Source organism: Condylostylus longicornis, unplaced genomic scaffold (genome assembly GCF_029603195.1).
Source record: "Condylostylus longicornis isolate FDR11 unplaced genomic scaffold, ASM2960319v2 ptg000001l, whole genome shotgun sequence".
NCBI classification, from domain to species: Eukaryota; Metazoa; Arthropoda; class Insecta; order Diptera; family Dolichopodidae; genus Condylostylus; species Condylostylus longicornis.
Genome location: NW_026577970.1, coordinates 2,297,223 through 2,369,311, shown reverse-complemented (window position 1 = coordinate 2,369,311; position 72,089 = coordinate 2,297,223). Strand labels below are relative to the sequence as shown.

Below are 72,089 nucleotides of genomic sequence, written 5' to 3'. Positions count from 1 at the left end.
GTACAATTTTTACATAATAAATTTCTCTCGCGGGAAAACTTCTAGGCGGAACAAAACAAACTTATCATTGATACAGTAATTCCTTTTGTTAAATAATATAAATTTAAGTAATTACAAAAAATTTTCATATAGTTAATATCATTATTTGTATAATAATATGATTGAAAGCAATTAAAAACCAATATTAATGATAAAACTATCGTAATGTAGTTAAGTAATCTAAAAATTAAAATCTATAACATTTTAACAAAAATAATTTTAGCTAAAAAAAATAACTGTATAAATGTTTATATAGTTACGCTTTTATAATATAATATGCGTTATCACTTACACATAACACGTTCAACGAGACAAAATATAAGTTATTTATGTCATGGACACTACAACAAGGACTTTAATTTGATTGATTATCATTAAGATTAGCCATATTAACAATAAGAATATTTTAATGCTTTATAATTCATAAGACATTTTTGTTCGAATTTTTATTTTTTTCTCACCTCTTTTTTTTTTTTAATATCCGCCACTAATTCTTATAACTAAAGCCTGTTTTTGAATTTATTCCTTTTTATTGTAAAATAACATAAAATAAACGGACAATTACATTTGAGGCGTTCATTTCATTGAAATGTTTTAAATATTTAGTTTTTAAGAGTGATAAAATAGAGTGGAAAGAAGGGTAAACTAAGTAATTTGAAAATATTGAACAATTCTTTAAACCATTACAATTCTGTTGAAGATAACAATTTGGCAAAAATGTTGGATAGGTCACAAATGCGCTAAGCGCCTCATTTATGGATTAATAGATGCCACAGTGAATGTAAGTAAAAAGAGTGTACAATTGTTCATGTAAGTTAAAAGACTGTTACAGCATCAATTTTAAGGTGTAATAGATTTTTTTTATATTTCGTTTATAATGCTTATATTTTATTGTGCCAAAAAATTTCTTGTGGCAATAGGATGTTTAGAGCAGCCAATATACAGCATAATTGTGCAACTGCCAAATATTAAAACTGATTTGTTATAATTTACAAAAAAATTTAAATTAAAGCTTTTATTCTTTAATAGCTCATGCCATATTAAACACCATGTTATTATAAATTTATTGTTGAAGAAGGTAAAAATTAAAAAAACTTACTTAAGCCTAAATACATGCAAATATTTTGAAAAACATACTTAAAATTAAAATTAAGTGTTTTAACCCTGAAATATTTAATTGGAAACAACTTATAGTTCTATATTTGTTATAGTCGAGTATTATGAAATTTCTGAAAAATATTGGGTGAACATTACAATAAAATTCTTAAAAATAATGGTTAACGTAATTGGTAAGCCCATTTTTAGAATCGTGGAAATTTTTTAAAAATCTTTTATTTTTTATGAATTTTTTTCAAAAAAGTTATCAAGCAAAACAAACTTTATATAAAGAAATTGTTTTAAAAACTTTTGTCAAAACTTTTGTCAATTCAATTTAATACTTTTGTACGTGCAAAAGTATATAAATGGAAAAATATTGATTAATATATTTCTAATGAAAACCATGTTGTTACATTCTAGACCTTTTTTACGAAATTTTAAATTATTAATCATTATCTAAAACAATATTTCAAAGTTCAATAAACTTTCCACATTTTACATATGGAACTTAAATGATCGCATGACAACATTTATCGGATTTTATGTACTTACTACTCAGTATGTATATCTACATAATATAGATAAGGCAATTATTGTTGTTTCCATAAATTTTAAAATTCTATTCATAATTAATGTAACATGGATAGTTTTAAAATTTCTGTTGTTAATATTTCTACACCTTAAAAATTAATTTCCATAATTCACAAAAAATTATCGGAGTATGGTAAAAATTGTCATTTTGAAAATATTTTACCGTTATTTCAATCCCAAGTTTCGAATTTTATAGAAAGAAGCTATCTCAATTTTCAAATGATATTAACATGACCAAACTATCCCATTTCTAAATTCTTAGTTATTATAAATTGAATAAAATTTACTACACTCTATAAACTATACGTTTTGTGCAACAAAAATGTCCGCTTATGTTAAAGATGTTAACCAAACGTTGGTTATATTCTTTTCCACAATTCTTTTCCACTTATACAACAATCCAAATTCAAAATACTACTTAAACTATACCGAATCAATGTCAAAAAATAGTATATCTTGCAGAAGTGGTAATATACATATTTATCCAAATAGATATGGCTTTAAATTTTTAAATAAAAAATTAGTGTCAATTACTTGATAACTAAATTTTAAGATTAATTTTAAATCCCGTATAATAGAATCTGCCTATACAAAAAAGTACTTCATTTACAATCATTACCAACTCTACTCTTTTAATTTAAATGGTTCATTCTATTTATTAAGACCTTAGCAACAGTGAATATGGTGATTTTTTCATATTGCTATTGTTGGTTGATAACCATTTATTTATCAATATCAAACAAAAAGTTTAAATTTAATTTTAAATAGAAAACTTAATTTGGAAAAAAATATAAAACGCGAATTATTTTAATTTAAAAAAAAATTCTAACATAATTTATTAATTTTTTAACTAGAAGAAACTAAAAAAATGTTATTTTTGAATTGAAAGAATTGTAAAATTATTCGAAGCTTTTTATGAGCTGAAAATGGACAAAATATTAAAAAACAATTTATGAAATATTTTTATTTCGCACAAAATTAATTTAAAAAAGTTATTTCTTATATAATGTACAAAATAATTTCAAAAATCTTAGATATTTCAAATGTACTAACAATTAATTATGTAGATTTAGAAAGCAGTTGTCACAAAAATCCGTTCACCGAATTTTTCATATCAAACTTTAAATTGGTAACAACAATAATAATTTGGTAAAAAAACAATTATTGTGGATGTAATTAAAATTACATGAATTAAGTAATAATTTAATTTTTATAGTGTTTTGGTAATTTGTATTGAATTGTGATTAAGTAGTTGGAAATGGTTTATGTTTTGACAGTACAATATTAATTCATTGATACTACCATTACAAGCTTTATGATTATAAATTTGGGACTATATGTTTATGCAATAAATTCGAGCTCCTGTTAAATAAAAGAACAGAAAACATTGCAGAAATGTTGAAAAATTTAAAATTAATCTATCTAACTTAAAAATGAGCTTTTAACTTAAAAATTAGTGAATAAAATACCAAAATTCTAGTGGAGAATTTTAAGAGAACAAATCAATTTTCCGCATTATGAATATCTTTCGCATTTTGCTGATTCAATTCATAGAAAAATAAATAAAACTGAAATATAAGAAGAAAATAATAAAAAATTTATAATTGCAATGGAAAAGAAAAATTATGCAAATATTTTAAATTATTATAAAAAGTTTTGGCATTACAAACCAGTTTTAAAAAATATTTAAGCCCTATCAAACATTCATAATTCTATAGTTTTGCTCATATAGAATTTTCAACATACTTTTGAACCTAATTTTTCCTAAACAGATTTTCCTAAACAAAATGTAGGTAGTGTTATATTCTCAGATTTATTTTAAATCTTCATGCAATCGAGCATTTATTCATATATAACTTTTTATATATACAAGTAAATTAGCCTAAAATTTAATTTCATACCCAATTATAATTAACTAAAAAATGTTTTATATTTTTTTACTACTTAATTGAGTATAATTTTATAGTTCAGTTTATTTTTTGTATAACAATTTTATGCTAATTAAATATAAATATCAATTTGTGAATTTTTATCAAAATTATTGTTTGAAATTAATTAAAGTTTTTGTTTTTTTTCTTAAAATAACTAGTTTAATTATTAATTTAGATATTAAATATTAAATTTGATTATTTTCATAAATACTGTTCGATAGTAAATAATAATATAGAGAAAAGTATAACAATGATAGAGAAAGGTATTAATGATTAACTAACGTAATTAACACCTTTGTTTAATTTTTCGTCACCTGTATACTTTTAATAAAAAAGTTAATTCATGCTAGTTAATTTCATTACATAATGACTCGGTTTATTTATAGAAACGTTAAATTTTATATGATAAATTCATTATTTTTAATAAATTCATCAATTGAATAAAATTTTAAATAATATGGTATATGTGAAAATCAAAATAATAAAATTTAAGTGAGAAATGGAAGAGTAATAACGCTAAACAATTGAAATTAAAAATAAAATTGAATATGAATTTTAGTACTTTATAATTAATTAATATAAAAATTTTTAGTTTTTTAATTTTTAAAGCTGTTTATTAAATATATGGAACTAGTTCTACAAGATAACACTTTCACTGTAATATCGTTTAAACACTAGAATTTTTCTCAGTGTTTGTATTTTTTTGAGTTATGTGTGTATGCACTCATTTCACTTATTAATTTTTTTTGGACTTCAGATCCTAATTGATAAAATATAATAATATGCCATTATATATAATTACATAACAGTGTCTCAACTAATATATTTCCAAATTATATTCTATATTAAAAAATAAAAAAAAAAATTAAAATATTATAATAAGCAAAATTAAAAAGTATGGAAATGCAAAAATAACTCACTACTCTTAATATATGTGAAAAATAAAAAATATTCTAAATTAATGTTATACAAATGTTGGGCCTTTTTATTAAAAAATATTGCATGTAAAAGTTATAATACATACATACATTAATTTAGATTTTAGATTGAAAGCATTTAGCATTAAATCAATAAAAATTATGCTTCAAATTTATACATAATTTTATTCCATTTTTATTACAAATAGAATGTGTAGAGTCACATGGGGTAAGTGTAAAGCCCCAAAAAAAAATCAAATTATTAACCCCTCATAACTACAATTTATTTATAAAAATAAGGGCTTGGTTTTTATTCAACAAAGAAAAACTTTTGGAACGCCATTATGGTTTCTCGGTTAGTAAAAATTGTTAAAAATTTCTTCCATTTTCCGAATCCAAAGCTTAATTTTTAAATCGTTCGTAACATTAATTCAAAATTGAAACAAACATACATATGTATAAAATGAAAAAAAAACTAGTATGTATATAACTAGTATGTATATGTGCGTTCAACATGCTTTCTGTTTTAGATTTTGAAAGAAATATATCGAAAATTTAATTAAATCTTAATTGCTTAAAGGACAAGAACAATATAACAAGTACAGCTTCATATTGACAATTTATTTTTACTTTAACTTTAATGGGGTTAATATATATGTTTAAGAATCAGTGAATTACATTGAATAGTTGTGTTACATATTTTATCAAGCTAAATTTGAATTATCAAATAATTCCAATACAAAAAAAAAATGAGAATAACAATTTTCCAAATAGCTTCAGAAATTTTAAAGCTTAATTGAAACATTGAATAAGTTTTATAAGAAAATTCTTAAAACGCTTAAAATTTTACCGGGAAAAGAGTTTTTTAAAAAAAACTTGAACTTGCATCATATATGGTCTAGTATTTTAATTAAATTAAAAAATATTTTGTTTATCTAAAACGAGAACACTGAAGGAAATTCTGAACCAAATACTTGAGGTAAAAACAACACAAAAGCCTTACATAAAGAATTATTCAGTAAAACATGCAAATAATTGCAAGCGCTACAATCACTACATTTATGCAAATTTCATCTCAAGTATTGAGCTGGTTTAAATTTAAGAGATATAAATTATTTATAAAATTTTTTAAAATATATTATTAGAAATATATTCATTGAGGCAAATCAAAATTTGATGAATTACTTTCAATTTATTCTCAAATTTTATATTAAAATAGAATATGTTTTACTAAATTACTACAACATGTATTAGAAGTTAACCCAAAGAATTACCAATAATAATCAGATTTACATTATTTTTTTTTTAATAATCAATTGTCCTATTTTCGAAACTGAATCATAAAATTTTACCAATACTAAAATATTAAATATTCAACAAAATAAACAAAACAAATCAAACAAATTACATATTAATATTTTCTGTATATGTAAAATAGAAAATGTCCTAGTCATTATAAAATTTCTCTACCTTTAATATAAAAAACAAAAATCAATTACATAATACATTAAATGTTCTACAGTGAATTTTTATATAAAATCTTTAATATTACATTGGTCGCATATAATAAAATAATTTATTATATAAATGTATACACATTATATTCACTAATTATATTGTAAATAATAAATAAATTATTTAAAAAAAGCAACTCTTTTGAAAATTTTTACGAAACCAAAAATATTATATAGTTCCCAGAATACATGTGAATAAATTTAGTTTCTCAGAAATAGATAACAATAGCACTCTACTTTAATACTTCTATTATTTCATTTCTATTCATTTATGTACATAATTATCTGGAATTTTTATCATTATCCTTAATTTTCAAATAAATATTAGATAAAAAATTATACAGAGTCAAACATGACATCTCATACTTTATGTACACATATATAAATTGCACTCATACACAATACATAAACAGATTCATATAGAAACATTAGTTTACCGGTCTATCATTATCTAACTTTACTTTACCGGTATTTTCCTACTTTTTGAAAAAACATAGGAAATTCAATAAAAAAATTACATCCTGATACATATACCTTTATCTATTACATATACATACTTACAATTGAATATTGCATATTATAAAAATATATTTATGTATTTTATGACAATAATGGACAATATATGACTAAATTTCTAAAAATAATTATCTTCTACCCCAACAATAATGTACAAGTAATATGGTCATAACGTTTTTCCAAATGTCCATTAATAAATTTCGACCGCTTTGCATACAAAAAGGGAGGTTATGTGATAACACCAAATTTCAACATTTGGCATATGTCAAATTTCAATTTGTGGTCTCTGGCATTTGATCTTTATTACGGGCTGATTTTACATCTTTCACTTTCTTAAGAAAATAATCAGCAGATTTTGCTGAAATTTTTTATATACACTGCACCTAACCATGTTAGTAAGTGGACTTTTACTGCGGTCCGAATTTGCATTTTTGCAGATATATAGAGGAATTATCTCTGTACAATTTACTTGAAATTTCATACTTGAAATCTAGTGAATAAAGCAATGAACCAATAAATTTTTCGCAAATATCAGGTGTTTTTGCATTTTAATATTGAGGTTTTTAATGAAATTAACTGTAAGAACGAAATTTACATTTTTCTGGGATACATTAACTAAAGCCTATTTTCTTTCTCTCATAGAACTTAAAATGAATATTCAAAGGAAATTTTTATAATTTTAACCAACGCTTTACCTACGCAACCGGTTATTTGCTGTGCAAATCAGAATTTTATAAGTTGTAAAAGAAGAATTTTATAAATTGAATTTTATAAATTGCAAATCATTAAATTTCAAATCTTTAGAATTTTTTTTACATTCTAAAGATTTTTTCAAAAACTATAAACCCTTTAAAAATTAAATATTTTTCACTTAAACTTTAATTATTTAATCAGAAAAATTAAAAGGAATCATAAAACGTACCGTAGCTAGCTGTATAAATTTTTATTGCACGTCAAATTTTTTACTGTAAAATCAATAATTTAGTTTATGCATAAAAATTGATATAATGAATATAATATAATAATCCGGCCGATAAATTAATTTTGAAAAAGGTTTTCTTCTAAGACAAAAAATATTAATCGATATGCTTATAATGTTACAGTTTTAGACTGCTCCGGATTTCTTAGTAAGAAGAATTAAATTAAATTTCTAAGTAAGAAAAATTAAAGAGAATGAAACATAAAACAATTTAAATGACTGATAAATTGTAATTTTATAAATTTCTAATAAATCTTACAATAACAATTTTACAATAATAGCAATAACAATAATTATTCAGGTCTAGTTACTGTAATAAAGTTTACCGAATCGCCGAAGTTTACCGAATAATCTATTTACAAATACTTGATATATAAAATTGAACATAATCGTTTTCTATTTTTGTATAGTTTTTTAAAGAAATTAAGAAATCAAGCACTTCAATTTTTATCTGGTACATGTTTTACTCGTATAAAAACTTTTATTTTAAATAAGCTTTTCCTAACTATGGATATGCAACAAGATGCTAGCGAGTAACTCCAATTTTTAAAGTGAAATGTGCTGTTTTACAAGCAATTGATTGTATTTTTCAAGTATATGTATTAGAACAGTTTTTCCGACTTTTTTTCTGTTTTTTCATCGATTTTAATTTTTGTAATTTTTTAATGAAAAAAGGGATTAATGAAATGACAACAAAAAAAAATTATTAATGAATTGAAAAAAAGTGTTGTTATTTCATATCCTTTTATCCTTTATAAATCAAAATACAAGGAAGCAAACACATATATAGGGTAAAACAAAGAAAACTGTTGAACAATAAATAATAAATGCATAAAGCTGGTAATAGTTGGTACCCCACATATTCCAAATTTCATGTAAAATATTCAAATCAATAATTTTGAAATCGTTTTTTTATATGTATATGCAAGTACGTATGTACATATGTACAAATAAATACGTTATAATGATTTTCTTTGGAAATAATACTACCTACATATAAAAAGGACTTGCATTTTTCAATTTTATTTTTTTATTGTAAAGCGGTTATATACAACATTAATAGTTAAAATGGGATATCCTAATTTAAAAACACGAAAGTTTCTACATTTGCTAAGAATATTTGCTTTTTAAAATATTTGTTACATTCTATTTTTATATTGCAGTTATTAACGATAAAGTTTTCAATAATTTTTTCAAATATCGTTTATTCTAAATTTTTTGATTCTGCCTAAAATTAAAAATAAATTTAGTTTTGTATACCTTCAAATAACTCCTGGTAAAACATTCTTTTGCAAATTATTATTTAGTACAACTTCAAGATTACGTAAAATTAATACGTACAACAAAAGAAATAAAATTAATTAGAGTTAGAGAAGATTAAATAAGCAATATTATAGGAAATTCTTGCACTAAGAGAAAGTAATATCAGAAAGATCTTTTTTTAAATGATCGAAGAATACATAGAATATTGTATTTTACTATATTGCCTATGTATTTACTTGGAATCAGTTTAAGCCAGATGACACGAGCTATATGTGAACAGTCAATTCACAAATAGCTCAATCAAATTCAGTTATTAAATATTTTTTGAATTCAGAAATAATATATTAACTGATCTTCGAATTAAACAACTCAATTTAGAAAGCACGAATACGGCAATAAATAGTAGCGCCGAACAAAGTCAAGAAATATTAACAACGTTATTTAAGCACTTACTTTACGTAATTATTCTAAATATATATTCAACCTACTAATAGCTGTATAGTATACCTAAATTCAATTAGGTATAATTTTTTTATTCAATCCAATTTTAAATGAAAGCTTTTAGTTAAAAATTATTTAAAAATTATATTATTGCAAAGTATATTGTCAGTTTTAAAATAATGTCAAACGTTTTAGTAAATTTCCGGTCGACTCATCAATTGCTTTTTTGCTTTTTCCTTATTATTAAATTTAATACATTTTACAATAAGTATAAAAATTTATAATAGTTATTTTGTGGTAATTTAAACCTATAAATTATTATAAAAATTTTTTGTTTTTAATCATATTAACCTTTATCTGGACTGCAGTACAAACATTTATATTGAAATAATACTAATGCTTTATTTAAATGTATTCGAGGAGATGTGGCCTTAAAAAGAAACTTAAAAAGCCGAATTACAAATTATTATTTCTTTTTGTTTAGCTCTCTTCAATTTCAAATCCCCATATCTTTTTAAAATCTTTGCAAACAAGCATAAAGAACGCATCTATACCAATGAGCATTATTTTTTCAGTTGAGCTTGTTATATTCCCATCACATTAATAACGTCCGGCAGCTGGGTAATTATTAATTTGCGGATTAAGAACACAATAGATTACTTCCCGAAAAACTCGTTTATAATTTAACGCCGATTTATTAGTTTTTGTCTTGACTATTTGATGTGTGCGTTTTTAGTTATATAAAAAATAAAAATTAATAAAAAATTTAAACTGAAGCAAGCTATTTATTTTCAAAACTTAATCTTGAAGCGCATGATTTCAAACTAATTTTGGCTCCGTTCATGCATTCGTATATTTAATTTTAAAGAAAGCGTCCAAAAATTAGAGGAGCCTACTAAAGAATTCTCTGAATAAAAAGACCAATTGAATTTAAACCTTGTTTCTTTAATCTTTATTTTAATTTATAAAGTATAAAATTATTACTTATGTTCCTTTCACAAAAAATATGTGTAAAATTTATTTTAGAAAACCGAAACGGGTTAAAAAATGACTGTATAGCTTAATGAATACTTAAAATATTTTTGTTGAAAAATTAAAATCAAATATCAAAATAAAAATCTCAGTATTAAAAGTGAATTGTTTACGTTTGGAATGAAGCATTAAAAATTACCCAATAATAAAAAGTTAAATGAAATGCTTTTAATCTGTTTAGTTTCCAAAATAGCACAAGTGTAATAACATCAAGTGTAAAAAGTTGATTAGTTGTAATGAAAGATCAAAACTTTGAAAATTCAAATGTTAAAAATATTAAACTGTATAAGTTATTAAAGCGTATAAGGTCATATTTTTTTCATTGTATACGCACCTAACAAATGTGAACTTTCCGACGAATCTATAATATATTTGCTTTTATATATAAATTATTCTTATTTAATTAACTGCTTATTGTAAATATTTCTATAGGTTATTGTAATAATATATTTTTTAATTGTAATAATACATTTTTAAGATCTTAACACTTTGCATCTGAATAGAATAACCATTCAACAAACAAACATTTTTTATATTTGGTATTCGGCCTTTTTCAGAAAACTATACCATGTTAGGAGATGGATACACGGTTTACCATGTGTGAAAATAATAGTTGGATAAGCAACTATTTATATCTGCAATTTGGTAAAGTTCACATTCCATCCTTTAACTTATTCAAATCCATTCATTGAAAGTGCAATTCATAATTGCATTTTTGTAATTGAAATTTCATATGTACTTTAATAGAAAATTATTTTTACCTATCTACCCCGCTTTAAAAATGCAATTTTGTAATTATTTATTGTAACGAAACCACAAATATTTTCAAATTTTTCAGAAACGCAGAAAAGTAGTAGTTGGATTCTTCTACTGCGGCATACCACAATTTAACTTTAAGAAAACAAAATGGCCGTGAAAATTAGCTATTATCTAAAATCCGTTTTTTCAAAATTTTTAATATCAACTTTCTTCTAGTCCGCAGATTGTAGGAGTCCGAAATTTTAACAGTTTTCAAATAATCATAAATAGTTCATTCTGTTAGAAAAAAAATTTTGTACACCTCCACCCCCTCTCAAGTTATCACAATTCGAAAAATTTGAATTTTTGGAGCCTTTCCAAATTTCTATAAATGCAGAAAGCTAATGATAAATGCCATGCCATTAAAAAGTATAAACATTTTTCATAATTCATTAAATAATAAACTCGAGCATCTTAACGCGTCTTTAAATTTTTTTTCTTGTTTAATCCTAAATATATGCAATCTTTTAAATAATGTTTCAAATAATATTTTCATATACGAAAATATTATTCTCTAAAAAATTTATATTCAATTTTTAGTTATTTACTTTTTACATTTTAAGCTATTTCATACAACTAGAACAAGCAGATAGCAGAAGGTATGAAATATTAGTTTTGTCTATATGCATGCAATGTAACATTTTTTCGTATGCAAGACTTAATCCCAGGTTTCCTACATCTCAATCTACAAAGAAAAAGTGCATTTTAATTGCACTGACGCAAGAGCGGCTATGTTATTACCGATATTGGATCAAACACCGTCAACGAAGTTTACATACTACAATATTAAATAAAGGCTATATGCATACACATTCGTAATTCTTTCAAAACTTTGAATTGAATAATAGCAAAATGTTGGAAAGCTTAAAATACGAATATGTATGCATGTACTCATATGACAACACGTACATATACATTTATGTTCTCGAATATCGGGTGTATCACAAGTTTTAACAATTTTTATAATTATTTTATTTTACTAAAATGAAGTTTCTTTGTAGCTCTTCTCTTTGTTACTTCTTCTTTAAAAATTGGCAAATTATGCTGATATCAATAATTGTTCTTTCATAGTATATAGCTACTCACACCCCGCGCAATAATAGAATTTATTGAAATTTTTATCAATTATTGACACCCCAATTCCATAACCGTTAAATAATTTTTTTCATTTCGATTATATAAGTATAAAATTAAACGTTATTTCATTCCAAAAATGGAACAATTACAAAAATATCTCAGGAGCCTTAAAAATTACTAAAATTAGGTATTGAAGTTCTTAATGTTTTTTATTATTTTCATGCCTAAAATAAATTTATTTTTAAAATCAAATTAATTAAAATTTATTATATATAATAAACATGTCAAATTATTAGAATACCCAATTAATTTTTAGAATACGTAATTATTAGACACTCGACAAGCTCTATAGTAATTTGGGTGTCAATAATTGTACCGAGTTTTTAGAAGGTTAATATTTGCAACCATTGCACTATTTCTTTAGAAAAATACTTACTTAGAAATAAAATAAATTTATTTAATAAATAAAACTAAGAAAATGTTCTTCATAAATATTGTGATGCTCATTTAAGAATGTTCTATTCAAAAAAGTAGATTTAAAATTCAAAATAATTAAAATTTCAAGTTCTGAAAACATACTTGCTCATATACTATATACCTACATCATATTTATAACACGTATATAAAATATTTACTAATATTTATTGAAATTTTTGAGCTCTGAATGCGAGCTTATGCTAATTTCAAATGAAATTTATTTATTTGCAATGTTGTTTGCACGGAAAAAATCAAAAAATCACGACTTTTCCTAAAAAATTAATTAAGTTATACAATTAAATATATTAAAAACCATTATAAATACGTAAATCTAATCTAATCAAGAAATCTTAATACAATAAACGTACTTCGCGTTGTACTTCGTAACAATCTTGTTTTAGTAAGAACATTTATTAAAATTAAAGAATTTATGAATAATAAACTTGTCTCATAGGAGCTTTGTTATCAATTTATTATTTAACATAATTAAATTTAAAATTTTAATTATTAATAAGAAGACCAAGACAAAATCCAATATTTTTTAACTAATAGGAATAAGTATTACGATTTATTGTCAACAGAATTAAGTTCACAAACCAATCATTTGTTGTTTGCTACTTGTTAGGTTACTTATACTAAACGATCAAAGAAATGAAAAAATTTAATTCAAAATTTATATTTTTCTTTATTGAAAAGATCTTTTAAAATCTTCAAAAAAATTTGATGTAATCAGCACATCAGATTATCTATATTTATAAGATTCAGATTGTTGTATAAGATTATGAAGATGTCCTTTCGGCACTTCTTTCAAATTTTAAGGACACTACTTTTAGTTAACAATCCTAGAAAAGTCTAAATTTGAATTTTAGCAGAAGTTCAGTTTATGCCATCTGAATTTCATGAAAAATTCATCAGCTGGTTCCGGTAGCAATTTTAAATTTAAAAAAAATTTCGTCAATTAATCCCTTAGATATGATAAAACATGTAAAGTCCCTGGTGAAAGTTTAGTTTCAGAACCCTTATATTCCTAGCTTTAATACTTTGACTTTAAAATGTTAATTTGAGAAAAAGTCAGATATTGTCGACATCCCAAATTTGGCGCCCTCACATTAAGCTCCCTTATTATACGTAATGATCAGTAAAAATGAATGTATAGTTATTGTACTTACTAATGAAAACTATTAACAAAAAATTCGAATCAAACCGATACTACGACTAAAATACGATTTATTGTCAATAGCATTAAGTTCCAAATGTCAATGGTCTTTTTAATCATTTTTTTTATGTTAATTATTAACGTGACGTTCGAACTGACAGTTAATTAGGTCAATTAAAATAAAGACTTATTGTTACTTTGCTCTTATAGATATTTGAAAAAACTTACAGTTTTAGAGAAAAAAGTAAAAAATATAAATTTTGTTTATTTCAAAAGACGGATTATCAATAATATACCAACTGTCAAAAATAAAAAATATCAGATTTCTGCAACTTACCGTCTAAGAGAAGAGTTATGTTAAAATTTTGAAAGAACCTAATTCAAAATATAATAATTACAATAAATTCAAATTACAATAAATGATCACAAAGTGAAATTTTGTGAGCTTTGAAGAACGTTAATTTACAAAAAAAGAGGCATATATAAATCTTCTATATGTAAGGGACATTTTCACAAAACTCCATTTTGTTTATAAAATTAGGGTTTTCTATAAGGAATGTAAAAATTTTTGTCAAAAGTCAATCAAACGCACATCAAACAGACAGAGAAATCAAATCAGTATAAAAAATAAGCCAATTTTTTAAAAATAAAATATCAAAATAGTTACAAGCCCGTAAATTCTACCAATATTGGTATTAAATTCATTAACCCAGGTTTATTTTCATATTTGTTCATACATATACTTATTAGACTCAATTTTACGTACAAATTTTATATCGTCAATCGTAATAATAGAAAAAAAAAATAAAATGGAAATATAAGTAACAACGATACAAATTAAGCTTAAAGTATGACATTGGGAAGTCTATACTACTCCAAACGGAATTCAATGATACAATATGGAGCTTTTGTGTATGTATTTGATCATTAAATAATAAATACATGCGAAAGAATTCAAATAGTCTACTGACTTCCAAATTATTTGTGTTGTTCTTTGTTACGAGTATCAATAAACAAAATAACACACAATTATTATACCATTTTACATAATACAGATTTCAATTATTATTAAAAGAAGGATCTTAATGAACTCTTTTCATTTATCTGTATGTTATTCTATTTTATTTGAGTATACAACCAAAAAATATTTGATATCAGAATATTTTAAAAATTTAACAGGAAATTTTATGTTTTCTTTTTCAATTTACATCAAATTTTGTAGTTTTAGTATAGCAGTTGGAAAAATGCAACCCTATTACTATAAATAACATGAAGGAGAAAAACTCAACTAGTGGTTCATAAGAAAACCAGAAGTATATTAGTTTTTGGCATATTACTTTTTCCGAAAAATTTTTTTTTAGTTCAATAAGAATGGAACAATATTTCTTTCATTTACAAGCACATTATTATTGAATTCAATTACGAAATAATTTTTTTATTTTTTGTAAATTTCTCATTATGATTTTTATTAATTTGTAAAATTATAGTAAAAGTGGAAAGAGTAAATTCGACTGCGGCTCGGCTAATAGCTGGCTTAATAATATATTACCCAATTTCTCGGCGCAGGAGCACAGTAAAACAGTTTAAATAACAATGAATTTGTACATAATAAAATAAGTCAGTAAGATATTCCTCAGAATATAGTTGTGCAAACTACTTAGATATTTCTTATAAAAATTTTGAAACTGGTGAGTTTTATTGCTTATACATATGTACGAATATTAGCATGTTTGCATTAAAAAACTTCTTATTGTATTGATGTCAAACTGTTTTGGATTATATTACTTTCAATAGTCTCTTAGAAAGGTTATCTGTTTTAAAATATGTGAAAGAACCTTAACAGACACAAATTTCATATCATAAATAATTAGAGCCGAAGGTTCTACCTGTGAAGGTTTGATTTTTTAGTTTTTTTTTTTTAACTTTTCAAATCCTTAAATTTATTACCGACTTTTTTCAATGCGCCTTCACACATCAATTTTATCGATACTTAATGATTTTTCACATACTCTTTTTTTTTGTTTTGTATGTTTCATATTTATTTTTTATTTATTATTAATATCACAAAAAAAGCAAAACAAATATGAAAATAACAATAAAAACAAGCAATTTTTCTTTTTTTTTCCACCAAAATAATACACTTGTACTATGTTTAACATGCTTGACTATCATTATAATTTTACATACCCATAATATAATATGTACATAATTATGTATATATTTATTAATATGAAGAAATGTGAGGGGCTCTAATTTAACATGCAGGTATACATTTGATTAAGTTTTTTTTTATTTTCTCCTTAATAGACTTTCAAAACAATAACATACAAGTTAATATTATATGTAAATATGTGTGTTGGTACATTATAAGCTTTTTTCCATATAACAAATTCAAAAAAAAAAAACAATAAAAAAGAAATTATTTTCATTTTGAATAGGTAATGAAATAAAAATAAAAGAAATTTTTAGAATAATCGTTAAGTAAAACTATCTAACTAAATTCTAGTTTGATTTCAGTCTTTATAAATATACCGGAAGGATTGCAACGATACAACGGCACCAAAACAAAAAAAAATTGAAATAAAGAAATCTTTTGCATACTTTACGGAGTCTATTCATTTATACAATTATTGTAATAATTGTGATAAACGCTAAGTGTTATACTTAATAAAAACTTTATGTTTAAAATGAAAAACAAAAATAATAAAACGAAAATAATACATAATTTTTAAATATACGTACAGTTATTAAGCTAGTGTGATCGTATAGACTTATTTTACGGTATTTTAATTGGAATAATAAAGAATAGTGTTATAATTTAAATTTTAATTGCTTAAAATCAATTTTCTGACGATATAACGCAAAGGTATTTAAATTATCTTAGCACAAAATAAGGGCATACTCCCGCAAAACCTGTTTTAATTCTATTTTAACATTTTGTTATACAATTTTCTTAATGTCCTTTGAAAAATTTTTCGATCAAATTATTTTTTTTTTTGAAAAATATACTGTTCGAGTAACTGTCTAAGTTGAAAAAAAAATCAATCTTTCTCTTCGAGCTTATTGGATTTTCAATATTTCAGTTCTAACTTAGGTCTTAAAATAAAACGCATTCGATAAATTCAAACTACAAAACCTGCAAAAAAAACATGTTCGAAAATGATAGTTTGCTTAAAGCTCTAAATGAATTTTTAAATTTTTTTAGAACAACTGAAAACATGTTATAAATTACATGAGGACTATAATAGACAAATGTTGGATATTGAAGAATTACTCGAGGATGCTACAAATCAAAAACTAAAATATTCATTTTCTGTATTTTTGTAAGTATAAGAACCTTCAATACATGCCTGAATTATCGAAAATCCCCTTTTTGAATTAAGCAAACTCAATTTTATTTAAATTTTTGTACAAATTATTATAAATCTTATATTTAATTTACTCAAACCGTTTTGCCTTGTTACACTGCATAGATATTATTAAAATAAATAATTTTTAAATTTTATAAAAAAAAATATTACAAAAGATTTAGTGGAAAACTAATACATAAATTTAGCAGGAATTTTAAGTTTTTTACATTCAGTAATTTCATACATATATTTTAAAGCAACCGTTCTATTAGTCTTATTACTATAATGTAGCACTCTAGTTCTAAGAGTTTGGACTGAAAATCTCACAGAAAAATAAAAATATAGGGAATATTAAATTTCAAGAGATGTCGTCAAAAATTTCCTTTGTACATGTGATAAAAAAAAAATTAAAATCATTTAATTTTACTAGGCATAAGTAGTAAAAGTTCGGTTTCCGAAACCGTAAATCTAGAAGAAGAAAAGATGTAGAAATTCATTTTTTTAATACCTTAAAATCAAATATTAAATTTCAAGAAAATTAGTTGACCATTTTTTGTATAAATGCAAAAATATAAAATAGATTCGTTGTAGAAAAACAGTTGCTGATATCTGATTTCTTCGAAAATATAGAGGTCAACAGCATACTAAAAATATCTTATTTACGCTTCCTTACCATAAAAAAAGTGCATTTCATCCCTTATAACCTTCCTTATTTTATGCAGAGATAATTTAAAAGGATTCGTCCCATTTTAAAATTACATTTGATGAACAAGTGTTATACTCACCACTCTTCGCATTCAGTGACAAGTAAAGAGCAGTATAAAAATTTATACCCTAAATTTTGATTTCAAAACATTATTTTCAAATTTCGATTTTTCCATTAATGTAAAACTGTTTTTCCAGTGGATTTGTTCAGTCAATCCCGTATTTCAAACAACAAATTTCCAGCAAATTGTAGTAAATTATATATACATATTTTACAGATAAAAATAAATAATAAATAAATTTCTATTCATAAATTTTCCTTTTATAATTTTATTATTATTAATATTTAAACAAACTAAGATTTGGCAAAAACTATTCATTGACCCATTTTTCATGATGATGATATTGTAAAATATTTTTTATAACAATATAAGTATTAAATAATTTAAAAGAATAATTTGCAAAATAATAGAAAAAACTGAACCAATACTATGATTTTAGTTTTTTTTTCAACACTTCAACTGCACCAATGCCAAACAAAAATTATCACCATATATTTAGCAACAAAAAGAACCTACTGTCTTACCTTTTTTATATACAAAAAATGACGCATTTGACTCTTTCTACATGCATATTTTTGACTTATATTATATACCTAAATATTATACAATACAAAAAAGCAACACTAGCACCTGTTATGAATAACTATTTTATATAAATGGTTTTTTATACGAGTATATACATACATATAATAGAATAGTATTAAAGGAAAATTAAAAGAAAACGCTTTTTACTTACAATACCATTCTAAACAAAAAAAAAAATCAAAGTCCTTGCTTATTGTTAAGTTCTTCGGTATTTTATTGAAGGACTAAACGTGCTTATAATATTTGCAATTTGTATTGCTATTATGCCTTTAATTTTCTTGTTTTTTGTTTTGTGTTGTCGTTATTGTTATTGTCTGTGAATTTTTTCTTTCAGAACAATAATTGAACGCTTACATATTATATAAAATAATACGAGTATGTATATATAGCCCTAGCACATCTTTAGTACATGAAAACGGTTATAAGAAATCAAAATGGTAAAAAAAATTACCATTTTTCCGATATTGTGCATATAAAGAATTAAAATAAAACAATTGCAAAATTGTATTAAACAAGAAATAACAGAGTATAGTTAATAAAAGGGGTAATCAAAAATAATGAAAAATGTTTTAAAATTGTTAATTTCACGTTATGTATACCTAGTATTTAAATTCGCTAAACGCTTTTTTAAATTTGAATGGATATAATAAAATTAATCTTAAAAAATTTTCTAAATAAAAAATCAATTATAACATTGTCTTAATTTTTAATTATTCAAGCGGAAAATTTCTCGTAAAAGTAGCTTTGTGAGATGTTGAGTTATTTATTTATGTTATAAAAATAATAAGATTTAGAAAAAACCAAAACTTCCTGTTAACAAATTGGTCAATAAAGCCCATTTTCTATAACATAATATAAAAATTCTACTTTTTTTTCCTTAATCATAATGCAATCCTGAGATTATTTAAATATTTATCAAATTTTTATTTTAATATACGAAAATTGTACGAAAATCATTCTAATCCTCGTCCGACAAAATAAATTATCTGCAGCCTAAATTTTTAACGAAAATAAGAATGTACTAAATTCACTTTGCACCATTAAATCAAAAACAAGCGAAATTGACGCCAACTTGACATATTTTTGCAGACTAAAATTTCAGTATGCATTGAAAAAAGCATTATCAAAAATGTAATTGGAATATTTACTTTTTTTTTGTAATTAAAGGTAAACGCCTGACCTGACTAAAGTACAATTGCAGTCCACAATATACATTTGTTTACCACAATGCTTGACAAAAAGTAGATTGCATATTCTTCGTAAAAATTTTGCAGTTTTACTAAATGCCCAATGATTTAATATTTGATAAGCAAAATGTGTCTTTCATATTTGATAACTTTAACGTAAAATTAAATTTAAATTCCTAACATATTTTTAAAAAAACTTGAATATATTGAAATTTTTATCATTTCATCACTGCCCTCGTAACTATAAGGCCACCACGTAAAGCGAGAGAGCAACTCTCATTTTCCTTTTATGATTTTTAAAAAAAATATATAAAGTTTAATATGAAGAATTTAATATGAAGAATTTTTAAAAATATATATGAAGGAAATAAATTTTCAACGTCCTTCTTTAAGTCATTTGCATGAGGAAATTTTTAAACAAATTTATATATAAATAAATATTGGAGTTTTATTTTGATATTTGCACGAAAAAATAATCAAAAAAGAAAAGCTTTAATTTAAAATAAGTTTTCTTAAAAATATGTTTCCTAAAATTTATAGAAATTCAATCGATACAGGTTTTCCACATTTCCGTTTAAAAGGGTACTGAGTTAAATTACGAAAAAAAATTCAAATTGAAAAATTTCCATAGGGTAAATTCAACAAACTCTAAGCATATTATTACAAAAATTATGTACTAAAGAAAATGTTGGGTATTTCATCATCTAATAATCAGTACTAACTCAGAATTAATACAAAATATCTTCGACAAATCAAAACTTTGAAATCTTCCAAAATAGGATGTTTGATAAGAACAACACGTTTGAAAATCTTAGTATGTCTCAATTCCTATAAGACATTGTTAAAAAATTTTTTATATGCTGTAAAATTATTCCAAGTTAGACAAAAATCATAGGACAGAAATTATAATTTGTTATTATTGGTTACATTTTTGTATATACATATAACTAATATCATTTAACCAATAAATCTGCGAAAGTAAAAATTTTAATTATTAAAGATCAGCTATAATTATGCAGAAAAATATTTTTCAGATTTCATGTACAGATTTCAGTTAAGAACCTAAAACGGAGCAATTAAATACCTCAAATTGCTTATTTCTCTTATAACATACGAAAATCAATATTAAGCAAACAAAAGGAATCTTTTTCAATAGTTTCTTTCAAACTAAAAAATAATTTCAATGGAAAATAAATTGAGGAAAAACAAACGAATTGTATCGAAGTTGAGTCGATTGAAGACGGTGTGAAAAATTTTTGAATGCGGTAGTTTTTTACTTACCAGAACTGTGAGTTGCCTTGTACTTACCAGGGCAGTGATTTTGTAATCAAACAAAAAATGAGACAACAAAAATTAACATCACAATGTCAAAACAATCTCTAATTTAATCTCTAATGTAAATAATTTATTGAATTAAATAGAATATTTGAAGTATCTGACAATATGTACAAGTTATTTACAAACCCTTTACATCTGAGCTATTATAGTAATTTATCGGCTTGATCTTTTTTATCAATTTACTTATCAATAATAAATTCATTTCATTTACTAATTTTTTTAACCCTAATTTTATTATGCAATATAAATCAATTGATAAATATAGGCACCAAAAACATGTAAAACTTCAACATATTCACATACTAATTGACGAACCTCTAGTATAAAAAAAACTAATATTTAATTTATATTTTATTAAATATATTTTATTATATTCTGTATCTCGAAAACCCTTGAGATTTCACATCTTCTCCGGAACAAAAGTTTTACCCATTTTCGACCCTCTAACCAATGGTATATGTTGTTGTATACCTTTCTGAATCACCCTGTATATATATATAGCTTTCATAAAACATTATTTAAATAATTATTACAAAATTTTTTGTACTCTTTATCAAAAACAGCTTACAACTTTAATTACTTTCATGTTTATTTGTTCTTTGCATAGCATTAGGCTCTAGTGATTTTAAGCTATAAAAAGTGAAACAATTAATAAAATTAAATAGATTTAAAAAATTTTCGATCACCACTATAAAATTGAAATCGATAATCATATAATACGAACATCAAAAACAAAATAATCAATACATTATAATGGCGCTAATTATGCAAAAATAAAAAAAAAATTAACAATAGAATAATGTTTTAATCAGATTTATACTTTCATATAGAATTTACACGTCTAGTTTTATGTACATATTATGTGTTTAATATGAAGAAGGCACAAATTTAATATAATATAAGGAAATTGATATATAACGTATATACGGTATGTTAACCACCTAATATATTATATAATAAAAAACATGCAAACGTTTACTATTTTTAAATAAAAATTTAAGGACATATACAAATAAATCTAAATATAGAATTCATTGAGATCTGCGTTTCTTGTTTTTCATTAAAAATAAAACTATTCGTATAGATTTACGATGACAGAAAGTAAAAAAACAAATACCGAAAAAGATAAATAATAAACTTAACATTGAAAATTAAAAACTGTTTCAAGGACACGCGTATAATAATTTATTTAAACACTTTCACTATGCATTATAAATATTCGAAAAATAAGATTGTTAAAGAAATTTATATAAAAATTTTAGTTCTTTAATCTAAAGTGTGAAAATTAAAATTAACCAGTAATAAATTTTTAAAAGACTGAAATGAATATTAAAAATAAAATAAATATTAAAAATTCAAAAAATTAAAAATATTATTATTAAAAATGAGGAATAGCTCTGCTGTATGGACTACTGATTCCAGTTCAAGTTTAGTTATAAGCCAAAACAGTAGTAATAATAATAATAACAATAACAGTTCTAACAACAACAATAATAACAGCCAGTATGAAAGGGCAAATTCACAAAACAATTCACGTGAGTATTTAATTTTTCAAAAATTGTTTTTGTTTTCATTTTATATATGTAAATACACCCCATTCTCAGTGTAATTAGTTGATTCGATCCCCTATCAAAAAATTCTTAATGATAAAACCGTTGAGAATGATTTTTTGCGTTATTATTTTTTGCCTCTTAATTTAATGATTAAAATTATCAAAAAAAAAAAGAATTGGAAAAGAAAGTAATCGAAGAATTAGGGGTCTGCATGTTTTATACATATAACCCTTTACAAACTCCCAAATATTAAATGCCGTTGAAATATCATGTACTTGATAAAATTATAATTACTTGCATAATGTTATACTGTTTTTTCCCGAATAGCAACTTGTAACTAATACTGTAACTGGTAACTGATTTTATTTGGAATTTATTTAAATTACATAACTATGCAATCAATATAACATGATTATAATTTTAGAAAAACTAAAGCTATTGTATAATAACAAAAAATATCAGAAATTTTATCACAACAAGCAATTTTCCAATACTAAAAGTAGAAGTGCTAGTTTTGGTTTTCTTTACAGTTTATTCTATTTTGAAAGAGAAAAAGCCAAAAACTAGAAGCTCAAATTTCCGTTGAAACCGTATTTTTTTAATCTTTTTCTATTTAATTTTTCATGTTATTTTTCTGTTACACAGAAATTTTTAAAAGCCTAAGATCTTAATAATAATGAAATTAGCAAACAGTTTAGATTTTTTTTAACTTCTCCTCCTTTTCTAAGATGTCTTCATTTAAAATTAGCAAACTCTTCTTTTCGAATTCATAATTTTTTGAAGCTATAAGCTTTTCCAAATTTCTGGTGCAGTAAGCTGACGATAAATGTTTAATCATAAAAAAATATAAATATTTTTCTGGGATCATCTTAATATCAACAATTTTATGCAATGTAATGTTAATATATTGACGGCAATAATTTAAAGACGACTATATTTTTTAAAAAATATTGCTTAATGGAAATGTTCTATTTTACAAACCGATGAATTTATATATCGTATTTTTCATCATTTCGACTCTTGGTTTGAGTTTTTTTGGTTGTACTTCCGGAAATGTCATATTTTCAATAAATTTAAAATTTTAATTAAGTTATATTTTTTGGAGCTATAATTTCGGGGCTTTTTTATTCTCCCAAACGATTAAATTTTTTAAAAGATTCCTAAACCGCATCTTTATTATATGTAATAATATTCAAATTTTAATTATAATGATATAAAATGTAAATGTATATACACAATATGTAAATGTGAGTATACCATGAATATTGTGAACTAACCACACTAATTTAACTGTGTCATTTAAAGTCCATTAATAACAATAATATCATAAGTAAAGGACTTTAACATTTCCTAAAAAATATTAGAAACTAAATGTTCTATGTATTTATTTTCCTTCATTTCTCATAGTTTTTTTTATTATTTTTAATGTAAATTTGATGAAATGAACATTTCCATATTTAGTTACTTACTTATAGGGTTATTCTAGAGACCGAAAATGTTAAAAAAAAACAAGGAAATTTGTTATAATTTATAGCACAATATTATTATGTACATATTATAATAATGGTCATTCACCTTAACAAATATTACTTTGGTTTCTGTATATATGTACTTACCAAGTGTACGTATATAAAACAAACGGTTATTATATAATAATCTATATACTCTTAAAAAAATATTGTATCGCATTGCATGCGACATAAATTATGTCTACTATTTATATGAATGATGTATATTTATATGTGATTTAATGTGATCCACGTTTGTATGTGATTCATTCTAATAAAAAGCAAATAGATAAAAATCTTACATTAATAATTAATAAAAAAGTATGAGTACTTAATTAAATTGATTTTAATTTTAGCAGAATTTAAAATAAGTAATACTTAAAATATGTATGTACTTATTGTATAGATTTATAAAACGTCAATTATAATCGTATCAAACCAATTTGCGGATTAAATTGATGAAATAATGGATTTGAACCATTTTTAAATTTATTGCACATATATGTGCGTATGTATGTATAACTTGCGTATACATTAAGGCGGTTTCTAAACATAATACAGAAATTTGTGTTACATTCAAAACCTGTGTTACTGCAATATGGAATTTCTACATACCGCCATGAAATAATTACAAGCCGATAATCAGAACTTAAAAAAAAATGGCTAAAGATGTTTAAATAATTCTTGTTCAAAAAATATTGCAAAAAACTGTGATTATTTTACTCCTGTCTTAAAGACTATAATTCATATAAAGTAATAGAATTTTGCATAAACTATGGTTTCCCGATAAAATTTGGTTGCGATTAACAACTCCGACGAAATTTGACTGTGGTTGTCGAAATCTTTACAACAGCTGTCACAGATGTAAAAATAATTTGCTCGCATTTTGGAAACAGCAACCCTATAGTATTAAAGTTTTGTCAAAACAAGTATCCAGGCTTGTTTTATACTGTACAGGCCAATATTCAAAATATTCTAAATTTAGTTGTGGTTGTATAAATACTAACATTAGCTGCCATACAACTCAAAAAATAATTTGGTCATATCTCTGAAATTTTATAACACAAAATAGATTAGTGGTAGTGCCATTCTTCCGATTAATCAAAATTATTACAAATCTACGATAAAAAAAGCCTAATAACAAAGCCAACCTTGAAAAACTTCCAACCTTACATTTAATTTATGTTCAAAATTTCGAGTAATTTGTGATTTCTTTTTATTTCCATTATATTTTCTTGAATGACAACATTTTTGCTCTAATTAACAATATTTGATAGTCTGCATAATTAAAAATAAAAGCAACCTTTTATTTATTCCTTCTACTCGTACCTTGTTTCCATCTTTTAATTATTCCTTCTATGGAGCGAAATCGGGTTCGTGCAATTATTTCTTTTTTCAATGGTCATTCTGCGGTGAAATATCACTTGCACAAACTGGGTTTATCGAAACAGTTATCGAGGAGATAACCATACACATTCGTTGTGACTCTCCTGCTCTGAAAGCGCAGACGATTTGGTCGGGGCTTTCACAATATGTAGGAGCTAACCTCCAACTCCTTGGGGGACATCTTTGCGTTTTTGCTTGGGACGGGCTAGTTGAGGTGGGATATGGGAGAACAACAATAAATCGTGACTTACTCCGGTGGGTGGGAAGAGGAATCGCTCTGCCCATGTCTCTCTTCGGCAATAAAAAAAATATTAATTTTTTCATGTTATAATTAAATGTAACCTAAAAAAATATAAACATATGCATATACATAAACATACACATAAACATATACATATTTAATATTAACAACTTTACTTTATACATATGTATATGCAAATTGGGCTTGGGTTGCACTTGTTTACACAAATAGTGAATGTTCGTTCTTATTAAAGCTACATTAACAGCCTAATCGTGTATTTAGATATTTCATTTTTCCAATAAGATTATTTAATTTTTCAATTGCATTTTTGCATTTTTAGCACTTTTCCAAAAAAATTTCCGTCCGTCCTTCTGTCTGTCCGTGTGTCTGTTTACAAAACTTTTACTTAACTATAAGCATTTTTAAAATTTGCGGCGTACTATATTTAAACTTTAAAAAAATAAAATGGCCGTTAAAATTTACCGTTATCTTAGTTTTAGTAGTTCTTAGTTATTCATAAATAGTTCATTTCATTAGAGGAAAGTTTTTCCCATCTCTACCCCCTTTCAAGTTATCACCTCTCGAAATTTGTAAAATTCGAATTTTCGGCAAATGTAATTATTATTATATGTCATTAAGAAATATAATTGTTTTTCTTAACTCTCACAATTAACCCTTAAAATCGAACATTATGTTAACCCTTCTTTAAATTTATTTTTGCTTTATCTCAAAGACTGCAGAAATCGTTCATGAAAATAATTTTAATAGTATAGCAGGTATACACTAGATCGTGTACCTACGTATGTAGTAGGTATAGATTGTTTTTAAAAGCAGTATTTTCACTTGTTGAAGAGAAAAGTGCTACAATACAAACCATTGGTTTGACCCAACTTTATTTCTCAAATTATAAACTGCACGTCTCACTTTCAATAACAAAGTCAATAATTCTGTATGCATTTTAGAAGAAAACGAGATACGCAATCGGAACAATTCTTCTCACTCGAAAATTACATTATACAAATACAAGTATATGATAGTTACTCATTTTCTTCCCACTTTCCGAGTAAAATAGCAAGATAGACGATCAGGCCCTAAATGAAGTTCAATGTAAAATTTATTTACTGCATAACATTATCATTTATCAATATAAAAATATTCGAATATTGCATTGACTCAATTTTTAATTTCTCGATATATCGATGTTTTTTGAAAATAGACATGAACTTATTATGTCATAATAATACAATAACGCCGATGTCTATGATTTAAATCGATGCTTCTTTGTACAATGTTCCAATCCTATTGCAAACACTTTTTTTTGTTAGTTTTTCTGTAATATCGTAAGTAATAAATAAACTTTCTGTATTTTTAAACTTTAAAAATCTTTTTATTTCTTTTAGGTACAACAACTGCCCTTCCTATTGCTTATACAGCGAATGGCCAACAAAAAAGCGAAGATAAAAGTGATGAAAAGTATTTTTGTCTCAATAATCCTTTTCTAGTTGGTGTACAATCAAAGTATAAAATAAATTTACATTTACTAATTTTAACATATACAAGTATTGTATTGTAAATTGTTTTTTTTTTATTTTATTTCAGATTTAGAAGAAAATATTACCACAAAACATTAATTGCAATTTTAGTCTTAATTATTTTGATATTATTCATAGCAATTATATGTGTCTCTGTAAGAGGTAAGAATGTAATTTATACATATAAATATATATCTTTGATGGGCGGTAGTAGGAGTATAAGTCAATTTTTTGCAAAAACCTGATAAGTACACCAATGTAATCTAGAGCTCAAAATACATCTTCTATCAAAAATTCATAGCGCTACGACACTTACAAACCTTTGAAACAAATGCATTTAAATATATTGTTCAAAGCAAAAGTGAACAGTTTTATTAAGTTTTTTTGCTCTAGTGAAAAGTTGATATTTTTGACTTATACTCCTACTACCGCCCATCAAAGATATTATGTATATATGCAAAACAATAATGGTTCATGATTGTAATGCTAAGTTTTTCCATAATTTTCTATATGTTTACAACAAAATGCATATGCACATAATACATAGTTGCAAAATATTCAAGTGATATTTGTGAAACACCAGAATGTTTAAGAGCTGCATCGAATTTAATATTATCAATGGATAGAACAATTGATCCATGTGATGATTTTTATCGTTTTTCGTGTGGTAATTGGCATGAAGAACATCCTCGGCCAGACAGTGTAACATCATACGATTGGTTTACAGAAAAGCAAAATAAAGTGATGAGAACAATAAGAGAATTTTTAAAATCAAATCAAAGTGAATCAGATCCCGAAGCTGTTAATAAAACAAAAATAATGTACAGAGCTTGTATGGATGTTAATTCAATGAATAAGCTAGGAATTAAGCCAGTTTTGAAATACCTAGAAGAATTTAAATTACCTATAATACCAAATATATTGAATATTACATTAAATATTAATACAACAAATAATAATGATTCTGTTAATATAAATAACAATAATATTAACGAATTTAATTGGATTGAATCATTGGTACGAATTAAGTTGGCATTAGGAATGGATATAATTGTAGGATTTGATATTTTAGCTGATCCAATGAACCGAAGTAATATTAAAAGTGACTTTAACATTAAAACTGAAGTAATATACAATAATTATTATTTATTTTTTAGACACTACAATTATAGCTGTAGGAACACCCGAAGAAACATCGCCTTTACCGTTGTAAGTAGCAATAAAAATTAAAGAAAATTTTCTCTGTATATTATCTGACCAGATTGGTATAAGATATACTAAAAGCACAATATTGCAATTGCTACTGCAATATATGTACGTATGTAGTTAATAATTATAGATTACACATCTTATAATTTAAGCGATTTTAAAATTTATAATATTGTCGATGATCTAAATTTAAAAAAAAATCTAATTAGAATGAAGACGTAATACATATATGTATATGTACATAAATACATTAATTTGTTTATATATGTAAATATATAAGTGTACATATTTAAAACAAAATTGTGAAATACATAAATATTACTTAATTATATTAATTAATCTTCAGAATATTGTTATGTATACTAAAAGAAAATAAGTACCTCTGGTCACTCCTATAATACAATTATGAAATTTAAGTTAAATTTAATTTAGTCTATTCATTAAATTTATATTTGTAGTATGGAAGATCGAATTCATAAAAAACGGTTACGTAGAAAATTAATAAATGATTTATTGGAATATAGTGGATTTGAAGAAGACGATCAAGCACAAGTAGATGATGATACAGATGATAAAACAAAAGATGAAACTGATAAAATTAAAAAAACCAAAAGTAGTGTTGTAGCCTATATGACTTACATAAGAAAAGTTATAGAAGTTTTTATACATGAATTAGATCCTAATTTTAAAGTAGATGATATCAAAGAATCATTAAATGAGCATATCATGAATCATTTATTATTAACAGAACAAATAATTGAATTTAACGATGAAGCTGAAAATATAACAAAGTTATCACATAAAAATCAATATGAAAATTTCTTGTATATGACAGTAAAAGAAATTGAAAATGTTACAGACGAATTAATTTCACCAAAAACACTGCCCATTTTCGATATTTTTATACCAGAATTATTTAAAGAATATTCTCATATTGTAGAATTTAATGAAACTCGTAAATTAATAACAAGTGATCCTGATTTATATTATTTAAAACAAATTAAACAAGTTGTATTAGAATTAACAAAAGAAAAACTAGAATTCTATATATGGTGGAATGTTGTTGAAGAATTGATTGTACATACTTCAGATACAATGAGACAATTACATAATGAATTAACACGAATATTAATTAAAACCGAAGGTGGTCTCTCAAGGTCATTATATTGTACAAGTGGTATTAATAGTTTAATGGGTATGGCGGTTAGTTATACATTAGCATATGATAATTTTCATAATGAAACGTTACCAAGAGTTAAAGACATGTTGCAAAATATTCGTAGTGCATTTAATGATTTAGTTAAAAATACAAATTGGATGGATAAAGAAACAAAAGAGAGAACATTAAAAAAATCAATGAATATGAAAAGTTTCATTGGTTTTCCTGATTGGATAACAAATAAAACAGTATTAGACGAATATTATAAGGAATTTAAAGTTAATATAACAACACATTTAGATAATATGATAGGTGTATTACGTTTACAAATGAAGGATATTATTATGGAATACAATAATAAAACAGATATGACTTGGGCAACATCACCATCAAATGTTAATGCGTTTCACACATTTCAAACAAATACTATTAGTATGTTCAATTTAATTTTACATATCGTTAATTTACTGCAACAGTGACATAACTCAAAAAATAAGATTTCTGAATTATTTATACAGAAATAAGCTTTTAAAACGATTAATTCTTTTTTTGATTAATTCTTCTACAATGAGAAAAATATTGCAACACTTTAAAATTAGTTTTTCTCAAATGTCCAAATTTTGAGTTACATCAGTTTGCAGTAAACGAAAGATATGTAGGTAATTTAAAATGACAAATTTCATTTATGATTTTTTTTTTTTTGTTAAATTTTAGCTGTTCCGATTTCGATTTTGCAGTATCCATTTTATAATCTTGGACTTGAGTAAGTCAAAAAAAAATATTGAATTAACTATATTAACTTTCTTTCAGTTTTGAATTTCATTTATACAAATGCGTTGAAATAAAATATCTAAATAAAACCATGAAATTACACATATAACTAATGTTAAGGTCTCTTAATTCATAGACATCATATTCAGAAATTTTAGAAACCGTCATGTGTACAAAATTTTAATTCTTTTATTTAACGTCTTTAATAAGCAGTTTTTTGACTGGTCCATTCATGATCTTTAAAACAAAAGTTTATTTAGAGTTCAGTTATTTTCCATTTGCCTTATTTTATGTAAACTTGCAACTATACATACATTCTTTCAGAAATTTTACTCAACATTCTAAATAAACTTTAAATCTATGAAATATGTATGTACATATGTACATATATACAAATTATGTATGTCAATTGATATAAATACAATTGATATATTAATACAAATGTATGTATATTTTAAAAAAAAAAATTTAATTATTTTAGAGCGCTGAATTACGGTTCTATTGGTGCTATATTAGGGCATGAATTGACTCATGGATTCGATGATAGTGGAAGAATGTTTGATGAACATGGAAATTTAAGACAATGGTGGACAAATAAAACTATTAATGAATACATAAATAGGACTGATTGTTTCATTAAACAATATGAACGTTATTATTTGTCAGATGTTGATGATCATGTAATAATCATATTTTATATTATAATTGCTTATTTTATACTTTAAAATCTTTTACGCAAAATTGTATGTTTTTTCTTTAAACAGATCGATGGCGAATTAACATTAGGCGAAAATATTGCAGATAATGGTGGTTTACGTGAAGCATATTATGCCTATAAAATTTTAATAAATCGAATTGGAAGAGAAAAACGGTTGCCCGGACTAGATTCATATACACATGAGCAATTACTATTTATATCATTTGGCAATTTGTGGTGTGAAACGTTAACACCTATAGCAACAAAATATGCTTTAGAGGATTCGCACTGTCCTGGTCATATTCGATTAAAAGGGGTATTAACAAATTCTCCTGAATTCTCTGAAACTTTTAATTGCCCAAAAGGATCAAATATGAACCCTGCAGAAAAACGTTGTAGAATATGGTAAAAACCGTATTTAAACTTTCCGCCTTTACTTAAAACATAATTTTAGTATTTAATTGAAACTGTATTTGTGATCTTATGATAAAAAAATATAGGGACATATTGTATTTATACATAAAAATATTAAAAATGTGAATTTTCTTTTGCATGAAAAGAATTAATATAATATATAGACATATAAATATAATATATATGTACATATTTCTGTTATGCAAAAGAAAGTGTTGAATAAATAAATTATTGATTTTACATATTTGGAATATGTATGTATATAATAAAATAATTAAGAAATCTTTAAAAAATAATAATTTTTTATCTACTTACATTCTTACATATATAATATGAATGTAGTACTTTTATATCAGACGAACATTAACTTATTAATCAAATTTAAAAGCACAACGTGTTTAAAAAAATTTCTTTTGAAAAATTTAAAAATTTTAATGTACTTTAATAAATAATAAATATGTACGTATATATTTGATAATAAGTTGAAGTTTTACTTTTATTCCGCAGTCATACCAGTACTTGTTATTCAAAGTATCAGGTACGATATATGTATGTAAGTTTTGTTAGAAACAAAATTTTTATAAAATGAACTCAAACAAATTTGGCTTAACAATATTTATGTAATTCAATATTTGGTTTTTTCTTTTTAAATAAAATAGAAATTCCTCAAAGTTTTTTTATGTTCATGCATTTAATTAATTTTGAAAAAGCACCTAAAGTATGTGCACCATAAGTTACAAGTATGTATATACATATGTATGTATTTAAATATTTAGAGTTCCAAATAATGTACATATGTATATATGCAATATTCAACGAAAGACAGATGGATGGAAATCCGATTAATAAGAAAAAGAGAACACCTTTAATCCTTTTTTTCTTTCAAATATTTACTTGAGCTCGTCAGCGTTTTTATAAACAAAGAATACTTTGAAGGCTTTTTCGCTCTCAAGTATATTTCTTTTTCTCAGTATTTCCTACCTTTTTTTATAAATTTTTTTAGTGTTTAATTAACTTTAAACATAGACGTAAGAACACATTTATTCCTTTGGAATAATACATATCTATTATTTAATTCTCTACCTCTTTAATATTTAAACTACATTAACAATCATAAATATTTATGATTGTTAATGTATTTAAATGTTAATGTAAAATTTATTCACTTAACTTTTTTCTTTTAAAAATAAAACTTTGCATATTGTAAAAATAAAATTTGTATTTATTTTTCTTCATTTTTGCATTGGAAATCAGTTGTACATGTAATTAATAAATAAACATATTCTCAAATTCATAAGCACAAAAAATAAAATATAAAATTCTTTTGGAATTTTTTTATTGTTTTTACATAATAAAACCACTTTTATCTTTTTGGTTCGGCTAATCTAAAAAAAGAAATTTGAACTTTTAGTATATGTCAAATCATCATATCACAAATAAATTTTACTTACTTTTGAATGACGACAGTGTTAGATGCTTTAACAAATGATACATCCTGCGGTGTTAAAAATGTATACTGCCGATGTGGTTTCTTTTCAGCTTCACTCAATAATAATTTTGTCATTATTTCGCGATTTACTTGATCCTATTTGTAGACAAATTATACCGAAAGATAAACTATAGTTCTAAATTAAAACTTTTACTACTCACGGTGAAAACATCGTATTCATCCAAAAAATAAAATGGGTGATCAACGCAAGACCATAATGACAGAAGCAAAGCAACTGTTGAAAAGGATCTTTCACCCCCAGATAACGATTTGGTATTGCAAACAGCATTATCAATATGTTTATCACGTGGCACAATAGTCAGCTCCAGCTTTTGATCTTTGTGATTAAAATCAATGTTACCCGTAAAATTTTTCAAATCTAATATAGCCTAAAAATTTGTTTTAAATTAGTTTTGAAATATGTAAAAATATGAAACATTGTTTTACTTACAATAAATGTAAATTTTACTCTTATTGCCATGTGGTTTTTTAAATTCATAATGAATTTAAATCTTTGTATTCGCGTCTTTTTCAACATCTCTAAAATTCTAGCTATTGTTTCTGTAAATGCTTGAAACTTTTCATATCTAAATTGTTTGTTCTCTATTAATGCTTTAACATCAGATAAATTTTCATCAGTTGTTAAAATTTGTTTTAACGAATATTCATTCTTTTTAATTAAAGTTTTTAGTTCGTCTTCACTTTTTGTTACTATAATACGTTCACCAACTAGTGAAGCTGTTTCTATAAGGCTTTCAAGTTTTTGTCGCTCAACTGTTAACTTATTATCATTTTCACTTATTTCTTTTTCCAGCTTTTTTAAGCTGCTTTGCCAACTATTAGCATTATTTGCAATAGAATATAATTGAGATTTAAGTTCGTCAATGTTAATCTGAAATAATAATAATTAAAATTCAATTTAAATTGCCTTATAACAAACTAAACTAAAATTCTTACTTTTAATTCTTTAACTTGTTCCTCGTCACTGTTAATGGTAGCTTTATAATTGTCGAATTCTTCAGTTTTCTCAATTTTATTTTGCAACAAAATTTTGATACCTTCTTCAATACTTACAAGCGTTTCTTCTTGGATACTTATAGTTTTTTGTAGTTCTGAAATTTCTTTTTTCTGATTTTTTTTAATATAGGAAATATTCCTTATTTAAATTCAATTTTGTTGTATTTTAACTTTACTTACAAAAAATTCTATTTGAATTTCTTCTGGGTATTCATAAGATTCCAATTCTTGAATTTTTTCAACAGTTACATTCATTTTCCTTTGGTTTTCTGCTAATTTATCGCTGTTAATTTTCACATGACGATAAATTTCGGTCAGTTTGCTTTTCAAACACCTTAATTTTTCTTCATATGCCGCCTTAATACCCTTCTGCTTATCTAGTTCAATTTGAAGATTTCTAAAGATTAAAAGCATTGTTAATGTCATTGAAATTAAAAAGAAATTTGAAATACTTTCGAATTTCCTCCATATTGACTTGTAAGTAACGTGGAGGCCTCTCTGTTAAAGAATATGCTCGATATTTTGGCGCCGGGCAATATTCCAAAAATGGATTTAATAATATGACTTTTAACAGATTTCTTGGAACATTTTCTTCGTATGCTGTTAAATTTATTGCTAAAGTTTGATTTTCTGTCAATAAAATTGTTTCAATTTTTCCGCGATCGATCAAGCAGTTCATAACAACTGGATTATCACATTTTATTTCATTCATAACAAGAATCGTATCCTGCGGTGGAATACAAGCCCCAGAAGAAACGTCATAAACCTGAAAAAAATTTATCTTTTAGATATTTTTTATAGATATTTTACGCTTTTCTCCCCTACGTGATTGGGAAATCTCATTGTGATTATTGGACTTCTAATAGTTTCATATTTATTCTTTAAGATAGACAAGAGTCGAGAATCGCTTTCATTATTAACAACAAAACTTGTCAATAAGCCTCCTATCAAAAGCTCGATGGGTCCACGCCACTTTTGTTCTGAAACAGAAATATACAGCCCCAGCGGTCCTATTGGCAATTCAGAAAATTTATTTTTATTACGTCGAATTTCTTCAACAAATGCCGACATTTGAGGCCCATACACAGAAAACTTATTGTTGGAAGTTGATTGAATTTTTGAAAGTTCTCTTTCCGAATTTACTACAAGGACAAAAAAAATTAATTTTTCAAACATGTAGTGAGTTAAGATATTACTTATTTTATCAGAAACTTTCGCTCGTTGACGCTTTAAATCCTCAAAATCATACTCTTGCTTTAATTTAGTTTCATTTAGTAAATCTAATTCCCGTTTTTGTTGTTGAATGAAAATTTCATATGAATCCTTTTCTTTTGATAAATTTTCAAGCTGGTGTTCATTTTCCATTCGCAATTTTTGCACTTGTGTTAAACCACTGCAATGATAAAGTAAATTAGTTTTTAATTATTTTTTGTTTAATGTGATGTAGTTACTTTCCAGTACGTTCTTCAATGCGTTCCTCATAACTTAAAATTTGATTTTTATAATCAGATATCTTGCTTCGTAATTTTTTACATTCAAATGATTTTTGTTCCAACTTTTGCGTAGCTTCCTTGCACGCACTTTTTAAATTTTCTAGTATTGTAATTTTAGACTGAAATGAGTTACTTTTTTCTAGATACTGCTTTTCATATTCCCTAAATATGTATCATATTTATTAATTATCTCTTTAGAAGGAAAGAAATATGTTACTTTATTTTGTGTTCGATAGCTTTTTCCGCACTATCTCTTTCATCAAGAGATTTTTTTATTTTCTGATACTTATTTTGAACTACTGTGCTTTTTGTGTGAACTTCATCAACCACCTCTTCTTGTTGCTGCACTTTTAACCAAGTCGCCTCAAGTTTGAACTGTTTAACCTTTCGCTATAAAAAATAATAGAAATGTAAATTTAAGCCTATTTAGAGAACAAAAATTTACTTTAATATCGTCAGCGCTCGCTAAACGTTCTTCCTTTTCCCTTAAATCATTTAATTCTTTTTCCATAAGTTCCAGTTGCTAAATTTTTAAAATAAAGTAAAATAGTACTGAAATACATATTCTTATATATATTCAAAATACCTTCTCATAGCAACTTAACCGATATCTATAGTCTTGATACATAATTCCACATTGATTTAACTTTTCTAAAATTACCTCTATTTGGGTAGCTTTCAAAAATAATATGTAATTTTTACTAGGATCCATTCTAAAAATAGGAAATTTTAAGTTTATATGGTTCCTACCTATCCACCTTTTTATATAAAAATAATAGCTTGTAAATTCGAAAATCTTACTCTCTCAAAAAAGTTCTTGCACTATCTTGATTCAAAACGAACACTGGGTTATCTGTTTGAATATTATGATAAAGTAAAATTTTGTGCAAATCATCAAGTTTTTTTGATATTATGTTCCCAAACTGGTTTTTTATTTTATAAGATGAACTTCCGGAAGCCAAAATATGACGAACTATTGTAATGAATTCGCCGTAAACTTGTGGTTCATAAGCTTCATCACCAGAATTGGCAATAGTAATTTCTATATCTGCGGCATTTTCTCCAGTTTTAACTAATTCTAGATGAAATAGAAAACTTAGTAAAATCAGGGGTTTAACATTAATAAAAACATACGTTTAATACTAGTACTCCGGTTAGTGTTTCTTGCTTTAGCTCCCAATCCCACTACCAAAGCTGTGAGAATGGCACTTTTACCACTACCATTGGCGCCTATTAAAAAATTAACTCTACTACATAGGTCAATTTTTAAATTTGAGTGACACATAAAATTTGTTAAGTGAATTCTCATAATTTTCCCGCAACGAACAGATGCATCAGCCAAAGCTACGGATTGTGAATTTTCCTGCTAAATCACAAAAATGTATTTAGGCTCAATAAACTTACTAATTCAATATGTACTTACTTTGTTTAATTCACTTAAACACCTTCTCTTCTTTGCTTCGAAAATAGTGCTACTGTCATTAAATCTTTTTTTACTCATTTTAGTTGCCCGCTAGTTTATCAAATAAACTCTACCATCCAATGTACAAAATTACCTCTTACTAATTTTTATTTACTTTGTTTTAGATAAATTTTTTTTCAATTATTCCAATTACATTTTAATATTTCGAAAATAAAAATATATTAACTTATAAACACTTCAGTTGATGTCTACTTACGCTATTTTGTTGTAATTCAACGAATTATTTAAAATTATTAGTTGTCAATCATACTAAGGGATGAGCATAATCGATAATTCGACACAGATTGCCGCTGGCAGCCTTTTTGTATGGTGTTATTACTCTTGACATATCGAAATTACCAATTTATTCATGAGTAATAAGTTTCATCTCTTAAAAACGTCTGTCTAACAGTATTTTTACATATATGTACGACAAAATCTAATATTAGCTTTTGCAATGGTAGCTACCATTGAGCTCCAAAAGCTAATTGTAAATATTTGAAAAAATAATAGAGTTAGATTCATGATACTTGGCAGTCCTGTGTCCAAATTCAGGTCATTTTCTCTTGTTACGACTTTAATCCAAACATTTTTAAGTAAAGAAAGAGACAACTAAAAAATTTGCCTTTATTGTTTTTTCAATATGCTTCTTCTTTTAGTATTTTCTAATTCGTTGGATTCGAGTACTTGGTACATAAAATTGATAGCTAACTCTAGTTATTTCAAAAATAAATTTTAAACGCAGATTGTCGAGTTGGGTATAATTCGGTCGGTTTATACCGGCTTAAACATCTTATATCTGCTTAAATTCAATTTGTAAAACTATTTTTTTTTGTTTTTGTGTTATTGAATGGTTTATAGCGCTTGGTTGAGTTTGGCTCTATTTTCTTGGCTGAAGCGAGTGTTGAAGATTGCCTGCGAAAGTTTTATTTGTGTATTCTCTATTGTTTGATGCTTAGAAGACGCTGCGTCTTAGGAACGTTAGGAACTTTGCTTGGGGGACTTTTGTGGTTTCGAAGTCTTCGGCGGATTATGTCAAGTTTTGCTTGGCCTATAATAGCTTTAGATCTTTGTCTAAAAACAGGTCTGATGGTTATCCATCCTCGCTCGAATTTTGATCCTCTGGTTATTTCTAATTTGTTTGTCTGCCACTTTTTGAGTCTTTTTGCTCCGATTGGTGGTTTGAGTGGTATGTATAGTTTTGTTCTTGGTGGTATTGAGCTGGAGACGGCTTGTATTCTGCGGGCCATGGAGAGGTTGGGTGGCGACTGGTCTTCTGGTCCTGATGGGATTCCGGGTGTGGTGCCGTGTAGGTGTGCTGGTAGCCTTGTTTGTTCTCTTATTTTATTCTTAATTGATTACTTTTACGTATATTTTTGTTGTGGTCCTTTTATTCATTCCTGCCATTCATTCATAGCATGGTTTTGAGAAGGGTAAATCTGTTGTTACTAATTTGGTTCGGGTTGTCTCCGATACCATTGATATTATGGAGAGGGTTGGCCAGGTCGATGTCGTTATTTTTACAGATGTTAGTAAGGCCTTTGTACTATTCTGCGCCAGGTCATTCTGACAAAGTTGGCTTGCGTGGGCTTTTCTCTTCGTAGCTTGATGTTCGTCCATTCTTATGCTCTGCTCTGTCTGATGTCTACTGTCCAGGGTCGGGTGTTCCGCAGGGAAGCCATTTGTGTTCCATACTTTTTTTAGTCGCGACTAACGATGCTTTTGGTTCTGTTGTCGGTTCTGAGCTTTATAGTTTTGTAGATGACTCCAAGATTGTGAGGATTGTTCGGGCGGAGGTTGAGTGTCTAAAGTTGCAAAGGGATTTGGATAGTTTTTGTGATCTTGGGGTTATGCCTTGATCGCAGGGTAGATTTTGGTGCTTATGATCACCAAAATCTACCCTGCGATCCTTGATAGCGCTAATTCTAAGCTATGTTTTGTAAGGAGGTGACTAAGGAGTTTATTTATCCACATGTTGTGAAGCATTTGTATGTGTCCTTTGTTAAGCCAATTCTTGAGTAGGCTTGTCAGGTTTGGGCGCCCTTTCGTCTTGTGGATATTTCTCGTAATGAATCTGCTCAGGGGAAATTTTTGCGTTTTGTTTTGAGAGGTTTCGGCTGGTCTGATCCTTTTACATCAAGCTAGGTTGATGTTGATTGATTTGCAGTAATAAGTAGCGCGTAGGGTTGACATAGTGGCTCCTTCTTTGTTGGGACAGGTTTCTATTAGAGATAGCGTAAGGAGTCTTAGATCTGCTGAGTTGTACAATGTTCGCTATGACTCTCCTGATTATGGTAGAAATGAACCGGTCATCAGAAAGTTTTGTTAATTCTAATTGTTTGGTATTTGATCCTGCTATTAGTAAGAGTATCCCCTTAGATCATAGACTTTTGTGTAATTTAAATTTGTAATAATATTTTTTTTTTGTTCTTGTCTTTTTTTCTCGCTTTATTTATCCATATTATTTATTTTGTTTTTCTTTCTTTTCTGGTTGCCTCATGGTCGGTATGTTTTTAATCTTTATGTTTTTTGTTGTTATTATTATTTTTGAGTTGTGCTTGTCATTTTATTTTTCTTTCCTTTTTTCTCTTTCATCTTTTAGCCTACATATTCTTCTCTTTTTCCCTCCCTTTCTTATAAATGATGACGCTGTTGTTCGGTAACTGATAGTTGCTTAGTTTCGACTAAATGATGTTTTTATTTGCACCCATTTAGTTTGTGCGTCGTAAAAAAGTTTTTAACTTAACTTTCTTAAACATTTTTTTTTAGTGGAGGCCGAATAAGAAAATAAAATAAATACGCTTCTGTCACGTTTGTTACAATGCTCGGAACAAAGAAAATTACAACTAAAAAGGATTAAGACAAATCCTTCGTTTTTTCAAGATGCTCCTTTTTTTAGTATTTCTAATTTGTTAAGAAAAATGAAATATCCATCAGAAAAACGGAGAATTCTGATTTGAAAGTGAATAAAAATTGAGAAGAAATAGCAAGACACACGATTAGGTTGTTAATTCAATGTAAGTGAGCTGTCACTTTACACAAATTCTTTTTTGCTTTTTATTTGATGAAAATACTTATAAGTTAGTTCTAAACAATTAATTTAAATACTAATGTTGAAAATAACATAAAACAAAAAGACAAAACTGCAGATATTGAAGATAAAAAAGTATTGAGACGCAATTTATGAAGCATAAAATTCAAATAAAAATATTTAAAAAAAAAAATACAATCATTTTATATATTGCATCAAAATAAAATTAAAAGTTACAGCGACTATCCTTCTTACTTACCTTCGAGCTAAAATATTTTGTTTGCTATCTTTTTAAGATTAAGAACATGTCTCAAATATATAAGAAAGAAACAGTATTTCTCGTATTAACTTAAAATTTCGTTGCATTGAACTTTTGTGCAAAAACTACGAAGTGCAAGATATTTTATCTCTAACTTATTTGAACTTTAATAATTAGTACCTAGAGGATATTTTTAAAATTCAGTTAAAAAATAACTGAATTATTAGGCCTGGGATAAAACAAAATTTTTCAAAAACTTTAAGTTTTTGCATGCAAAGCGTTTTATACTTAAGTATAATACTTTTTGAACAAAAATGAACGAAAATGATGACGTTTCGTTTCCTCAATGTTTAAAGTTTTTCAAGTTTTATAAAGTAAAATTTTATGTTTTGAAACTGTAAAACTACAGCTGTCGAAACATATGTTTTTCTTGGTTATGTCAAAAAGCTTTATTTTTGAAAAAATTTTTCATTAACAATAATTTTTTTCAAAACTTTTCAATTAAAAATAAATTAAAACAGCAAAAAAGGTTCACAAATGGTTTTTTCTGAGTTTAACATTTTTGTAATCCAAAATTAAATTTTTCAGTTTTTGGTATAACCAAAAAATATTTGTTTATGTTTGATAAATACTTTGAAATTTAACGTTTATCGCATATTTATAAAGTTTTTAAAAATTTTTTCAAGTTTTTCTGTCTGGTTTATTTTTTTTTCATATTGCGAGAAATTCATTGTTTTTTTTTTAAGTTTTTTAAGTTTTATCACGGACAGGTCTATTTTTGACAAGTTTAAAAAAGTATATTTTAGAATTACACCAAAACTTGTCAAAAAATTAGGTAATAATTCTTGCTAAAATAAGATTTGACTGTAGATTATAAAAGTGTGAAATTTATAGTAAAACTTTGGTTTTAATATATTTTTTTATAATTTTTTGAAAATAAAATTATTTTATTTTGTTTTAAAAGTTTAAAAAAATATTGTTAATGAAAAAACATTTTTTAAAAACAAAACCTTCTGATATAACCAACATATTATGCATATATTTTGAGAGATTTATGATTTAAAAATCTTAAAACACAAAATTTTCCTCTACAAAACTTGAAACTTTATACATTTAGAAGACACTGATGTCAACATTTTCTTTAATGTTTTTCTAGAAATATTATACCAAAACGCTTTTTATTATTTGTTATTAATAAGATAATTAAGCTAAAATTTAAAATTCGATCTCGAAGAAAATAAAATTCTATCTTATTGGAGTCTATTGATTTAAAAAGCTGCCTTTTCCTAAATGAACAAAAGAACATGTGAACCATAGGTTGTACTTTTCATATGTCAAAACCTACAAAGAAAAAAAAAGTAGTTTTGACAATATTGCACAGAAATCAATTGACATTTAAAATGTCAATTATTTTGTTTCTTTTCTTGAAGAAACACGAGGACAAAATAAGGGTTAACAATATTTTTAAAAGTTTTCTCGAAGGAGTATTAAAAATATAAAAAAATTTCGATATATTTTTGTTAAATTTTCCAAAAAATGGGCAAAGTTAAAAAGAGGGCGCTAGCAAAAGAAGAGAAAGTACCACTGGACAAACAAATTACGAATGGTCATATAAAGAAAAACAGAAAAAGCAAATTTCGACTTCGAACAGAAGAAGAAATAAACATCTTGGATAGTAAAACTAGCAATAAAATTTTAACAACAGCTAAAAAACAACAATATGAAATGTTAATGGGTATTGAAGAAGAGTTTCCAGCTCTGATAAAAAGCGATCGGGTATTTAACACAAGCTTGAAACCTAATGATAGTGACAGTGATGAAGAATTGCGAGATGATACGGTTGCCGACAAAAATGTTAATGAATATGATCTAATGGACAATTTGAATATTGATAATGAAGATGAAGAAGCATTCAAAAGGTTTCAAAATGCTGACCCAAATAAAAAAACAAAAAAACTTAGTGACATAATAATGGAAAAAATAACAGAAAAACAGCATGATATACATACAAAGCTGGCTGATAATGAGTCTTTACAAATAGAAGAAATCGATTCCAAAGTACGAGAAATGTATGAAGGTGTACGTGACGTTATGAAAAAGTACCGTAGTGGCAAAGTTCCGAAGGCCTTTAAAATAATACCAAAATTAAGGAACTGGGAACAAATTCTATATATAACAGAACCACATAATTGGAGCGCCGCTGCTATGTACCAAGGAACTAGGATATTTTGTTCAGTGTTATCTCAGGCTATGACCCAGAGATTTTACAATTTAGTTTTATTACCTAGAGTACGAGACGATTTGTGTGAATTTAAGAGATTAAATATGCACCTTTATAAGGCTTTAAAGAAAGCTCTTTTTAAACCTGCAGCTTTCATGAAAGGAATTATTTTACCATTGTTAGAATCTGGCGATTGTACTTTAAGAGAAGCAATTATATTTGGTAGCATCATATCTAGAAGTACGATACCAGTACTACATTCGGCTGCTTGCCTATTAAAAATTTGTGAAATGTGTTATACAGGTGCGAATTCTATTTTCATACGGATATTTTTAGACAAACGATATGCTCTCCCATATCGCGTTGTTGACGCAGCTGTTTTTCATTTTATTCGTTTCGAAAATGACAGACGGGAAATGCCAGTGCTATGGCACCAAAGTTTATTAACTTTTGTACAGCGTTATAAAAATGATATTTCGTCTGAACAAAAACAAGCTTTATTTGATTTACTTAGAAAAAAAACACATTCGAATATAACACCAGAGATAAGACGGGAACTTCATGCTGCTAAATGTCGTGATGTTGAAATGATGGAAAGCGAAAGTCTTTTGAATGAGAAAAAGAATCCATTTAGAAATGATGAGGTGAAAATAAACCCTTTTAGACGAGGTGATGCAATGGAAAATTAAACGATATTTTGTTAATAAAACTTTTTTCTAAAGTAAATACAACTTCTTTAAATTTGTATAAAAGTTATTTTTTTTCAAAGTTCTTTATTATGAAAAGAAAAATTTTCTTTACAAAGTATGTGTAATAGCAATTAATTTAATTCACTTTCACGAATTTTATGATGATTGACGAACTCCTTCACGCATAGTTTAAATTATGAGAAAAATTTACCTTCATAAAAAAAATTTTAAAAATTTTTTATTTTAAAATGCCATTTAAAGTAATCAGTACATAGAGAATGTGATTATTTAAATGACTATAAGAAAGCTAAAATTACCTTACATTATCGTATTTTATCACATTTTCATAAATACATATTATGTACATATATGATTGATTTTAATGAGAGTAAAATTACTATTTTAATTCATTCTAATTATTCTTTGTAAATTTTGAATTTTTTTCTCATTAAAAAACTTTGAAATAGGTACGTATAATTTTTCCTTAAATTGAATTGCGGACATTAATTATTTTATAAGTTTCTTCCTTATAATTGCTACCTTTTAATTCTTGCAAGGTTGATCATGATGGTTTGCCCCATTTTAGGGTTCCAAGTAATTAGTCAATCAAAAATTTGACAAAAGGTTGCCCACCTTTTCATTCAACTTCTGAATCTGTTTCAGCTATCGAAACGCGAAAAGGGAATTAGTGCGTATTTTTGAGAAAGAAAGTATTTCATACCTTTAAATTCATAATTTAGCTCAACCTTTTTTGTTTTTTAAAAATATTTTTAATTAATAATATTTGTGTAAACGTAAAATAATATACATATTTAGCTACTACATAAAAATTAAAAAGTATATGCATAAGTACATCTCGTATATAAAATTATAAAATTATCGCTCGCTTAAATTATAAAGTTTCTTTTCACAAATTACCAGTTAGAATTATTAATATCATGTAAAGGGTTGACTATAAGAAGCTGTAAAATTGAAATCATGCACTTAAATCTTGCCAAATCAGGTAAGAATAGTAAAAATCAGGTTAGTAAAATCTAATAACATTTGCCTTACAAATAGAATTTTGTAGACTGTTATAATTTTAAAATTTGTAATGTAATTTTAGACTGTTTAATTTAAACTTTTATGTCACATATTATTATATTATGATTTCTATACAGACAAATTAAAAAATTTATGTCGTTTAAGCTATTATTGAAGATGAAAATGTTGTTTTTTGCCTACATTGCATTTATAATTTTAAGTAAATTATATTTTGGGTAATTTTAGTAAAATATACATATTTTTATTAAATATCTCTAACTTTCTGGCGTTATGTGAAGCTCCATATAAACAATAAACATTAAAAGTTCTACGTCATACATAAATAGAGCCATCTACGTATTTAAAAGACAGACAATTTTTTAATTTTTAATGTTCTTGATATAATTTTTAATGTTTAAATTTTAAATTATAAAAAAATATGAAATTGTCAAGACGCACAAAAGGCGGATTTATTTAAATTAGCCAACAAGAACTCTATTGACAACATTAGTTATTAATTAATTTCATACATTATAAAACGAGCGAATAATTCTAAGCAAACAATATTTTACAAATATTCAATTAACGTTTTTTGATTCGTTGAGTAGATTTGAACTATATACATAAGTATGTATGTCAAAAGAAAAGCTTTTCCAAATTTCTACAAATGCAAAAAGCTAAAATGGCAAATTTCATGCCATTAAAAATATAAATATGTACATATTTATCTTAACTCATGAATTTAGTTCTTGAACTCGACCAATGTGTTATCGCTTCTTTCAATTAGTTTTTTTTGTCTCATCTCAAAAGTATGCGTTAAATATATTTTGGTACTTTTATGAATGGAAGTATTTTTGGATGTAAATTGAATAATGTACATTAAAATATGTAAGAGTAAGTAGATTGCTTCAAAAGCAACATTTTCAATAAATTGTTGATGGGAAAAGTAATAATAATAACAACTTATTAGTTATCTCTAGCACGAACGAATTTTCAATATAGTTTTATTCAAATAAAATAAATTATTTGAAATGATCGAATTTCAAAATATTGTTCCACAAAATACATAAGAAGAAAAATAATTAGAGACAATTATAATTGTCAATATAAGCACAAAATCCATAAAATTGAATTTTCTTATCAATTATGTAGGTAACAACAAGAATAGAGCTTAATGCTTATTGTGAATTGCTAAAATATGTTACTGAACTTAATATGACGTGTTGAATGTGTTAACTTTAAAGCTCTTTTTGAAATTTACGTAAATACATACATAATATGTATACATACATACATGTATTTGTCCTAATCAAAATATTAAATCAACATTTTTATAATTTTTATTTTATACATACATACATCAAAAATAGATATTTATGCATTTATCTATACATATTTATGTATATTATGTATATGGATCAGGTATATGCATATTATATACACACTCATTTCTCGCTTGTACGGAACAAATATGTTCCGAAAATGCTGTCCGTAAATCGAATATTTTTACTTACATTACGTTACAGCCACATAATTTTTTACCTAAATTTATATAGGTACACATATTTCTTGTTAATTGGCAAAAAATATAGTAGGATTTTATTATTATTACAACATTAGACAACAAGAATCATTTTTGCATTTTAAATATTTTCCGTAAATAAAATTTTTTATCCGAAGAGACTTCGGTTTAATTTTTGAATTCCGTAAAACCGAAATTCCGTATATTCCGTCAAGGGAGGGATGAGTGTATATACATATTACATATACCTGCTCAATATTTGTATCAATGTGCATAGTTCTAAAAACTTTAGTTGTACATACTGTCGTGAAAAACATTTTTCTTTTTTTTATTTCTACCCTTATTTTAAGCTCTTACTCAAAGTTGTAAATTTTCAACATAATGTATAACGTTTCATATATATAAATGTATACATACATACATACACTAATATAAAAATAAAATAATTTTCACAAATGCAAAAGAAAAATAAAACAAATAGGTATTCAGTTTTACTTTTTTAACGCAAATTTTAGCACACATCAATAGTCTTGAAATTCTGCGGAAAATTTATAAGTAAAAAACGGGATACAAATACATTTAAAGTATTTATTCAAAAGAATATAAGAAAAATCGAAAGAATTTGTATAAATATTTTAATTTTACAAAAATAATGAGATAAATAGAAGAAAAAAAAATATTTTTTTAAATTACTTTTTAAAAGGAAAAATTACAAGAAAAGGATATCAATAATATTAACTTCATCACCACATCACTTTTACTATCGAACAAAAAATATACATACATACATATACGGCAAAGGAAAATTTTTATTATATGAAAATTACAAAATCGATAAAAGTGAACTTCATAATCTTCAAATGTAATTTTCTACATAGATTTATTTAATTTTATAAAAAAAAATCCTAATTATATTTTTATATAAAAATATAAATATTATAAATGTATTTATGTGTAAATAAATATTTTTATATAAGTAAAAAAAGTTGTAAATTATAAATGAAAAAAAAATAAAATTTTGCTTACAATTAAATCAGAAAAAAAAATAAAAAAAGTAAATTATTCAAAAAGATTTCATGTTACTTTGAATGTTTTTTGTGGTGCTTCAATTTCTAAAGACAAAGAAAAAGAAATAAATATTTTATAAAACATTTTCAAAATTTCTGTGAATATTTTCAACAAAATAAAAATATGTCGGCCGGACAAACAGGTTGGCATTTAATATTTTTCTTTGTGTTTATTGTGTTTGTGTATGTCTGTATATTTCTAAATAATATGATATATATGTACATATAATATTTTAAAATTATATTAATAAGCACTCTCTGTATTTTATTTTATTTATTTTAAAATTAATATAATATATATATTGAACGTGATTTTTTTAAAATTAAAGCACAAAAAAATTATTGAAAATTACGCCCAATCATATGCAATATTATTATTATATTTCTTTTAAATATGTGTAGCTAATATTGCAATATTTTTATATTTTAGCTATATGTATGGATTTTGTATTTCATTATTATCTTTACTTAGATATCCATATATGTGTAAGCATACCCAAATGTCAAGAATATATCTACATAAATATATATGCATATATCTATACATATACACATGCATGTAAATGTTAATTCACAAATTTTTTCAAACGTTGTTTTGTATTCAATGTATTTGATAAAGTATTATACAAGTTATATCGATTGATTAATTTTATATCTATATGCATTCATATTTAAAGCTTTACCTTTCTCAACATTTACATATGTTCCTCCAATTCAAAATAAAAGTAATCAATGTTAACGTGAATAAATTTGTTTTTATATTTTAACTATCTATTAAGTATAATGAAAAGAAATCTTGGTAAATTTTTTTTTTGTGCCAAAGAAGACAGTTATCAAAAACAAAAAAATTACGATTTTTACTGTAATTTATTATTAAATCTTTAAAAATTTTCACATAAGTGATTATACTTTATTCATAGGTACTACGTTTTCATAAAATTAATTATTCAAATAATAATTAAAAATAATTGTTTCTAAGGATCGTTTCGATTCTTCTAAAAATACTTTACATAAAATTTCAGTTGAAAAGTGCATGAAAAATAAGCGTCATTATCTCTGGATAAACTCTCCGAGTCTGTTTATTCTTCACAAATTAATTGATTTATATTATTATATTACATTTATAAGCCTAAAATGTTCAATTGATTTAATATGAAAATTATTATCATTTAAATAAGTCTTAAAAGAATAAATTATTTATTTATACTAAGAAAATCTTATAAGTTTGTACCAGAATCAATAAATGAATAAAAAAGTTAAAAATTAACCAAAATTAATAATGACTTCAATTTAAAATAAACTTTTCTAGGCATAATATAATTATGCAAAATTTTTTAGGCATAATATAATTATAGAATGTTTTAAAATTAAAATCAAATTTTTCAAAAATATTATTAGTATTATTTATTAATAGATTATTTCATAAATTTTAAATATATCTAAATCTTACATTAAAATTTTGATATATAAATTTAAAGTTTACTAGTATTTATTATAGTAAGAGAAATGGTAGGATGCTTGGATAAATCTCTAAAGGCGAATAACAAAATGTCAACCAAAACAAGTTTACTGTCAAATGAAAATAGCTTATTACTCGTATATTGTGTGAATCCAATTTTCTATAACATGTTAATCGAAGAGTATTATCCTGTAGTCTGAATATTCTCCTGTAGTCTCCTTTAGATATAAAAATTTAACTGCCGATTAATTTGTATTTGAGTAAATAGTTATTATTTACGTTAAACCAAATATCCATTACTTATGTTAAACCAAAAATTTTGAAAACAAAAATGTCTTCAGTTAAACTCAAAAAAAATTGTATACCTTTTAAAAATTTAAGTAAAAAATGGCAGTAGTTTTGTTTATTCGCGAATATAATTTTCAATATTTGTAATTATTTTAAATATTTAAATTTAGTTGTAATATTTGTGCACTTACGTTTACATTAGCTCCTAAATAAATTCACATAAGTAAATAAATCTTATAATTCTCAACGACTCAATTAGTTTAATTGTTAATGAGTTATTTTCTCAACGATTGTAATAGTTAAAGATCATTTAGATTTTTTAATAGCTTTCCGGCTTTAAATTAAATCAATTCTCCTTAAAATTTATTAAATTATATATGTATATACAGATTACAAATATAACAATCAAAATCGTTAAAATATAAAAATAAACATGATAAAATATAACCATATGTTTGTTTGTGTATAAGAAAATTAATTATTGTTGGCAAAATAGTATCTTTAATGACTTGTTGTGCATTTGAAAAATATTGTGTGCTATATTAGTGTCATTAGGTATTTTTATTTCACTAATGAGCTGGTAATATATTATGCTTTCTAAATAAATAATTACTTGATTATTGTACTGCTTGGCAAATATCAAATTTAATTAATTAAGGCAGGTTTAATTTTAATTTAAAATTCAATACTACTTGATAATATGTATATTTAAATGATCTGTATATCGACTTCGTGTTTTAGTACTTATCTCATACTTAAATGCAAAAGGACATAATATAGTACAATGCCAAAAATTTAAATATTATGAAACAATTATGTGTGTTTATACAAATAATTTTATTTTTTCAATTAACTTTAATAATTTTTATATTTCAATATTTGTAAAGCAAAAGAGGCTATATCTGCTTTATAATATCAATTGTTGTTTGATGGCTGATGACAAGTTGCTGCATTTTTTTAATGTAATAATTTTAACCCTTTATACCTGATATATATATACTTAAATAGGTATTATTATATTTTATTATTTCCATCTTTATATATTATGTAATCTGGGATCGTATAATTTTTGTTTTTTATGATTTGCGGTATACACTATGTAGATGTTAACCACCATTGTCATCATATTTTAAGGAATTTCAAATGAGTCTCACAAGATTTCTTGCTCAACGTTCCGTATATAATTCAAGACAATCATTTACATGTAATTATAAAAACTGATTTAACCTTAACAAAATAAAAAAAAAACAAATATATTTTTCATTTAAATGTTGAAATAAATAATTAATTTTCTTTCAAAATATAATAATAGTGGGGAATTTGTTTATTTGTATTTGATTTGGGTTTTGCTAATTATGCGAATTTTGCCAACTAACATTGTTTAATTCAATTACATATAATACGAATCAAAAATTAAATATATGTGTATATATGAGTTTTTTTGGATCTTCCATAGGTGAGGCGGAATTTAAAGAGAAGCTAATTGCTTCAGTTAAGAAAGAAGTTAAACAGTTAATGGAAGAAGCTGTTACAAAAAAATTTGTTCATGAAGAAAGTGGCGCTGTAACATCCTTATGTGCAGCAGTTGAAGCTTGTTTAAGCCAAGGATTACGCCGTCGAGCATTAGGTTTATTTAAAACATCATCTACCACAGCTTTATTACATAAAGTTGCAAAACACTGCCCAGAAGCGGCAATTATTAGTAAAAAAGTTCAAGATATTGAAAACAGTGATCCGAACAAAAGATCTTCATCGAGTAGCGATAGTGTTAACAAGCCACAACCAATTTTAAAAAAAGGCAGCAGTAGCTCATCTGTTTTATCAACTACTAGCCCACCATCATCACCACCAATAGTAAAGTAAATAACTTGTTTTGTTTTTTTTTTTTAAGTGACTTAGCGATTTTATTTATAATAATTTCTTGGACCGTAATTTTTTTATATTTTATTTTATAATATTTAAGATATCTTTGGATTCGACTAGCATTGTATGAGAAAAGATTATCCAAAATTATTGAACATTTGGTTACTAATGCCGCTAGATATTATGAGAGGGATTCATTGGTAGCTGATCCAGATTATGGATCAATTTTGAGCTCATTGCTTGTTGGACCATGTGCGCTAGAATATTCACGCACAAAAACTCCAGATCATTTTTGGTCTGACCCTCACGCTGATGAATTGGTAACATGAAATTAAAAATCAGAAAGTCTTTCACCTATGTATTTAATATTATTTTTTTATAGGTGCAAAGACATCGAATCAGCTCCGGAAATCCAACGCCACCCTCATGTCGCAGACCAATTATTAATTTTAAACGCAGTTTACATACAAGTTCGGAGGAAGCAAGTTCTGGTTCATTTAAATCATCATCATCGGTTACTGTAGCAAAAGACTATGTCGAATCTTTACATCAAAATTCACGGGCAACTCTTTTGTATGGAAAGAATAACGTTTTAGTTCTTCCAGTAAGAACTTTGTTTTTAATTTGCCGACAGTTATTAGAACCTTTTTTTTTAATTCTTAATCATTACAGAAAGATGTAAGTGAGCCAATGCCAGGTTATTTGAGCTTACATCAAACTGCCCAGTCTTTAACAGTCAAGTGGACGCCAAATCAGTTAATGAATGGACATAGTGAAACAGAGTCTACCGATAAAAGTTTCTATTGGGCTTATGCTTTAAATATAAATGTTGATGAAATCGTGTATGTGCATTGTCATCAAATACGTGGTGAAGATACTGGCGGTACAATAATACTTGTTGGACAAGATGGAGTTCAACAACCACCCATACATTTTCCAGAAGGAGGACATATGGCAGCATTTTTAAGTTGCTTGGAGACTGGTAAGTACAATTATAAAATATTGGAAACACAACAAAAAAATACGTGGAACCAATTTCCACTCTTTCAGGTTTGTTACCACATGGACAATTAGATCCTCCATTATGGTCAAATAGAGGATTTGGGAAAATTTTTTCGTGGCCTCAAAAGGGTCGACGCCGTATTTTACCTTCTGTTTTGGAGAATAATGAAGAACATCCAATCGATTATGTATTCAGAGTAGTTAATAAAAGTAATCACGAAGAGTTTTGTAAGTGGATGATTGATTACGTATCAAATGCAAAATATATATCACATATTTAAATTTTATACATTAGTGGCCACACATCCAATATTAGAATTAGGACGCACAAGTCCAAGACGTGTTCAACTTGGCAGTTGTTCTACTAATGGGAGTAGTGATTGCTCAAGTAAAAGTATGTCATTGGATCAAAGTGAAAGTCCACAAACAACTCTGCCAAACCAATCTGCAAGTATTGCTTTAGTTTGTACAACGATGCGCCGTCAAATTATTTCAAGAGCTTTTTATGGCTGGTTAGCATATTGCAGACATTTGTCTACAGTTCGAACACATTTGTCTGGATTAGTAAATGGTAGAATAACACCAGAAGGTAAAAAATAAATTTTATATAAATCGTTTTAGTATTTGCGAATTAGATTTATAATTCTACATAATAGTAAAAGTTTCATTTGTTACTTAATACGTATTGACGTATAAAAGAAAAAATGTATTTTATTTTGTGTAAAGTTTTTGCAAAATAAATTGGGGCACTTCATCCATTTTAATATTTATGTGCAATTTTAATTTAAAGGCGGGCAATTTTAATTTAAAAATGTTTATACGAATCCAAATAATTATATTAAATTGACTATTTTTTAATTTTGAAGTTGGAGCTGAAGAAGGGCTTACAAAAGAAAAATGGGAATCTTTGCAAACAGATGGTATTGTTAGTGATGGAGATGAAGTTTATAGATTAGTATACTACGGCGGTGTTCATCAGGATATCAGAAAGAAAGTTTGGCCTTATCTACTAGGTCATTATGAGTAAGTTCAGAAATAAAATTAAATCCACAACTGGTTACTAATTTTACAATTATTAATTTCATAAGATTTGGAAGTACAGAAGAAGATCGCCTAAGTTTAGATGAAAGTACAAAACGTTATTATGAAACAACAATGAGCGAATGGCTAGCGGTTGAAGCAATTGTAAGACAACGAGATAAAGAAAAAACAGCACACGCAGTTGCAAAACTGAGTTCTGAAAGTAGTAGTGGAGGTCATAAGAAAATAATTATTGATCCAGATGATGAAATGGAGAATGATGTGTTTGAGGACAATGATTTTTCTGATATTTCAGATCCAGGGGATTATGAAGATGACCGCCGTAACGATTTCGACGATGAAGATGATATTCCAGTTGATGGGGAAAAAATAAATGAAGAAGAACAAAATAAAACTAATGAAAAACCATCACGACTAAATAAAAGCAGTACAGATTCGGGTAATGTTCCTGACGCATATATCAAAGATTCCGATATCATCGATGATGAAGAAGACAATGTTAAAGATAAAAGGGAAATCAAATATGTTACAGATACATCAATATCAGATAACAAATCCCAAGAAAATTTTGAAGCTATTAATAACGATTTAATTAAGCCCACCTTGCAATTAAATATAGAAGAAAATTGTTTTATTGATAATGATAATACAAATACTATAGTCAATGCCAGTAATAATGATGACAGTTTGGATACTAAAATATTTGAAGGGAACGAATCAAATATAAGTAATAAAAGTTCTCCATCCACTTCGTATGAGACAGTTGGAAATGAATTTCTTGATTTGACAAATAATGATGTAAGTGACGTTGATGACAATATACGTATCCCCGAATTTCAAAGTATAGATGGTGGAGATGTTCAGTTGGAAATAACTGATGCGATGAATGTTAATGAAAGTGACGAAATTATAGGTGTCGAAGGTGGAAGTTGTGAAAATGATAGTTTTGAAAATGATGTTACAATGAAATTTGATATAAGTACTAAAGAACCTCAAAAAGAATCAACTGATGACGATAGTGATGAAAAAACACAAATATCACTTAACCATAACAAAGACGAAAAAATACCACGTCCTCCAACTGCGGCTGTTATTGTCACTAATGCTTCAATTGACATCTCATCTATGGATAAGATCGACGTGAGCGATGGTGAAAAAACTACCACTATGTCGCCAGTACAGGAGGAATCAAATGGGCAAATATTAGATGCGTTACAAGAACCTAAATCAGCATGCGTCTCCCCAGCTAGTTCAAATGGCGGTATATACAGCGTAAGTTTTTTCATATACATATACGTAAATTAAATCAAACAAATTAACAAATTAAAATTTCAATTTTGTATTTTAATTTTAGTGTGAATTGTTAGAATCATTCGGATTAAATTTACACCGAATTGAAAAAGATGTACAACGGTGCGATAGAAATTATTGGTATTTTGCAAATGAGAATCTGGACAAGTTAAGAAATGTTATATGCACGTAAGTTAAGAGGTTCACAATTTTTTTTTAAAATAAAATTTAAATTTTTTTTTAATATCAAATTTTTCTCGGCACTACAAAATCTAAGAACACAGTGGCAAATAAAAATCTTACACTAAAACCTTATCAAATCCATAGATTAGAATATTTTCAAAAACACAAGTGTTTGCATGAGAGTCCTAATTTTTTTGCTTAAAAACATTATTTTTTCAAAATTTCTGCAAATTGGCAGACTTTGAATTTAACTAACAATTTCAACATTTTCCCAGTTATTTCTATTATTTTCATTTATGACACATGGCACATATTGTTATTGGTATTTCAAACTCTTTACTATTATTACTATATTAAAATTTTTATTTTTAGATATGTTTGGGAACATCTAGATATTGGATACATGCAGGGCATGTGTGATCTAGTGGCACCACTTTTAGTTATATTTGATGATGAATCATTAAGTTATGGTTGTTTCTGTAAATTAATGGAACGAATGATTGAAAATTTTCCGAATGGTGGAGCTATGGATATGCACTTTGCCAACATGAGGTATTTAACTTTTAACACACATACATACATATATTATTTAAAAAGTTTTTCATTGCACACTTTTTACTTTTTAGATCACTTATACAAATACTCGACTCAGAAATGTATGATTTAATGCACGCGCATGGTGATTATACACATTTTTATTTCTGTTATCGATGGTTTCTATTAGACTTTAAAAGAGAACTAATTTATGCTGATGTTTTTGCGACATGGGAATGTATATGGGCAGCAAAACATGTTGCTAGTGGCCATTTTGTATTATTTTTAGCATTAGCGTTACTGGAAACATATAGAGATATAATATTATCAAATAGCATGGATTTTACAGATGTCATAAAATTTTTTAATGGTGATTTATTAATTTTACTTACTTATTAAGTATATCTAGAAAAAAAAAACATTTTAATTGAATTTTTATTTTAGAAATGGCTGAACGTCACAATACTCCGGCAGTCTTGAAATTAGCGCGCAATCTGGTTCATCAATTACAAACAATTATAGAAAATAAATAAATAAAACAAAATGTTTTAGTTATATTATAAGAACAAAATAATTATATAAAAGGAAGTAAATTAATATTCAATTAGAAAGTAAAGAAAAATTATTTTACTACATTTACTTATTAAGTTATGACATGGAAATGACACAGCAAAATTTAAAAACCTCATTAATAAAGTAATAAACTATTTTTATGAAATATCAGTGTATTTCAAAAATATTTGATTTTTGTTGTTTACAAAAAAAATTTAAGGTGTAAAAAACTAAACTAAAATATAAAGGTGAATTTAAATACAAAAGCTCCCTCAACTCTAAAAACACTTGTTTGAAAACCAAACTATTTGTGAATTAATAAATTAAATATCAATTACAACATCACAAGTGATGTATTCAAATAGCCCACACATAACAAAACATTAAATATAAACCCTAAGAGTAACATTAAAATATCATATCTGAATTCTAACTTCACAAGTAAATGTAGTAAAGAATTTATTAAAACTGAACCAAATTCATAATCATATTAAAAGTAAATTATATAAGATAAGTATTCTATAAAATGTAGAAGACAAAACAAAAATTGAGATGAAATTAATAAAAGTCTCAATTTCATACAAATATTGTATTTTATGTACATTAACTAATAATATAAATAATTTATTTATTAATATATAAATATTATAAAAATATTGTAAGGTCAATGGCCACTATCAATTATATTTTAAGTCCCAACAACATTAAATTTAATATTCATTTTATTCTTATCCACATGGTAACTTAATTGTCAAATAATATAAATTTTTAATATTAGTTATGATGAGTCACAAACTTATTAAATAATTTCAGTATAAATAAGAAATACCTTAAATTTAAATATTATTTATTTTTATAATGTATCTAATCAAAAGAATAACATTTTTGCCGCAATTTCATATTTATCTCTTAATTCAGCATTGGCAGTGGTCATCAAACCTTAATATTTTTATACTCATTATAAAATGTCCTGTATTATTTCTTCATTTGTTTACACTTTTCTTATTTCTTTATTTTAAAAAAATCAAACATCGTATAATATACAATTAATATCAAAAACTATTCAAAAAACAAATAAATCGCTTTCTATGTTTCAAAAAATTATTCAAAGAAAAAATTACATATATTTTTATTTGATACTTTTTATAAATGTTTTATATATTTATAAAGATAAACTAGTTTTAACTATAAAATTAAAAAATAAATGAACACATAAATATACATTTATACCAACATTAAGTAATATAAAAAAAATATACATATAATATTATAAATTAAATATTAATATATTGTCTAAATTGAAAAAATTGCACAAATTTGAAAAGAAAAAAAAGGCAAATGAAAAGAAAAAAATTAAGTAAAAACTATATGCTATCTTATATGTTACAGAAATAAATACATACATATATACATATGTGGATAAAATAGCAGAATATTAGAAAACTAATATTATATAGTAGAAAAATTTTCTATTAACAAAAAGATTTTGAATGCAAAAGTATTAAAATAATCAAGTATGAATATTAAATTTTATTTTTAAATTTTACCTTTATAATTTCTTTTATACACACATACATACATTCATTATTAAAAATCACGTCTAATTCCTATTCTGGTAGTCGTAAACGTGAAAAATGTACATATGCATAAATAAAATTAAAAAATCGGCAAAGATAATTTGTTATCAAAATTAATTAATTTATTTTATACTAAAATTTTATTCTATTAATTTTTAATTGATATAATTACGGTTCTTGTATTTTACAGAAGAAAAATAATAACAAATATGAAGCAATCTGAGTTTCTAATAAAATTAATGGAAGACAATTCTGATAATTTTGAGATAATTCAAGTAAGTGGTAGCAAGTTGCTTTTAAGTTGGTCAATTAAAATTTTGAAGCCTTTTTTTGGAAATCCGGGAATACTTTAGAAATCAAAAAGCAATCTAAAAAAAAGTTTACGTTTTATTTTAATATTTAAATGCATTTATACAAAGTTCCTTTAAAAATGATTTTTTTAAAATAATAAAGGAAGTTATACAAACGATTCATAAAATCCCAAATTATTCTTATAAAACTTTTTCCGCTTTTGTTTATATGCATTACCAGAATATTTTTCACCTCATTCTATTTTCAATTTTCCGCTCCCTTATTGCTTCCAAACTGAAAACATGTTTTATCGCCTCTACAGACACGATTACCAGAAAGGCATATTTGAGGTGACGTGACGGAACGTGATGACGTGATAGATTTTTATCAAGTCCGTGACGCGACTAATATGATATGGAGGATTATTTTAAAGATAAAACACAATATTACAGCTTATTCTGAGTATCGAATCATTAAGTGATAGTGATATTTATCGTAAAAGTTTCCAAAACTTTATTGTAGAAACGATTCATTTGTATGAATTGGTTTGCGTTTGCAATAACAATACTCAGAATAAGCCCTATCATCATATTCAAATTAAAATTTATATTCACTACACCGTTAGAAAATAAAAATTGCCAGAATTTTACTTTTTAAAATAATATTTTTTTCACTTAATCATTTAAATGTGTGCTTTATACACAAATTTTATTAAAATAATTTTACGGCTTACCCAAATTCTTATTTCACAGCAAACAATTTGCGTCTACCTACTTAGGACAAAAATAAACTTGACTTACATATTTAACAAAAAAATTTTTATTTTTTGCAACTGGACTTTTACAACGACCCAAATTTGTTGCTCATATGCATAGAAATAATCAACCAATTTTCAACCATACAATCAACCAATCAAAAAAGAAAAATAATTTCCTTGAATCTAATATTTGAATTCAGGGTGCTAAAACAATAAAATTGTAAATCAAATATCAGCGTTTAGAAATTGAACATTCACTAGTGTTCTTGGAATTCTAGATATATTAACTAATCGCTTACTAGCGTCCTTAAAGTTCGAAAAAGGTGTTCAAAGAATATAATCTTGCGCAACATTTTTGCTAAACAATAAAATACAGCTTAGTTCTGCTTAGATCAGATTTTTTTTATTGTCTAATGACAATCCGTATCTTAACACATTATTATCTATCAAAGCCAAACTTCCATTTTTAAAAAATTTCACTCTTCTTATATTTAAAACTATTTGTTTTTCATAAACTAAGTAGTAATTATTGTTTGCTGGAGAAAATTATTAATAAATAATTTACATAAGTGAAATAAATATTTTAATATTAGTTTGCAAATAGAAAATTTATTGTGCGTAGAAAATAAAGTAAAAGTACATATATGTATAAAAATACAAAATTATCAATTAAGTAGATTTTATAAATACAAAACTAAGATATTATGTATACACAGTTTTAAAATGAGTTCAACATTAGTATGTATTGTGTACAAATAAGGCTTTAAATTAAATTTCACATAACATATCTTGTTAAAATTAAAAACTGAAGACAATGATATTGAAAAGGACAAAAATGAATATTATACACAAATATTATGTAAATGTGTGTACCTATAAGATACATGCATACATATACATGCATCTACAAAATAACAATAAATATACATATTAGGTATAAATGTTATAAAAGTAAAGTCAATTTAAAAATAAAATAATTGAAAAAAAAATGAATTATAAACAAAATAAATAGCAAGATGTGCAAAAAGTGATTTAACTTACATATAACTTACATAATAAAATAAATAATTATTGTTCTATTATATCAATTTATTAGTTTTCATATACATACACAAAATCATACACAATATAATATACATACACAAATGTATGTGCGTTTGAAAAACTAAAAACACATTCTTAAAATTAAACTTTTAATAAATCATAGGAAGCCCAACTGAAAAGGTTTACTTAATTGAATTGTGATCTAGAATCTAGATAATGCCTGCGTAAAGCGTGTTGCGAAAAGTATTTGCTTAGTTAAAGTTATATTCATATATAAGTGCATTAATCTGTAAGCAAGTATATATGAATGCAATTAAATGTAAGACTTATATAATCTGAAGAATGTACTGATATTGCATTGCACGAAATTTAAAGTTAGGATTGTTTTTTAAATTTCTTTTTGAAAATTCTAATTAAAAGTTCTGCTGTCGTAAATTCTAAGGTAACATTTATGGAAAAAGTTCTCATAAACTTATGCATTAAGGCATTTTCAAATTGAATAATTCTTTTTATTACTTAAGTATTTTCATTTTTAAAATAATAAATTTACTAAAATAATAAATTAAGAAATTCAAAATGAAGCAGTATACCTATGTACATTTCACAAACTGTAGTTTTCGTTTTAATATTTGAAGAAAATATTATATTACAAAGTCCATATATTAAAAAGAATCATCTTCGAACAAAGTAAATAAGGCATATGAGAGCACAAGTGTATTCTTTTTACCATTTTTATTGTTGTGACAGTGTGATTCTATTATATATATAATACATTGCAACATTATTTTGAACTTCACACTTTATCATATAGTTAAAGTTAGGCAATGTTAGTAACATTCTCATTAATAAGGACATGCACCAAAATGCAGATCTAACGTCAACTTAAATTATTCAGCAATACTGTTTTAATTACTGAATAAGTCAATTTGATTTGCATCTTGATAGATGTCCTAAAATCCAAATAAATTACTTTATGCTTTTATTTTAATACATTATATTTTATAAGGCCTTAAAGGATGTTGTTTCATTATGCGAATTATGGTAAAATTTTTTATTATGCACATATATCTATGTATGTATGTATATGAAGGTATGCTTAATTGATGTGTGTGTGTTCAATACTATAACATTTGATTTAAAAAAAAAACAAATCAAAAAACAGAAATTTAGTTGAATTAAAAAATTATAGCTTTTAAAAATTGCGTATCATATACCTATATTAATCAGGAATATTTTATAATTCAGAACTACTATTGCCTAAAATTGCAGGCATAAAGATTTGAAGGATTCTAATTAAAACTATTTTATACAATTTAGTTTATATTTTGTTTGAAAATTTTGTTTTTTGCTTGGTTTGAAAGTTCTATGACTTCAAATAACAGTGAAACAGAATCGATTTAAAATTTATTGTATATGAGTTGTAATTGCTGAATTCTGTAACATTACAGTATTATTGCAATTTTAAAGTCACTTTATGTATAACATTTTGTTTATTCATGATTTTCTTTTTATCTTTTATTTACAAAATTAAGGCAGCTAAGTACAAATTAAAATTTGTACATACATAAACTAATATTTTATATATATATTTTTTTATATTTATTTTATTAATATGTTTAAAAATACTATGTATATGACTTTTAACATAAAATATGTAAAAAATATACTGTAAAAATTTAATTTTATATCTACGATATCAATTTACTCTTACTATAATTAATATTAATTTATATTTAAAAAAATAGTTCCTATTTATTTTTTACATATTATATGAAATAAACTCTGTTAATTTATGTCAAATTATGAATATATATAATACGAAATTAAAATTGAATTCATAAAAGCAGATCAGAAATTAATTTGGATAATAAAGGTTATAATAATAATAATATGTCATAATTTATATTAAATACAACTGTGTTAAATTTTAAAAAATATGCTTAAATTAAATAGATTTTATAGTTGCTTTTTTGTCAAATGTAAAACCAAGTGTCAGTAGATTTTAATTATATGTAGTTGGTTTTTTTCAATGTTGGCTTAAACTAATTCTCGACTAATTTTTAGTTTACGATTACCGGCTACAACTTTTCTTTTATAGAAAACAATCATTTTAATAAAATCATATAGAATTTATTAATCTTTTGGTATTCGAAATACGGAAAACAATTTGAAAGTACAATAATAAAATTGAAAAGCTTATATTCATTATTTGTATTTTCTTTCAATGTCAGGTTTTTTTTTTAGCTTTTAATTGTTTTAAAACACCTGGGACTATATAAAATATATTTATGTGTATTACAAATAATTTACATAAAAATATTTTCCTCCTGATCAAAAACAATTAAATTGTTGTTAATTTCTTTTTATTCAGCAAGTAAAATTCGATTGCTAAATAAAATGAATTATGATAATAATTTTAAAATTCCTTATCAAAGAGTTCGATAAACTTAAAATTCAATACCTTAAAAAACTTATATATACATACATATATATTTTATTTGTTTGAAATTTGATATGTTATACTTTCCAAAATTAATTATTTAAAATTAATTTTGTCAATTTAGAATTTTTTAAATTTTCAAAAAATTATTTTAGAAAACAAATCTAAAGTGTAATCGTATGCATAGTATACCTTGAATTCCAAAAAGTAGTACAATTATGTACACAATTGCAGATACACTGTTGTAATACTTAATTCAGTTTATAAATTACTGAGTTGCGTATACCGTATATCATTACACATATATCGTATATCGTACACATTAGAATTCAAAGATGTTTTTTTTAGATATATTACATGTATTTGAGAAATAAAAATTGTTATTACGTATAAAACAAATTATCAAATAAATTAATTTTATTATTTAATTAATGTTATAATTCTGAACAAAAGGAAAAGAGATACAAAAAGTTAATTAAATAAAGTTTTTAAAACTTTAGAAATGTACCTAAATTATATCAAAAAAAATTTAATTTATATAACATAGATACATTGTACATATTTCATTTTAAATACAAATTAAAAAAAAATTACATATTATATTTTAAATCTTATATAGATTAATTCTTTAAAAATTTAAATTTATATAAAAAGAAGAAAATATTTACATAACTTCAATATTTAATTAAGTGTCTATACGTTTACTTTTTCAAAACTATATATTTTTAATACATTTTATACAATACATTCTTATTAATTTTGTAAAATTAATTTAAAATACAATTATTGTTGTAATAAACGAAAAGAAAAAAAATAGATGAACTTTTGCCAAAATTTTAGAAGTATTTCATATAATTATATAAGTATTTAAATACAAGTAGTTAAAATAGTTACAAGGTAATTATTATAAAATTGACGAAAAATATCAAAATGAAAATACATACATATATTAGAAAGAAAAAAATATTAAAAGTGAATTTTATAAAATATATGTAGTTAGTTGAATATCCCTAACATTCAAATAACTGTAAAACAATATTTTTACACATTTCTATTGAAAAAATGTCACTTTACTTCGAAATTGCAGTAACAATATGTTTCGCTACACAACTCATAACTCTAACTGTCTTTTAATATGTTGCATTTTTCAAGTAAGTTATTGTATTACTCTGTTAGAATACATACTCTTTGTCAAACGAAGTTTATATCTACATCTATTCAGATTACAGGAGAATAATACGTTATACTCAGTGTTGGGATATTTGGTCGAATATATTGTGCTAGATTAGGTAAAATACAATGCCAAATTTCTAAAACTTGGTAAAAAAATAGTTTATATTTTTATAATTAGTGGCGATTGTTAAATAAAAAGTATACGTGGTACATATATCACACAATGAAAGCTGTCTATAGACATTTAAAAAAAATGACAAAAACTCAAGACTAAAATCCATTATGCCAAAATTTGGCATTAACAGTGTTAAAATCACAACACTGGTTATAGCGTAACGGATACAACTATTGACACCCCAGTAGCTATAGCGCTTTTGGAGTATTTATAATTAATAATTACAAAAATTAATTATGGTACGCTTGCATTATGCATAACATATTATTCGAGAAATCTACATAATCCGATGCATTTTTTATGCAAATTATTTCAAATAAAATAAACAGAGCACTATAGTGTTATCAACTGGATAAATATTTAATTACCTACATACATACATATATCTATACATAGTACGTTACCTAGATTAGTCTGTACACTAATTTTTAAATGTAATTGAACTTTAAAAAATCCGTAAATTAATGAATTATAATATTCGTAAACGACATTTACGAAAAAAGTTAATTAAATATGCACTTTTTTCTTACACAATTTTATTTTATTTTAAATTTTTATTCAAGAAACTGGAAAAAGGAGTAGGCATAACAAAAAATTGTAAAATGTGTAAAGCTTATAAAAATTCTAAATATATGTACATATACATCCACACATACAAGCATCCATAAATATTAATGAAAATTCGACTTTCAAAGTTAGAAATTCAAAGCTTGTGTCAATGTATAAACTGAATATACGAGTTTCAAAAGCTTGTGCAGATTTACTGAATGTCAATTTCAATTCAAAATTTCATTGGGATTTTTTAAATTTTGGGATGAATTTAAAGTTAAGAATTTAATTACTCAAAAACTACTCTGAAGATTCGAATGAAATTTTTTTTGTTAAACTAAAATATTGGTTTTTATTACTTCCCAAGGATATAAGAGTTAAATAGAAGTTTAGCTTAAGTTAAAAAAGAGTTTGTGAAGGATTCATTTTAAATCTGTACAAACAATTAAAAAAAAAAGCAGTATTAAAGTTTTTTTGGAATATTTTGTTAAATTGCTACATAAATTTTCAAATAATTTGGTATTAACATAAATATTTTTTTACAGAAAGTTTGAAAAGCAAAAAAATTAAAGGTGATATCTTAAAAAATTCACAAAAAAGAGAAGTTTAACAAATAACTTTAAGATGCTTTAACTTGCTTTAAACCTATTAAACAACCACTTAACATCCAGTGAGTGTTCAGCTAAACGCAGTAATCTAATTTGTTAATTGTAAGCTAGGGTTGAAAAAATTTAGGAGCATAATAAAATTTAAGCGTTGGGTACAATATACAAAATATTGTACGCAAATGGGAATATTATAAGACAATATTATTTTATTAAATTCACTTAAAAATTACCTAAGAAGAGCAAAAATGTTTACCAAGCTATACTACATATTCAAGTACGTCATAAATCATATTAATATACCTATGTATATTATACATATAAAAATGATCACATAAATTAAACAAAATATGTAAATTTGCATACTTTTATCTATATACATATATTAATGTTATTTATTATTATATATTTTATGTAAAATGTAATTTTTTGGTCAAAAAACATAAAATTATTCAAAAATTATAACTATCGCCATAAATTAATTGTTATCATGTGCATAATATAGATACATGCAAATTAGAAATATTACTTAAATATAAATTTCTTACAAAAAGTTGAAAATATATAATATATGTATAAAGTACTAAATATCAATTAAAAACATTATGTATATAAATATGTATGTAATTATAATATACAACATCATAAGTACATAAAATAAATTGATGTATTGCTTTATATAAAATTATTATTATAATAAAAAAAACATATATACATATGTAGATACATTTACGAAAATCTTGTATTTTTCAAATACAAAAAAAAAAGAAATACAAACACAGAAAAAAATTAATTAAAATTAAATAAAAATGTTTAGAAAAAATTGTTTAAAGTAACGAAAAAATTTTCCTTTTTTTTGTTTTATTAATAATTTTTTTTTAGGAAATTTTTAATTAATTTGGAATTTAATTTTCTCAACGTGGTCGTTGGATTATCTATAATTAGTTGTGTTATAAATATTATTCTTGCAACAAAACGGTAGTGTGTAATGCAAAATCAATAAAAGAATTTAAAGAAAGTTTGGAGGTATACGAAAAAATCAAAAGTGAAAATAATAAACAATACGCTGATAGAAATAGTGAAAATTATAAACGTGTAGTGTGAGAGAAATTGTGAAAAACAAAGGAAATAGCCCAAAATATTTTGTTTGTAACCAATATAGTCCTGAAAACGCGGAAATTTAATACGGACACTGGTAGTGAAATATGTTGAAAAAGTGCCATATATCAACAGTTAATCAAAAATAATATTACAAAAATTTATAGCTATCAGTATCAGGTTTAGAAGCAAATATAACAACGAAAGGTTCATGAGATATATACATATGTATGTACTTACATTAATTAAAAAATGATGTCGCGGAAAATCTAATACAATAACATTCAGATGAAAATTGTGACAACTGATATTATCCCGATTTATAGGCCAGCTAGAAGATTTTCGCCCAATGAACAAAATTATAGGTAACCATAGAGGGTCAAGTTAACAAACTTCAAGTAGCTGAATTTTTTATCACCCTTGCTTTAGAAAACGAATTTTTTCATGTTGTGGTTGAAAAAATGAGAGTTACTACAGATGAATTTCAATAGAATATGAACTTTGGGTTATGCTCCATTTGCATTCCAAAATTATATCAATTACTTATATTATGAGAAATTTAATTAATGAAAATATAGTAATAATTTACTTATTCGACAGAGTAATACCATTAGTTATACAATTCGGGTAAGATACGGCTTAGACTGATATTAAAAGTTGCTGCTGAAATTGAATATTTTCATTATCATATTAAGAATGGACATATTTCGTCGTCTATTGCAAAATCAAAAGCAATTTTAAATTTTTCCACTCCAGCAACTGTGAAATTTGCAAAACTTTTTAGGTTTATCCAGCTATTTCAGAAAATTTATTCACAATTTTTCAATTAGGAGTAAACTGCTAACAGATTTATTAAATAAACAAAGTCATTTTGAAATAGAAGACATCCAAAAGGATTGAAAAAGGAATCAAAAGCAGTTTTACAGTACAACCGGCTATGAAAATATTTGAGTATAGTGTCAATACAGAATTTCACACTGATGCTTCTAAAAAGGATACGATTATCATTAAATTTTACGAACAGAAAACAACACTGATGCTGAAAAAAAAACGGCAGCTGCAAGATCCAAATTTTTGAACTATTGTTGAAGTTGTTAAATGCTTCAGAATCTACATATCTAATTACATCTGTCTGGTATAAGAAAGTTTTTAAAAACTTCATAAAGTTTTTACATGCAAAGCGTCTGCGATAATACTTTTTGAACAAGAATGATGACGTTATCGTTTTCTCAATCTTTAAAGTTTTTCAAGTTTTGTAAAGTAAAATTTTGTGTTTTAAAAACGTTTAAAATCTTACAGCTTTTAAAAAATAACGTCTGTTTTTCTTGTATATATCAGAAGGTTTTTTTTGAAAAAAAATTTTTTAATGAGCAATAATTTTTTTTTCTTTTAAAACTTTTCAATTAGAAATAAAATAAATAGAATGGATTCTCTAATGGTTTTTAAAGTTTCACTCTTTTATAATCAAAAATCAAAATTTATGATTTTTTGTATAATCGTATAACCAAAAAATTCGTGTTTGATAAATACTTACTTTAAAATTTGACGTTTATCACATATTTATAAAGTTTTTAAAAGTTCTTTCAAGTTTTCCATCTGGTTATGTTTTTTTTTAAATGAGAATATTTTTTCTTCTTGCGAGAAATTACATCATGTTTCTCTTGTTAAAGTTTTTTCAAATTTTATCCCAGACAGATAAAAAATCGTAAAATGAAAAAATATTTTAAAATATTTTTTTTTAGAGTTTACTTAAAAAAAAAATTTTTAATTAATCCTTCTTACAAATTATTATAGTAGAGATCAGACAAGAAAATATAACAAATACGTTCCAGTTACGACTTTGACAATACTCGGAGCGAAGAAGGATACAACTAGAAAAAATTTACCTTCATTGTTTTTTAAAGATGCCGCTTGCTTAAGTATTTCTAATTCGTTGTCCCAAACAGATCAATTTTTAACTTGTTACTTACTGTAAAACCTTCGCATGTACCCTAAGAAAATGTGATTTACAGGCAAAAGTAATCTCATTAAGAATGGATTAAGCAATACGTTCAAAAGAAAACATACAAGAGAAGCAATTAAAAAAAAAGACGAAAGGATATTGTTCAAATAGAAAATGAAAGGTATTACAATAAAAGAACAATTGGTTGTTCCACGTAAAAAATTGGTGATACAGTCGCAGTTAAGAGAGTATAATTGGAAATCAGTTTAAAAATTCGGTTTAAGTTTTTAGGTCCTTGCAAAATGATTGCAATAAAATGATTTAATAGATATGGCTTCACGAAAAAAAGAAATCACGAAGACAGTAATCTTACGAAGTCTAGCTTTTTTATACCAGATAGACTTTAGGTCTGTCTAGGATAAGAAAGTTTTTAAAAACTTTTAAAAACTTTATAAAGTTTTTGCATGGGTAATACTTTTTGAGCAAAAATGAGAGAAAATTATAACAAAATGGTAACAGAAGAAAATCAGCTTTGATAAAGTGCGTATGTAGCGCACGAAATATATTAGCAAAAATAAAAAAAAAGCATTTTATTCCGAATAAAAGGAAGTTTTCTTTCCATACCAATAAAAATAAAATGATAACATTCTCATTTTCTCAATGTTTAAAGTTTTTTCAAGTTTTGTAAAGAAAATTTAGTGTTTTAAAAACTTTTCAAATTTTACAGCTGTCAAAACATATGTTTTTCTTGGTTATGTCTGAAGGTTTTATTTTTGAAAAAAATTTTTATCAACAATAATTTTATTTTTCAAAACTTTTCAATTAGAAATAAAAAATAAAATGGATTCACTAATGGTTTTTAAAGTTTCACACTTTTATAATCCAAAATCAAAATTTTGGATTTTTGGTATAACTAAAAAATATGTATATTTGTGTTTGATAAATACTTTGAAATTTGAGGTTTATAACATATTTATAAAGTTTTTAAAAGTTTTTTCAAGTTTTCTGTGTAGTTTATTTTTTTTTAAGTGAGAAATTTTTTTCTTTTTGAGAGAAATTTTGTCATTGTTTCTCTTTTTAAAGTTTTTGCAAGTTTTATCCCAGACAGACCTTTTATGTTCATACAAATTTTATCCTCGACTGTAAAAGGATGACAGAAAATCAGACTGTCAAATATATGTTTTTGACAGGTCGTGTATACATTACTAATGTTACTAATGAAATGAGCTGCAAATTACATACATACATGCTAATTTATTATCAAAAACGAAAAAGGCATTTAAGAATCTTTCCAACCTGTTATTTTATCATGCCTTAAACTTTTACTATTAAAGTAAATGTTTACCGAATAACAAATAATCTAAATCAAATAAAATCTGAAAAAAGTTTTTGGCATAAGTGCATACATAAACTACTAAACATGTCCTTATTTCCTCAACCTCCAAATGTAAAAGCAGAGAATGATAAAAGAAGAGCATTTTTTGAAAATAAGGAATTGGATGATTTAGCCCGATTATATATTGGGAACTTTCAAAGGCTTGTCGCATTTAATTAAGAAATTTTGAAAATGTTTTAAATTAATAAAATTTTAGATACCGTGAAAATATAGTAATTCCTAGAAGTGTTGGACCAGTTAGCATAAAAACAAATGAAGAAAAAATTATAGAAAGCGTTCTTGATAGCTGTTCATTTAAATCTGTGTTAGCTTGTGTTTTGGGTAAGGAAAAACTACGGTCATTTTAAAATTTCCTCAAATGTATATAATATGTTACATGTATTCTGTTTTACAACATGTATAATACATTTTATTAGTTTTTAACTATCAACCAAATTATAAAGAACCAGAAAAATTTAAACTAGAAAATTAAATTATGCTAATGATATATTTCATTAACTGTTGGTACCAAATAATATTGAAGTAAAAGCAAATAAAATTTTATAGGTTACGGCCTGGGTGCCGCAATTGGGTTATTTAGTTCCTCCGTTAATCCAAATATAGCGGATCCTTTAGCAGCAGAGAAGCAACAAACGGCTAGAGAAATATTTCGTGAAATGAGAGCAACAACACATAGCTATGCAAAAAATTTTGCTTTGATTGGAGCTGTATTTTCAATGGTTGAATGCCAAATAGAATCAGTAAGTAGAACTTTTATAAAAATTCGGTGTATTAAAATAAAATTGATAAATAGTAACTTTTTTTGTATAAATTGTCACACTTCATATTCATTTCAGAGTCGAGGAGTTTCTGATTGGAGAAATGGGACATATGCTGGTGCAATCACAGGCGGTTTGATCGGTTTAAGAGCTGGGGTGAAGGCAGGAATAGTAGGTGCAGCTGGCTTTGCATGTTTCTCGACAGCGATAGATTATTATATGCGTCATAGATAATATGTGGAATAAATTATCTGTTTATTTTAATTACATACTAGTTAGTTGGACTAATAAATATCACTTAGTAATTCATAGTTTTTAATTTCATTGACTCGAGTTTGTAAACGGAAAACTTTTTTCTAGCTATTTAGCTATTTTCAGGGTTTCAAAACGTATGCAGAAAGAAATACTTATTAAAGGGCAAACTAAATGTAGAATATAGTATTTTCTGGAAAATAAAAATTCGATTTCCAAAATACATTTTTGATCTTTATTTAAAATATGTATTATATGAGTACAAAGTTGAAAAGGGACCCATTTGCATTGATATAATATATAAAATAATACATCAAACGGATATAACATGATATATAAAATTAATTAAAAAATAATTGAAAATTTTTCTATGCAGAAGATGAACTGATAATCAAATAGAATATTTTCAAGAAGACAAATTCACCGTTTAAAAATATTTTATAAAGTGTATGTAACTTTCACTCCAGAACCTTGTTTGACCATGGTATCCTTATGCATTTGATAAACCAAGCCAAATTTATCGGTTAATTGTTCCATACGTAACGATTCTTTTAACTTAAGACCAATTTCCATAACAGCTTCTTTGTTACTGCCATCAGCGGTCCAAACTGAAATTTTATCAGCTTTTGCTCTAATATTGACGACAGCGCCGCATATCTGATCTGAATGTTCAAATGTTTCACCAATTAAGCATAAAAGTACATCCAGCCATAAATTATCTAATTCGGTTTTCCGTTGTTGTCTATTTAATGTTATAACCCAACGGCCACCTTTGATGTTAGCTTCATCCTCCCACATTGGCCTAATTCCTTTTTTGAATAATGAATAATCACTTCCAATTCTTACTTCGGAAGCTAATTTAATATGGTTATACAAACTCCAAAAATCTTCAACTGTTTCAAAACTAAGTACAATAATATTCTTTGGCAATGTTAAAATAATTAAATTTTAAATTAAAAAAGACTTTATACCTTGTAATATCATTTTGTAATTCTTCCCATGACTTCGTACGATCGCTTTCTAAATACCAAAGAGTCCATTCATTTTGAAGTGGGTGTTTCATTAAACATTCTGCCGATGTTTCACTTTCAACCTTTTTTTCATCTGTAGACTCCTTTTTTTTTTCAACTTCAGATTCGTTTAATACCATTTCGATTTTTTTGTTTAAAAAACTACAAAAAATCCAGACAAGAACCCCAAATATATATTTTCTTTTACGAGTGCAATTCCGTAGAGAATTACGCTAACACAAATTATTTATCTTCCTTGCGCTGTCGTGTTATGAAGCGGTCAGAGCTTTAATTAATTATACAAAAAACGTTCTCTAATTCACAATTATTTTTTCTTGACATATTATACTATACAGAATATGAATAATATGTCAGATTTCTCACTTACTACAAAAATATAAATATGTCAAGTTTTCCAGATTGATATATCCACACTAGGCAAAAGACGTGATGTCGCGGATGTGTTATTCATTTTTCAGCATACGAAAACTGACTTAATCTCTCTCGAGATTTTAAATAAAATTGTTACTACCTCTAACTTTGCGTCTCATTCTCCTCTTGATATTGTTCCTTTTCATAGGACCAATTATGGCAAACAGGAACCTGCCAGTAGAGTGCTGAGTTTACGTTGAAAAAACTTCTATTTGCTTATAGTTAAGTAGTGCTTCTAGCGAACAAGAATTAAAGTTTTATTTTTTCATTGTATTCAATAGAGTTTTTTCAGTAATAAGTTTTTATATTTTTATAATAATTTTAAAAATGAGTATTTAATTATTTGTTATAGTTTATAAAATATATGTATGTATGTGTGCTTACTTTAGTTTTCGTAAAATACTTGAGCTAAACATAAATAAATAGATAAATTGATATTAGCCACCTTTAACTTAAAAAGTAAACAAAACAAATCATTTTTTCACTTACTTAATTTTTTTTATTTATTACACTTTTTTATTGTAAAACTCTATTTTTATTTAAAAGATCTCTGCAAAATATTCTTTTTTTTTAAAACAAAAAATATATTTTTTTTCAAATTTTGAAAAATTGTCTAACGAAACATAAATATTTTATGAAAATTAGCATTACCAAGCATCCATATTTTAAATATTCCACAATCAGAACAAAATATTGAAAAATTTTTATGATTTCTGTATAAAAATTTTTAATTTTTTTCAAAATTCAAACCTTTTTTAAATTAGTTGATGGAAAAAATTAAAAAATATCAGTTATAATAAAATTTTAACTATTTTATTTTATTTAATTATATTATTCCACGGGGGAAAAATATTTTAACTTTTTGATTTAAACTGGCAACAATTTTTTATGTTGCAGTACTTAAATAATATTCTATGCTGGCTTGAAAAATTTTCTACTACTCTTTGTTCATACATATATGTATTATAATATTATGAGCACAGAAAATTGTAATTGAAATATAACATTTGCTATTTATTAAAAGTTTGACATTAAGGTGTAAAATTGATATCCAGATATAAATATTCATTAGAATTTATCAAAGGTTATAGATTTGGTCTAATGTGTATTATTTTCAAAAATATTTTAACGAGTGAGAGTTTGGATAATAGCAAATTTTATATTTGAATAACAATTTTCCGAACCCGTAACAGTTAAATAGTTGACATATCAATATCAGTAGCTTTTGTTCTTAGTTATTGCGTTTACATGTGAATCAAAGATTGAGAATCATGATTGAGATTAGTGAAGATTCACCATGTAAATATCGTCAATTAATCGTTTTCATTAAACTTTTGATTGACGTAAAGTGTAAAAGTTAATTCACTTCAATCTTCATCAACAAACAAACATGTGATTTTGTTTAAAAAACGATTCTATTTTGTGAATAATATATGTATATGAAAAGCGTTAAAAAAGGCTTGTCATGTAAAATTTTTAATACATTTTTAATATACGTATTAAAAGGAAGCTCCTTTTTATTGGGAATGAAATACATATTAATTCTGCTAAAACACATATAATATATTTCGTGTGCTAC

General features: G+C 25.0%; 6 protein-coding genes across 8 annotated transcripts; 4 read left to right on the top strand and 2 right to left on the bottom strand.

Moving 5' to 3' along the window:
• Positions 1-22,440: 22,440 nt before the first annotated feature.
• LOC129618915 (neprilysin-1) lies at positions 22,441-31,601 on the top strand. Its single transcript, XM_055533948.1, has 9 exons — positions 22,441-22,591; positions 27,145-27,262; positions 27,344-27,438; positions 27,824-28,366; positions 28,434-28,485; positions 28,944-30,076; positions 30,359-30,407; positions 30,897-31,095; positions 31,180-31,601. The coding sequence occupies exons 1-9, from the start codon at positions 22,441-22,443 to the stop codon at positions 31,519-31,521; spliced, it is 2,682 nt and encodes an 893-aa protein (XP_055389923.1). The 3' UTR covers positions 31,522-31,601.
• Positions 31,602-32,725: 1,124 nt separating this feature from the next.
• LOC129610921 (structural maintenance of chromosomes protein 6) lies at positions 32,726-37,198 on the bottom strand. 2 transcript variants are annotated; one of them, XM_055523780.1, is made up of 16 exons: positions 36,949-37,198; positions 36,660-36,891; positions 36,327-36,603; positions 36,112-36,238; positions 35,971-36,048; positions 35,743-35,915; positions 35,484-35,687; positions 35,229-35,425; positions 34,858-35,174; positions 34,485-34,798; positions 34,213-34,429; positions 33,973-34,143; positions 33,467-33,907; positions 33,177-33,404; positions 32,978-33,111; positions 32,726-32,911 (listed from the first exon to the last, which is right to left on the bottom strand). In XM_055523780.1, exons 1-16 carry the CDS (start codon positions 37,024-37,026, stop codon positions 32,890-32,892), a joined length of 3,210 nt encoding a protein of 1,069 aa, XP_055379755.1. In that variant the 5' UTR covers positions 37,027-37,198; the 3' UTR covers positions 32,726-32,889. The 2 variants fall into 2 exon arrangements, with proteins under 2 accessions (XP_055379755.1, XP_055379842.1); XM_055523867.1 differs by having other exon boundaries at positions 36,660-36,888.
• Positions 37,199-41,716: 4,518 nt separating this feature from the next.
• Positions 41,717-43,237, top strand: LOC129613462 (bystin). Its single transcript, XM_055527584.1, has one exon. It carries the CDS (start codon positions 41,814-41,816, stop codon positions 43,185-43,187), a length of 1,374 nt encoding a protein of 457 aa, XP_055383559.1. The 5' UTR covers positions 41,717-41,813; the 3' UTR covers positions 43,188-43,237.
• Positions 43,238-46,749: 3,512 nt separating this feature from the next.
• On the top strand, positions 46,750-55,490 carry LOC129609745 (small G protein signaling modulator 1-like). 2 transcript variants are annotated; one of them, XM_055521896.1, is made up of 14 exons: positions 49,433-49,554; positions 49,650-49,750; positions 50,003-50,405; positions 50,510-50,729; positions 50,792-51,013; positions 51,082-51,391; positions 51,460-51,639; positions 51,707-52,000; positions 52,278-52,434; positions 52,500-53,724; positions 53,807-53,931; positions 54,298-54,477; positions 54,552-54,829; positions 54,904-55,490. In XM_055521896.1, exons 2-14 carry the CDS (start codon positions 49,690-49,692, stop codon positions 54,990-54,992), a joined length of 3,744 nt encoding a protein of 1,247 aa, XP_055377871.1. In that variant the 5' UTR covers positions 49,433-49,554; positions 49,650-49,689; the 3' UTR covers positions 54,993-55,490. The 2 variants fall into 2 exon arrangements, with proteins under 2 accessions (XP_055377926.1, XP_055377871.1); XM_055521951.1 differs by lacking the exons at positions 49,433-49,554; positions 49,650-49,750 and adding an exon at positions 46,750-46,942.
• Positions 55,491-67,896: 12,406 nt separating this feature from the next.
• LOC129617964 (mitochondrial import inner membrane translocase subunit Tim22) lies at positions 67,897-69,127 on the top strand. Its single transcript, XM_055532951.1, has 4 exons — positions 67,897-68,198; positions 68,255-68,379; positions 68,605-68,798; positions 68,895-69,127. Exons 1-4 carry the CDS (start codon positions 68,083-68,085, stop codon positions 69,048-69,050), a joined length of 591 nt encoding a protein of 196 aa, XP_055388926.1. The 5' UTR covers positions 67,897-68,082; the 3' UTR covers positions 69,051-69,127.
• Positions 69,128-69,280: 153 nt separating this feature from the next.
• On the bottom strand, positions 69,281-70,327 carry LOC129611709 (eukaryotic translation initiation factor 4E1-like). The gene is made up of 2 exons (XM_055525028.1): positions 70,040-70,327; positions 69,281-69,972 (listed from the first exon to the last, which is right to left on the bottom strand). Exons 1-2 carry the CDS (start codon positions 70,216-70,218, stop codon positions 69,507-69,509), a joined length of 645 nt encoding a protein of 214 aa, XP_055381003.1. The 5' UTR covers positions 70,219-70,327; the 3' UTR covers positions 69,281-69,506.
• Between the last annotated feature and the right edge of the window lie 1,762 nt (positions 70,328-72,089).

What these genes read in the sequence shown, in the direction of transcription:
- LOC129618915 (XM_055533948.1), top strand. Translation starts at nt 22,441, where the DNA reads ATGAGGAATAGCTCTGCTGTATGGACTACTGATTCCAGTTCAAGTTTA. An exon ending in AAATTCACAAAACAATTCAC is followed by an intron (nt 22,592 to 27,144) that starts GTGAGTATTTAA and finishes TATTTCTTTTAG; the next exon opens with GTACAACAACTGCCCTTCCT. An exon ending in TTTTATAATCTTGGACTTGA is followed by an intron (nt 30,408 to 30,896) that starts GTAAGTCAAAAA and finishes TAATTATTTTAG; the next exon opens with AGCGCTGAATTACGGTTCTA.
- LOC129610921 (XM_055523780.1), bottom strand. Translation starts at nt 37,026, where the DNA reads ATGAGTAAAAAAAGATTTAATGACAGTAGCACTATTTTCGAAGCAAAG. An exon ending in CGAGCGCTGACGATATTAAA is followed by an intron (nt 35,916 to 35,970) that starts GTAAATTTTTGT and finishes TATTTTTTATAG; the next exon opens with CGAAAGGTTAAACAGTTCAA. An exon ending in AACAAGTTAAAGAATTAAAA is followed by an intron (nt 33,908 to 33,972) that starts GTAAGAATTTTA and finishes TTATTATTTCAG; the next exon opens with ATTAACATTGACGAACTTAA.
- LOC129613462 (XM_055527584.1), top strand. Translation starts at nt 41,814, where the DNA reads ATGGGCAAAGTTAAAAAGAGGGCGCTAGCAAAAGAAGAGAAAGTACCA.
- LOC129609745 (XM_055521896.1), top strand. Translation starts at nt 49,690, where the DNA reads ATGAGTCTCACAAGATTTCTTGCTCAACGTTCCGTATATAATTCAAGA. An exon ending in TGGTAGAATAACACCAGAAG is followed by an intron (nt 52,001 to 52,277) that starts GTAAAAAATAAA and finishes TTAATTTTGAAG; the next exon opens with TTGGAGCTGAAGAAGGGCTT. An exon ending in CAAATGGCGGTATATACAGC is followed by an intron (nt 53,725 to 53,806) that starts GTAAGTTTTTTC and finishes TTTTAATTTTAG; the next exon opens with TGTGAATTGTTAGAATCATT.
- LOC129617964 (XM_055532951.1), top strand. Translation starts at nt 68,083, where the DNA reads ATGTCCTTATTTCCTCAACCTCCAAATGTAAAAGCAGAGAATGATAAA. An exon ending in TATATTGGGAACTTTCAAAG is followed by an intron (nt 68,199 to 68,254) that starts GCTTGTCGCATT and finishes ATAAAATTTTAG; the next exon opens with ATACCGTGAAAATATAGTAA. An exon ending in TGTGTTAGCTTGTGTTTTGG is followed by an intron (nt 68,380 to 68,604) that starts GTAAGGAAAAAC and finishes AAAATTTTATAG; the next exon opens with GTTACGGCCTGGGTGCCGCA.
- LOC129611709 (XM_055525028.1), bottom strand. Translation starts at nt 70,218, where the DNA reads ATGGTATTAAACGAATCTGAAGTTGAAAAAAAAAAGGAGTCTACAGAT. An exon ending in TTACAAAATGATATTACAAG is followed by an intron (nt 69,973 to 70,039) that starts GTATAAAGTCTT and finishes TATTGTACTTAG; the next exon opens with TTTTGAAACAGTTGAAGATT.